We start from the raw sequence: 72089 nt of genomic DNA, 5'->3' as shown, positions 1-72089 counted from the left end.
TGGTGCTATGAATCCAGGAATGAGACAAGGCCCAGATATGTATAGGCTTTAGAAAACTACCCTGTCAAGTTTGAAGTTCCATAGCATTCCCATTCCCTTTGATGGGAGGTGGTGCGGAGAAAGGCCTCAGTTTAACTCTGTCGGGGGAACACCAACTGGATGAGTCCAAGCCACGTTTGATCTCACTCCAAGCTTTCTCAGAGGTCAGGGGTGTTTGAATAAGGGTTTTTAAATCCTGGCCCAGATCCCTAAAGAGAGTCAAAACCAGTTTATTGTAAACATAGCTAATATAGAGAGTTACTGTTTATGTGCCAGAAGGGTTTCATTTTAAATCCTACATTGATTCAAAAAAGAGAAGAAAAGAAAAATTAAGAGCCCCATCCCCCGATCAATAAAACAAAAGTACTCCCTGGAGCTGCACAAAACAAATGATCTGGAATTCATAATGGTACCATCTGCCTCCTTCTAAGACATGATCAATCACTCTGAAATTTTAAACACCAACAGTCTCCTTTATCCAATAACTGTGTCCAAATCAACTTGTTTTAAACAGCTGAACAAAGGACATGGTGGCTTTTTATGGTACACAGGGCAGCTCCATTAAGAACTTTGGGGTATAAAAGCTCCATCAGTGTGAACCTCCATTGAAATCAAGTCTGACGATAAAGCACTAACTTTCCCTATTTTTGCAACTATTGCGGCAATGCAGATACTTAATTTTCGAAGAAAACCACTGGAAGGTTTAGGTCCTAAATTGTTACCAGGTTTTATGTGGTCATGCAGTGGGGTGCGTTTTGGAGGAAAATAAGGACTATTTCCTCCCCTTAACATAGTCTGTGCATAGGCTGCCCAGTATCACAGCCCTTGCGCAGGGACTGCTACTGAATTGCTCCATCTGAACATGTTCTCATAATAACACCCCCTCCATCCAGAAACAACTCGACAAACAGTGGTGGGGAGCAGGGGATCTCTCCCTCTCTGAACCAGCCAACAGGGATAGTCAGTTGTGCAGGGGGGCAGCAGTAAGAGGGGAGAAACAGGGGGATGACCTTGGTGGTGGGGGAGGAAGGGTTGCCTTCATCTGCAGCATGAAGTGCAGGTCACTTGCAAGGATCATCTGGCTATATCTCACTACATACGTTCCCTGCCTCTGCAAGGCCCTCAGGCATTGATTCTCTTTGGCGTCTCTCTTATTCTCTGCAAACAGTCTCTTGAGGGCTGGGACATACAGAAGGTGAGACAAAATGATTTGGTGGTCCCTTCTGGCCTGAGCTCTGTGATTCAATCATGTTACTCCCCACAGCACAATTAATGAGGAACTGGTTCTCCCTCAAGGGCACTATGGCTCTGCACTGCCCCTTACAACAGGCTGTTCCTAAAAAGCACAATTGAGCCCTTAATTAGGAATAAAACTTCAAAGGATCACCCAGACTTTGCCAACAGGTTAAATGCAGTCCCCAGAAGCACTGCCAGTATCGAACAGCAAGCCATATTACTAATCCATCTAAAATTCAGATTTATAAAGGCCATGTCTACATTAGTGAGCTGATGGCAGCGTAGCTGTACCAAAGCAGCCGCAGGGCTGTAAGATCACTTGTGTAGCTGCTCGATGCTGACAGCAGGGAGCGCTCCCGTCGACATAATTAAACCACCCCCAACGAGCGGTGGTAGCTATGCTGACGAGAGAGCGTCTTCCACCATCAAAGCACTGTCCACACCGGCGCTTCTGTCGGTGTAACTTACATCGCTCAGAGGGATGTCACTAAGGGGCATACATTACACCAACAAAAGTGCTAGTGTAGATATTCCCAAGGTCTTGGTGCAGCCATCCATGTTTCTGCATTACCCTGTTCTGTCAAATCTTGCAAAAAAGATACAAAATATTTACTTTTATTTCTGTTCTCAGAAGATGAGTAAGCAGTACAAAAAAAGGGCTTGAATGTAAGATTTCTTATAACAATTTGGTACCAGACATGCCCTCATCATTGGCTTGGAACTAGTCCATACTGAACAAGTAGTAGTTTGTTCAGGCTGGCAATAAACTGTTTATTTTCTTAGAAAAAATGTTGAATCATTGACAAGTTCATGATTCATTTCCCCTCCTAATTTTCTCTGATGGACAGCTATTTATTCACCTGCTATATCTTTTCTTGGCTTACCTCAGGGGCCTCACTAATTTTATTTGTGCTGGTCTTCATCTACATAACAAAAGAAAAACAAACAAAAATGACCCAGTCATAGTCATGGGGGCAAGGGAGCAAAACAGGACAGAGAATCTGCCCTGGGGTACCTACTCTGCTTTTCATGGAACCAAAGGGAACAGAATGGTCTTGTTAGCGTTAACTCAAATAGTGATTTTCAGTGAGTGCATCACCTTTCTTAACACTTGCTTCTTAACATGTACTGCACATGCAATATGAACAACAAAATGCTTTGAAATATCTAGTCTTCTTTTACTCTGTGCTGCCTTTTAATGCTATATGTGTCACATTCCACTGCAGTTCCATCACCAGGTGGCTGAATGGAGGTACAAAGATTAGTGATTAAAAGCTGAAGCAAATCATCAAGTGAAAAGTTTTTTAGTTATAACATGTGGGAAAGAATTTGAATGACCTACATTAATTTTCTATCCGTTTTCATGCAAAGTCACTGATGCCGAATACAGACCTCCCCTGTGCCCTCTATTAAAATTTCTTTCAGGAAGGTGTGGAAAAAGGATTTTCAAGATGTAAAATAAGTTGTAGGAGCCAAGCTTTTTCCTGCGCCATTTTAATTCTGATGATCTGTACACTTATCTCGATTCCGCCTACACATTACCATGAATGTGTGATTTAATGCATATTGCAAAGCCCACCAATGTACAATTCTCACAGCATGGTGAAATCTGGTTGAGACTGCATTTCCAGTATTTTTCTGAACAACTTTTGTGCTTTTGAAAATGTCTAAAGACTTCCATTGACTTCAGTGGGCTTTGGAATTGGCCCGAACACAGGAAGCATTGGAAGTTGTGAAACAGAGGTTAATAGGATTTCACTGAACATCTGGTCATTGTCAGTGTCAACAGAAGTATACTGAGATGAACATTAATGATGTTGGCCCTGTATAATTGTTATTTTTTATAAAACAGGGAATTTTAAGTTCACTGTACACAAATCTATTTACTGGCTTCATTTATTGTTTCCATCAGTTTTCTTTCCCAATGGCCTACAAAGAGAAGAGCCACAAATAATATATAACAGATATTTTCCAAAAAATTTACTGCCAACATGATGCTGGTTCCAGACGTAACCAAAGTGTGTGAAATTCTGTTATCTTTAATATAGAAGCATTATAGTTATATACTATGAAACAGCCAAAGATTTTTGAAGGCCCAGGGCAAAATCTGAAACTTAGGCCCTCTACCTTTCCAAAAAATGTACCCCGGAGATGAAAGTGTAGGAAAAGGAGAGGGGTTGGGGTCAGAGAGAACCAAGGCTGTGGGGTCGCTGCCCTCCCCACTTCCATCTGTCCCTAAGTTCCAGGCTCTCAGCCTGCTGGGTCAACTCAGGACCGGTGCGATGATGCCAGTGGCAGTGATGGTGGGATCAGGGCCGGGTCAGGGTTGGTGAGTCACTCCCCATATCAAACCTGAGTGGTATTGGAGCACCATCTCAACTCCTCACACTCTAATTTGGCTTTGCTGCCCCTCCATCATTTTGGGAGCCTGGAGCAAAGTACCCCTTTTGTCTTTCCCATTCCCAACAGCCCTGCTTACTACCATGCAATTAAGATGATTTGGGGGAAGCCTGTTACAAACATACTATGGAACATCATGTTGGAATTGGACCCCTTATCTTGGTTGTAATTGTCATACACACAGGACTTAAGTTTGTACGAAAAATTTAGTCCAGTATTTTCAAATCTGACTTCATTGGGCTGTAGAGTTGGTCAGCACCTCTGAAATCCAGCCATTCTTAATACCTATGACTTGTTTTAGGCATGTAGTTTTGAAAACTTTAGCCTCACATTTCTACAAGCCAAAACCCTGTGAATAATGTCAGTAATTCTACGACTAATGGAAGGGAAAGTCAAATAAATGAACCACAAACCTGACATAACACTTTCTCACAGAGATCATTGGCAAGTTAACAGTATTCTTCTTCTTTTGGCGCTTTCTGCAATTTTACTCTTTGGGGCAGGGACTTTCTTTGTGTTCTGTATTTGTACAGTGCCTTGCACAATGGAAACCTGGTGCTCCTAGCATGACAGAAATACAAATAATGAACAACAACAGTTTATAAGTCACCATCTAGGATATATGGTTCTAAATCTTGAAATCATCTTTGGGGAGGGTTGGGAAAAGGGGTTATTTCAAATGAAAAGTGGTATTGGTATCAGGCCTGAAGGGTTTATGCAGACAAGTCCATCCTTCTGTTTTTAAAAGCTTGCCATTTTAAAAGTCTCACCCTGTGACTTAGGTAACCAGACACCACAATATTGAATAATTGACGGCATAGTAAAAATGAATGGTTAAACCCTGATCCTGCAAAGACATATTCATTGTGTTAACTGTAAGTATGTGAACAGTCCCAGTATAGATAATAGAACTACACACATGCTTAAAATCAAGCATGCACATAAGTGCTTGCCTGAATGGGAAAAACATGTGCTTTCCTGAACCAGGGCCATAGTCAACAACCCATAGTCTGAAATATGTTCTCATAAACAAGTTAATAAGAAATGAAAATCTAATCTCAGATGATTAATGAATACAAAAAGGGATAAATTCATCAAGTTATTCACCATGACTCACGGTCCCAGCTCTAGTCTTGACTCCCTCTCATCTGTGTGTTCACTCAGACAAAGCCACTTAGCAAGTAAAACAGAAAGAGAGAGGCTTGAGGATAATGATGTGCGTGTATTCCAGATAGCATATTTGTTTTGGTGGGAGATCGGACGAGTCATTTCAGGGTTTTACAAAGGGACATGCCCATTTCTCTTTGTTATAAACACACACACACACCCCTTTGCTCACTTCAGTAAAAACCCTGCATTAAAACTCACCATTGGGTCCGTGTAGGTCTGATTCAGTGAGGTTGTACAATATAAGATGACCTTGCCCAGCCAAACCAGGCTTTTCTCAATGATATTTTTAAAATAAATGTATTAGATCAGACAGAGCAAGTAGTGGGCAGTTTACCATTCCTTACGATTAGAAGATAGTATTTCAGTATTAATTTCTGCTATAATTATTATTTTTATATGCGTTGCAGTAGCATCTAGAGGCCAGGTCCCCATTGTGCTAGGCACTGTACAAATATAACAAAGACAGCCCTGACCTGAAAAGCTTACAATCTGCTGTCAATTTCCATTTCTTCAAATCTGTTCATAGATCAAAGTTACATCTCAAAGTGTTTGGTTGGGAAGTTGTTATGGAACGGCTTCATTTGGCTCTAAAACGTTACTGTCTACATCATTCCACTCTCTGGCACATGCCCAATCCTTTGAATAATCCCACAAGATTTCTTGTTCTTGGAGAACACCAACCATAAGCCTGTACGTACTATCCCCAAATTAATATTAGGAACATAAATGGTGAATTATTTATCAAGAATAGGATGGTTTGTAGGCTAGCCCATGCTGAATGGTTAGAGTGTCCTAATACCACATTGCTACATATCATTATAACTGTGCATTGCAGCTGTTGCAAGAAGCTGGCAGCTCTGAGCAACCCCTTTTTGCTACAGTGGGCAATGCTACCCCTCTCCTGTAAATGCTGACTAATGAAACAGGATATTTATTTACCTTACACAAACATTTCACCTTCCACATGACTCACAGCAGGGCTTGAAAGGAGCAATCACATCACGGGTTTAAAATTGTGGTCACATGCTTTCAATTAGAGACTCCATGGATGGCATCGTTCCAGCTACATTACTTGAGAACAAACACCATGGGAAGCAGCACTGCAGCAAAGACCAAAGGGGAGGTTTTTTAAAGACATTAGGCCAACTACAACTCTGGCGTTACTGAATTTGTTCCATCAAGACAAAGTTATTTCAAACTAGGAAGGAACATGGAAGACAATTAAAGAGATACAGAAACTATTTTAACTATATTAGGCTTAACATTATACAAGTAAGAAGGTTGAGAAAACCATACAGTTCCTTGCCATAAGCTGAATTATGAGTAGTACTACACCTAGATCCCACACCAAGCTCTGTGCTTAGAGACAATTCTTCTTCTAAAGAGCTTATATTCTAAACCGGGGTAGGGCAAAATTTTTGGCTCGAGGGCCACATCTGGGTCTGGAAGGCCATGAATGCTCACAAAATTGGGGGTTGGGGTGCAGGGGGGGCTGAGCATGAGGAGTTGGGGATGCAGGAGCATGCTCCGGGATGGGACTGAGAGGTTCAGAGGGCAGGAGGGGGATCAGGGCTTGGGGTATGGGAGGGAGTCAGGGGTGCAGGCTCTGGGGGGTGCTTACCTCAAGCAGCTCCCAGAAGCATCAGCACGTCACCCCTCCAGCTCCTACATGGAGGTGCGACCAGGCAGCTCTGTGCGCTGTCCCGTCCGCAGGCGCCACCCCTGCAGCTCCCATTGGCTGTGGTTCCTGGCCAATGGGAGCTGCAGGGGTGGTGATTGGGGCAGGGGCAGCATGTGGAGTCCCCTGGCTTCCCCTATGTGTCCCAGAGGGGGGACATTCTGCTGCTTCCAAGAGCCACGCGGAGTGGGGCAAGCCCCCGACCCTGCTCCCTCGTGGGAGCTTGAGGGCCAGATTAATACATTTGGAGGGCCAGATGTGGCCCCCGGGCCGTAGTTTGCCCAACCCTGTTCTAAACAGAGGATCCAGATATAGGATGGGAGAAAGTGATACGGCATACAAGCAGAATCTTGAAAAACAAGGTGCCTCAGTTCCCAGTGTAGCAAACAAACACAAAACTGATATGGAGAAGTTAAAAGTCCTTAAATAGGTTACAGCTAACTAATACATTACAGTGTTTTACAGTCTTCAGCTATCACTGAAGGGGACTTAATTCAAATAATCACATGCACAACTAACAAGCTACTACAGCAAGTAGTATGCTGGAAGTACCCCTGTGTTTGTATTATGGTGGCACAAACTATGCCTCTTTAAAATTGAATCAGGTATTGACATGATAAAAATATAAAATTCAGACCTGAGCACCTTCCTATGTTTTCTGTATGAAGTTGGGAACCAGCTGTCATGTTCCTAGATAAAACAGCTGCTGCTTCTGCCAAAGGTATCAGGTATACTCTGGTATTCTGCTGAACTCAGGATGTGGTGGAATGACAGCAACACAAGAAGTGCAATGGAGAACCAGCAACAAAGAGGTTAATAGCTGTAAAAAAAATTGTAATGTCTAATCTTGATTCCCCAGTGCATAATATTGCACAAAGCAAATGAAACTCGCCAACATGATGCCTTTGCAAAATCAGCAAAACAGCGCATGGCTGCAGCAGGGGCACATGGGTTTTGGAAGCCATAACGATATTTCTTAAGCTTTTGGAAGCACACACTGTGTGCTGGATCTGCTTCTTGCATTATTTTCCAGTCACAAAGAAGAAGCTGGTGATCATCATAACTCCTTGCTTACAGAATGCTGTGAATGGTCTGTTCTGCATGCAGGCTTCCTCTGTGTTGGGTATGAATGTAGAATCAGGTAATCAGCAGGTCTGTCAGTCTGGAACTTGAGTCATCTTGTATATCTTGATACTACTGTAACCCGTCTGCCGGTCAGAGTTGGCAGCAACAAGGGCCGGGTTCCGTATCAAATAACACAATGCAAAACCGGCTCGAGCCCCCACCCAGTGACCTGGGACAATTACATACCACCCCCTTGGGCACCTCTAAGCGGCAATACTTCCCCTCTCACAAGCACAGAGTCTGAGTGTAGCAAAAGCCTTTTAATAAAGGAGGGAAACAATGCAGCGTTATGTTGGGGGAAACACCACAAACAGGATTCATAACACCAACCATGAGCAAAAGACCCACCCCCAAGTAAGTTTGGCAGTGTCCTTTTCCCCTCAGGGCCTTAAGTCCAGCAACCCAATAGTCACCCCCCACCACACACAGTTTCTGTCCTTTGTCAGTGCAGCCCCCCAGAGTTCAGAAGTTCATCTGCAGAGTTTACCTCCCAGCCTGGGTGGAAGTGGAGGGAGGTATGGGGTGCATCTTACATGCTCCGCTGCTCGGGTTGACGACCGAGTGCCACCCCTCTCCATGGGGTTCTGCTGCAGTCTTCACCGCCAACTGCACCTCTCCGCCAGCCGTCCTGCTGTCTGCTCCTCTCTGCCAGCCACCCGGCTATCTGTTCTGCTCTCCGCTCTAGCCGTCCTGCTGTCCGCTCACCAACTTGTCTTCAGCCCCCCCCCCACTTAACACAGCTCTCAGTGATCTCAGCTCTTAGTAACTTCAGCGCTCAATGATTTTTAGCTGGTAGCAGGGGAGCCTCAGTGCTGGTGCACCACTAGCCCAAAGTAGGTCTAATGCTAGACTTAGGGGTCAGTGATTTCAGGTCTGCAGCATGTAACAAGACTCCTAATGGAGCCAAAATTAGCTGTGTTATTACACAGTGGAGAGGTCAAAGTAGCGTTTAGGGCCCTCAGAAGGGGCCCACACTACCAGGCATACATACCTGTCCCCAGCCTCTCTCAATTCACTGGGTTTTGGAACCCTTGCCTAGCACGTGCTACTTAGTTGAGGGTGAGTCCCTCCATCATAAAATACCAAGTACAGTCCTACTGTCCTTGATTCACATAACCAGGATAACAACCCTTTATTACTCCTGCCCCAATAACAAAGAGACTGGGGCTCCCACAGCAGCCAAAGTGACCATTTGGGCAAGCAGTCCATCATGCTAGGCAGGGTGGGTGTGCCCAGGCAAACAAGATCAGCCCCTGAAGTCCTTTTCTACAGCTCACCACCAGATGTCAGGGTAGAGCGCATTCTGACCCTGCTTACACTACTAATGTGATCTCATTTGGGAGAAGAGGTAAGATGAAGATATTTTAAAATACACCCAACTAACATCTGAGTTACTGAAATATGCATGTAACAGACTGTGGGTTAGAGGAATTCTTGAATGAAGTTAATTCACAGCTGTGATGTAGAATAATGTGCGAGGACTTGGTTTTCAAGCATGACCAATCTTGCTACCAAAGTACAACCATTATCCAGAGAAGCCTTTATCAGTCTGTGATAACAAGCACCTGCAAAGACAGGAGTGCAGCAGGGAACATCTCCCCCAGTTATGTGTAGAGACATGAGGAATGAGTATGTGAGCTGTTCATGGATTGCTTTCAACCACGCCACTTCCATCCTTCTGAAGTATACTATTGATTGTGACAGGGAGTCCGGTGGCACCTTAAAGACTAACAGATTTATTTGGGCATGAGCTTTCATGGGTAAAAAACCCCACTTCTTCAGATGCATGGATTGTGTCAGTTGCAATTTCTCCAAAGGATGCTTTTGAAGAATTCTCATATGACTTCATTTCTACTTTGTATGGAAGAAGGATGAATTAAACCAACCATTGTTCTTATCCCAGCAAGGCATTATTAGCCCTCATCTCCTTCTTTACATTGCTATTAACATGACAACTGCGGCCCATCCTCTCCCCTCATTATTCTGACATGCCATCCTAGCTTGCTTTCTATTCAGGCCTACTTTGTTATCATCTCTTATTTCTACAGCACCTCAAACATGCTAGGAACTTTACATTACAAAATTAAAGAGAGTGCCATTGCCACACAGTGCTTACAACCAAAATGGAGAGGTGACTTACAAAGGGAAGACTAAAACAGGAGGGAGTGAGAAGGGGGCCTTGAGTGCAGATGCTGAAGATATATAATGGCCTGAGAATTCAGTATGTGCCTAGGTAGCAGTGTGAGATTTTTTTAAAAAACATTAAATGTGTGCTTTATAATTTTGGAAATCCATTTAGATGTAAAATTATGTCAGTGCAGGAAGTAATGTTGAATCAGATCATATGCTTCATGACAATATCTACTAGACCTGTGAAGAGAAAGAGATCCATTGATCAAGGCTGTCCTCTGTGGTATCAATTATTACCCTTTACTAACTAAACTAGTAAGCATATGGAAGAAAGATGGTATTATACTTAAGGAACAAGATTAAGAGACAGAAGATCAGGTTTTTATTACAGGTCTTCACAGATTCTCTGTGAGATGTGGAATATGCTGTATAATCTCTCTGTACCTTAGTTTCCCTCTCTGTAGAATGGGATTAATACTTTCCCACTTCATGGGGGTGTTGTCAGGTTTAATTCATTAATGTCTGCTCTGATGCTATTGTGTGCCACTGAAATGTCTATAAAGTATGAGGTTACAAAGAACACATCTAAACCATTTCAGATTGACTGAATTTCTTAATGCAGATGAATTGATTTTCAGCCAACTTCCAAAAAACAAACCCACCATACATCATTAAGTTAAGAATAAGCATGAGAAATTTCACCTCACGGGTAATTTTCTCAAAAAGTTGGACGCCTCTGAAGACATGGGCTTGAAACGAAAGCCATAACCAGACAATTGCTACTGTGACACTATAAGCAAGTTTATATCATTTGTATGATGTCCCAGGAGCAGCTGTGATCTGGTATATGCTATGCAATACTGCAAGACCAGATGATCCGTCTTTGAGCTACAAACCTAGACACAATCTGGGTTTTAAGGCATTAAATTACTCTTGAACATCTCACACTTCCCCCGCACCCCCCAACTAGGTAACGAAGGTTAAAACTATTGTCCCTTTGGGTTAAGCCAGGGTGACCCATTGCCTAACAGCAAGATGAGGCAACTTTCCAACTCCACATTAGATGAATGAATTAGCCTTTTAAAGGAAAGGCTGAATCTAATGTAATACCATTAACTTGTGTGTGTATGTATACTGCATATATCTAAATACACAGACATGCCTATACATATGCATTAGTGTGCATAGATATGTGTAATAAGTAAACAGAATATAATAATTTTAAAGCACTCCTTCACTGTGCAATAAATCTAAAAGCTGGAGGGTAATCAACCCCCATCTTTAAATAAAAGTTCTGAACTTTGAAGTGTCCCTAGCATCTGTAGGCCAGAAGCTGGGAATAGGTGACGGGGATGGATCACTTGACGATTCCCTGTTCTGTTCATTCCCTCTGAAGCACCTGGCATTGGCCACTGTCGGAAGACATAATACCGGGCTAGCTGGACCATTGGTCTCACCCAGTATGGCTGTTCTTATGAACCGGCATAAAGTAGGAAAGAAAAATGGTACAACCCAGAAAACAACTAAGAAGCAACAGCTCTTGGTCTGATGGACGACTGACAGGAACAGTTATCAGATATGTGGGCCCTTCACCGAGAATACCCTGCTGTGAAGAGATTAACTAGCACTGAAAGTGACCCAGTGGATACTGTTCATGAGAATCAGGGAGATCTTAGATAACTGGATTCTAGAGCAATTAGGACTTTATAGAACATAATCAACACCTCAACCCAGAAATAAACAGGCAGCCTGTGCAGCGCATGAGTTATATGCTTGTAAAAGCTTCTCTCATCCCAAGAATTTTGCTGCTCCATTCTGGACTAGCTGAAGCTGCAATGTCCTTTTCTAGGGTGACCTCAAGTAGACCTTATTGGTGTAATCCAGTGTTGTAGTTATGAAGATATGGGTCAATGAGGTGGGGCTGCAGTCATTAGTGGAGCAGTCACAGCATCATAATCTCCTATTAAATGAACCCCCCGCCCAGTATGCCATGCTAAGATATGTATGGGATATCATAGAAAAGATGCTAACAGACCTGGTACGGGACTGTGTTTAGGTGAATAAATTGTGTGGGAGGGGTCATGATGGCTTCTTCTGTTGAGCAATATAATTTAAAGTATTGCGGTTTTATTGAATCAGTCACTGCATCTGGATTCTCAGATAGCATCTTTTCTATCTTAGCTGAATTGTGTTTCAGCCAGATTGCCTTTTCAAATCCTCTTCCCCTGGGTCTTGTCCCTGCCCCCTCCATCAGCATCTGGGGCTGATGAAAATGAAATGTAGATCCAAAATGCATTTTGGTGACAGAGCACATAAATGTGGCACACAGCAAATAAAAATGTCTCACAAAAAAATAAAAGGAGTACTTGTGGCACCTTAGACTCCTTTTCTTTTTGCGAATACAGACTAACACGGCTGTTACTCTGAAACCTGTCACAAAAAAATGACACCGTTGCAATGACGAGAAGGACCCTCAAGAGTGTGCTAAGTGAGGAATTGTTCTCATTCACATTTTCTCTGAGAAAAAGCAATGAACCCACTGAAGGACCATTCCCTACTGCAAGTCTCAATGTAGGAGTCACCAAACCCTCATCAATAATATTGCTGATACCAGTCAAAAATGAACATGGGACTATTTACATGTGTCCATTTCTTGAAGGAGATCCACCACTGCAGATAAAAAATTGTCTCCACATTATACCCAGAGGGATCGGATATCTTCTTCATATTAAATAAGATTTGCTCCTACAATGTACAATTCTGGAAGCGACATGTAAGGGGAAGAGCTAAGATTGTCATCTACCCTATAGTTTCCAGAAATCCATTGGCCTCCCTCTAACATAAATGCAGGAGGGGTAGCTTGCATTTCACTGCATTGTTTTAGTACATGTGCTCTCATTAAGAGATTCCAGTTGAACTGCATTATAATTAACACTCTTTTTTAGTTTTAGAAAAGACTGCTTAATCACAACTCAAAACCGCAACTCAAATATGGTAGTCTATGTAACCCACACCAACTGAGCATGGGGCTCTGTACCCCTCTAGTGTTGGCTGAGTCACATAAAGACAGGACACCACTTGTAACACGATACCTATGACTGGGTCATTGGCAGCCTGGGACTTCTGGACCTGGGATACTGAAACCAGGACTTCTGGATCTGAAACCATGAGCATCTACGGCCTATGCCAAAAGACACTGTTCCTCAAGGCTGTCGGAGGTTCATCAACGTTTATACTCAGCCCAGCCACCCTAGTGGAGAGTGTCACCTGGTGTGGGTTACACCAGCACTGTTTACTGGAGTCCTCCCACATGCTTTCCAATGGGAAATATGATACAGCCACCTTGGAGCCAAAGCATGGCACTGTGTTTGGCTTTGACACAAGCTACAGCTGCTCCTCTTATCACCACGGTGAGAAATGGGAAATTCACTCCAATCTCAGTGTTCTACGTCCCAGAGCAACTTTTAATGAGGGACCACTCCTCCCAAAGCTACTCTGTACTAGCAGTTACCGTAAGATTACTTTTTGTAAGTGGTTAGTCTGCAAAGGGGACTACTTGCTTTGACTTTAAAAATTGGCCATTTAAGAATGCAAACGTAAATGTTGCACATACGTATCTACTTTCATGTTGTCACTGTTCATTCAGGACTACACAATGTACTACTAATACACAATAATAAAAATACACCGCATACTATTCATAAGCATGTATTATGGGTATGAAACTGCTGTTGTGTTTGTATGTGAAGTAAATTAAACAGATAAATATTAAATATACACTACAGCAGCTCTAAAATAGCCACATTATGTGCAATGATTGCACACTGCAAATTAAATCTGAACTAACAGGTTTTGTAATTGTGCACATAGCTCATCGGCCGTTATTAGAACCAAAGCAAAGACTCAAACAAAGCATCCAGAGGGCAAGTCCGATCCCGTGTTATTGTAACACATTGCCTCAGCAAGTGTGTCAGTATCACCTCTAGAGGCTGTCCCCATCACAGAATCTCAGGGTTGGAAGGGCCCTCAGGAGGCCATCTAGTCCAACCCCCTGCTCAAAGCAGGACCCATCCCCAATTTTCGCCCCAGATCCCTAAATGGCCCCCTCAAGGATTGAACTCACAACCCTGGGTTTAGCAGGCCAAAGCTCAAACCACAGAGCTATCCCTCCATAGCCTGCTACTCATTAAATAAAGGACATTCTCCTGTAGCTTAGCTGATAGAGGCCTGTGTTTCCAGTGCTGAAGTTATAAGGCTCTATCCACCCCCAGTGATGTAACTGTGGTTTTCACATCATGTTAAATAAGCATTTTCATCCTCCGTCCACTTTCCTATATCAATAGCTTGGGAACAATTTCTCCTCTCAATCCGATAGGCACAAATTTCATTGATTTGCTGGAACATTTCCAGATTTATCCCTGTGTAACACAGCAGAATTTGGCCCACCACAAAAACCAAAACAATTAGTCAAATCTCAAAGTTACACTGAAGCAATAAGGGACTGAATTAAACCAGCAAATACAATCATGTTAAGGGTTATAGTTGGATCCCTACAATACCCAGGTACTGCAGAGTTCTAGCAGGCAAGCTTCCACACCGAGATGTGACTGGGTGGGTCAGGGATAGAGTTTCAGGCTTAACTCAAAGACTTTCCTTGCTTTTATGGTTTCAGTTAGACTCTTAAATGTTACCTCGTTAACCACAAAATAGTAAGTGCATGACTCAGTTGGGTGGAATGTAAATTCTTGCAATTTAAAGTGGGTTTTGGACAAGTTATCATAAATCAAATAATTGAAAGAAAAAATTTCTAACAGTCAGTCAGCTGGTACAATACTTTACAACTGCAATATGTTAAAAAAATCAGACTTTTTCTAAACGTGTGGGACTTTCATTGCAACATTGCTTTCTGTGTAATTCACAGCCCACAGAAGTTATGCTTGTGTAGACCGCCCTTTAAAAAAACATTCAGAATTACAAGGCCTTCCAGTGACACTCGCTGTCTGGAAATTTTCAACACTTATCAGAATGAGCTGATGTCATTACAGTGACTAAGGAGCTCCCACCCCTAAATAGGATTCCAAGGACCTGCTAATTTTTCACAGCTACCATATGCTGCCTGTTGGTTACAGTTCACTCTTGCTTCACTTTGTTTATGTTGTACTCCCCCAGCCGGATTCTACAGAGACAAGCTTTGTTAGGATCATGCACAGACGGAAAGGGAGAGTCTTTACTGGCACAATCACAGTAAGTAGTTCATAGGCATATTTGGGCGACACTGACTCCACTTCTGCTAGATTCTCATAGCACCGTGTTTCCCAGTCCTCCCGGAAACTCTGATTAACAGTCCATCTCTCATAATAAAGGGTAGACAATACCTCATAGCACCCCTAGCAATTCTGCCTTGTTTTAGGTTCAGCTGGGCTTCCAGCCCACAATAATCTTGCAGTATTTCTCAAAGTGCTGCAAATTGACATCAGAAAAGTTGAAACCATGATGCTGGGTGTTAAGGCCAAGATGACCAACAATCAGGGCCGGCTCTACAACTTTTGCCACCCCAAGCAGTGAAAAAAACTGCCGCCATGGACGGCAAAAGAGAGAAGCTGCCGCTGAATTGCCGCCGCGGCGGAAAAGCAGCCGCCCCTTTCAAACTGCTGCCCCAAGCCCCTGCTTGGAATGCTGGTGCCTGGAGCCGGCCCTGCCAACAATAAAGGGGGTGCGGGGGGGCCCTAAAAATCCCATCCTTAAGTCCACAGTTAGGCAGATAAATAAAAAGACTGTTTATCAACAGTGCTGAGCACAAGCAATCTCTCCTCCCACAAAACATGGTACCAAATACAAAAGATGCAATAAAGAGAACAGCATCTGGTACAGATGTGACTGTACTAGTGATTCTGACACATTGCATAGCCAATTTAATCTCTTTGAACTAGAGTTATTGAAAGATATTTCCTGTTTAATAAAACGTACACATCATATATCACATGCAAGGACAGTGCAAGACAGTGCCAACCCACCATGTGAAACAGGGCATAACAGAAAAAACCCGAGGTGCTGAGTAATATAGAAGCAATTGCAACACAATAAAACAGGAAGAAACTGAACATTAGGGATTTATTTATAGGTTCAAAACAACGACGTGCCCATGTGGAACAGTGTTTATTATCAGATCAGTGATTATTATCAGTGTTTATTATCAGATTCAGACCAAAAAAAGGTCTTCTCTGAGAAAGTGATTTGGAAAGTCAGGAAAACTACATAAGGCAAAGTTTCTATATAAACACTAGGGCTCCCATAACAAGGCATGTAGTAAGATAGTTTTTAGACCTTTTAGGCTTTTACCACATAGTCGCAAGACTGATTGATTCAGCTTTGGCAGCTAGTTAATGATTATGAATAATTATAAACTATTTATTTGGAGTGAACTTTCCAAAAGCTACACCAGAAAAGGCAGGAGTTAAAATAAAAGGATTTAAAATAAATCAGTGAGGACAGCTGGGGAAAGAAGAGAAATAGGGCATGGGAAGAAGACTAAACATGGAATTTTCACAAGCATTCAGCACTGGACTAAACCTATTAAAGTCTATAGTAAAAAACCTATTGGCTTGACTGGGAGCAGAGTTGGGCGAATGCTAAGCCTTCTGGAAAATCTCCATCCTTGTAGTCCATTATGATCATTAGAGCGCCCTGACAGTGTGCTTGGCAATGTACAAAACAGCTGAAGAAAGAGTCCCTATCCCAAGGAGCTCATGGGTAGCATTTTCAAAAGCACTTAAGTGACTTTGGAGCCAAAGTCCAATTTTCAAAGTGACTTTAGGCCAGGTTTTAAAAGTATTTAGACCTAAAGATTCAGATAGTAGGATTTTTAAAAGCATCTAAGCAGATTAGGTGCCTAACTCCCACTGAAGTCCTAGGCTCCTAAGTCACTGGCACATTTGAAAAAATTACCTTACATCCTTAACAGCCAGTTTGATGATAGAATTACATACATTCTACATGCAGGTCTTGATTCGATGCCTATTGAAGTCAATAAAAAGGCTCCTGCTGACTTTACTGGGCACTAAAACAGACCCTGAGAATGGTACATTTTGTAATGCTCACTGACTGCTCTAGAATTCATGTCTCCCCGCCCGAGGGCTCGCCCAATTACTGTGATTGATTTCTCTTGCAGTAGTGACCAAAGGCCTTGGTTTCAGAACAGGGTTCCCGTTGTATTAGGTGCAATTCAAACACATGGTCACTGCCTTCAAGCATTTCCAATCTAAAATGGCAATACAACACATGGGGTGAGAAAAGGAATACAACAAAACTATCTCTAGTTTTTATATTCTGTACCAGGCTGTAAAACAGAACTCGCAATCTGAGGAGTGGCCAAGAAGATTAGTTTATTTCATTTGGACAGAATTGTTAAAACGACCATTACATTATAAGTAGTGCTGGGGAAAGAACGTTTTAGGAGTTTTCCTGAATATAATCCCTTTTGTTTGCTTTTGAACAAATACCACCAGTTTGACTCAGCATCAGGGGGTGATTTAAACCAATCCTCGAACAGCAATAAATATGCAGATTTGTTTTCAGGTCAAAAATGTGGCAGTTCTAAAGCTAAGTAGAGCTCTAAAGCTCACTTTAAAGTAGCCAGAAAATAAACAAATGTTGCAATTTCACTTCCTGTAACAAAGAAACCCAAACAAACTAAACTGGAATTTTCAAAGCAGTCTGACTGAGTTAGATGTCCAGCTTCATTGGGTTTTGGGTGCCTGCCTCCTGTCGGATCCTTTGACAATCCTAGCCTTTGTGTATTGGTGAAGAGTATGTCAGGCTAAGAAACATCAATGCCTAGAGAGCCTAGAAACTTTTGCTAAACAAGGCTAACCTTTTTCAGATGAAGAAGGATGTCTAGTATTGTACCACTCATGCCTCTCCCAATCTGACATGATGGCCAAAAATGAGACAGGAGATACCTTGTGTTACTTTCATACCATTTTTAATGTTGGTACTTTTTTCTGAATTTGAGTTTTCAACTGCAGTAAGCAAGATGAATAAACCTATTTGTTCACATCTACATGATAGATCAACCCACAAGACTAGACAAATGCTTAATTATAAGTTTCAGTGTGTTCAGCCAAAGAATCGCTGTGTACTGCCAGAGACGGGAAATGAAGTTGTGTGTGGCAAGAGTGGAATTGAAAAAGTATAAATGATAAGGTTGAGCTATAGATATTGATGCCAAGAATGAAGTATGAGTGGAAGGTCCTACGAATAGATCTATTGATTTCATCCAGTCTGCAGTGCATCCATTGACTTTTATAGATCTTGCTTTAAATTAGATTTTAAGCCCTTTGGGCCAGACCATGTCAACCTATGTGTTTATATGCTAGCTAGCATAGATGGCCCTGATCCTGATGTGGACCTTTGGGCACTTCCTAAACACAAAGAAATAATAAACAGTAGCTGCTTTGCTTTCCTGGCTCTGACTACTGCTGACATTAAGAATGCCCAGGAAATCTTAAATAGAATTAAAAAGAAAAATAAAGGGCCTTAAATATGTAGCATGCAGATGGATTGCTGCAGCAGCACAGAGCCCCACCGAAGTTAAAGCAGCTTCACTGTGCATGCAGTGATCTCCTGCATGCCATCATGTACAGGTTCGGAGCCCGAGTCAGTTGCTCCATTAACAACCAGCAGAATTGTGGATATTAGATATATGCAAATAGCATAGCTCTTTCAGCTTTGTGATTTCTAACAGCAAATGAGGTGACCATATCTGAGAAAGGAAGGAGGAAGCACAGTTGATACATTTTTTTTCCATGGGTGTGCCACCAGTACAGATTGTTACCTTCCCTAACAGCCAGTCAAATCTCAGTGGCTGTGGATGTTCATCAGCGCTAATTGCAGTACATTGGCCAGGAAAAGATCCCTTTGGTGGCTATTAAAAGGCTTCATTGTACACACACACACACACACACACACACACACCTCTTTGTCTGTACACTAACATTTAGTGCTTGTCAAGCTAGGTCTCCTTTTATATGGTGTGACAGGGTCAGGCCAGATGGCTACAGGAGAGTGATAGAAGGTAGATACATTAGCCCCAGATTAAGCAAGTCCCTTTCCCCTGAGTAAGATAATGGGCTGTTCCACATCAATCAGGAAGTTGCTGGAACCAATTATGGCAGACAGGCTAATTAGGACACCGGGAGCCAATTAAGAAGCTGCTAGAATCAATTAGGACAGGCAGGCTAATCAGGGCACCTGGTTTAAAAAGGACCTCACTTCAGTTAGTGAGGTGTGTGCGCGGAGCTTGGAGCAAGAGGCGCGCAAGAAGCTGAGAGTGAGAAGACGTACTGCTGGAGGACTGAGGACAACAAGTGTCATCAGGAGGAAGGTCCTGCTGTGAGGACAAAGAAGGTGTTGGGAGGAGGCCATGGGGAAGTAGCCAGGGAGTTGTAGCTGTCACGCAGCTGTTACAGGAAACACTGTAGATAGCTGCGATCCACAGGGCCCTGGGCTGGAACCTTTAGTAGAGGGTTGGCCCGGGTTCCCCCTATCCCTGCAACTCCCTATTTGATACAAGAGGAGTTGACCTGGACTGTGGGTCCCACCAGAGGCGGAGGTCCCTGGCCTGTACCCTGATCCACTAGGTGGGTCCACAGAGACTGCGGGGATTGTTCTCCCCCCTTTCCCCATGCTGGCCAGTGACGAGGTTAGCTGAGTGAATGGCAGGTTTGAGCCACTAGCAAAAGTGGCCAAACTGAGGGCTGCTGTGAATCTCTGAGGCAAGCAAATCTGTCAATAAACAGAGGATCCACCCAAAGCAGAGGAGGAATTTTGTCACAATGGTTAATATGTTTAAAAGTGCAATAACTATTACTACGCATGGAGTGACGGGGCAGAGAGCAGGGCACAGAATAGGGGAATGGTGATGTTGGAACAGGAAGTTAAGATGCAAGTAAGATAACCTGATAAGATTTGTCTTCATTTGGTTTTATGTGCTGTAAAGATGACATCTTATGTCAAGCCCCCATGCTCTTACTAACAGGCTGCTCTTGGGGTTGTTCAGTGAAGTGCCAGTCTATTGCATAGGATTGGTCCATAGCTCTGGCAAGGTGACTAAATGCTATTTTACGTTGTGCAATTACATCAGGGAACGGGTTGAATCAGAGCTGCGTGGAGACTCAACCAGAGAACTTTGGCCTCTTCAATCCAGATTAGGCTTTTGGTGCAGCGTAAGCACTAGGAAAAAACAAGAGTGCAGCCAGCCTGAGAAAAGAGGCACCAACTGGAGACAGAGGAGGGAACTGAGCCCTCCAGCGGTTCTGAGCTTGGTCCCAGTACAAGGTCCAAGCCAGGGCAACTTGTGCCTCTCCAAGCCTGGGCTGCTAGAGAACACTTAGGCCTCTGAAGCAGATTAGAGCAGCCCCAAGGGTTGCCCTAACCCACTCACTCTCTGAACATCCACAGGACACTGTTATGCACTCTGTGTTGGTGGGGAGGGGCAGGATATAGAGTTAGTTATGTCAGTTCAGCATCTGCCAGGGATATTCCCTCACACAGATGATGGCTCCTGGCTGTTTACAGCTACTTTATGCCAGTTCTTCTGGAAGGATGTGAGGGATCCTTTAGACTTCCTCATTGCCAGATGCTAACTCCCAGCTCTACACTCACCCATATGCTCAATACATTCCCTTTGTGCAATGACAGCTGGATGCAGCTTCCTCTGAATATTAGCGTGTGCTTTGGCCATGTCAGAGTGCAGAAAGGAGAAGAGGCATAAGATGCTCCCTACCCCCAGAACAGAGTGCTCAGTAGCAGCCTGGGGAACTAATTTCTCATTCCTTTTACACCTCAACGGTCACTACGCATAATTCACCATTGTTCATTAAAGTGATGTCACTGCTAATGTGGCTGAAGAGATCCATTGTGACACAGATGGTGTAGAAAGAAGTAATTTGATTGTCTGGAAAGGACTCCAGCAGCCAAGTGGTGAAGTAGCAAAGCATCGCTCATATGGGCAGCGTGCTCCCATGTAATGACAAGGGCTGTGTGTGTCTCATACATCTGATGGGGTAGGTAACCCTCTTGTCATTTTGGAGATGGAACACAAGGACATAGCCCCCTCTGCTGGTTAAATGAAGACTACCTACATGCCAGACTCTTAAGCAACCAAGAATCCAAACTGGGCTAGGAGAGAATGCATGAAAGACAAAAATGGGACAGGGGGGCAGCAGGGGACATTTTCCCCCTCCATTTCAACATGCTCAATCACAGCTGTAGAACAGAGTGAGGTTAGTATTAGACCAGAAGTATTTTCCTTCCACCCCGCAGCTGTCAGGATATTTTTAAACCTTGCACAGTGATCATATGCCAGAGTGATAGATTCTTTATAAATACTTATAGCTAGAAAAGCCCTCTTCCTTCCTGTCAAGCCTACTCTGGGCAAAGCATTTACTGATGTTAGGATGTGATTAAAAACTTAGGCTGCCACAATTTTTGATACTCCTTTGGGATGAGGAAGCTGCTGCTATCATGTCTGCTAGAGCAAATTTATATACCTAATTATCTCCCAGCATAACCAGACTGCCAGCTCCCGAATTAGGGTGATGAGGGAAAAGAAAGCCTTTGGGACTTTTAAAGAACATTAACACAAGCTTGTGGAAATGAGGCCTGTACCATAAGTAGCACTAGAGCTGGAATTCTGAACTGGAATGTTAATGCAAGTGCTCCAGAGAAGATGGAAAGCTGTCAAATCCATTTTCAAGTTGTGAGAATTAAAAATCAGGATGGCATTGCAGCCAATGCAAGCAAGAATTAAGGAAAGAATTTCATGTTCTGGAGATGCCTGCTAGAAGACTAGGTAGAGAATATTCTACAGAAATTCAGGGGAAGCAGCAGAGTCTACTGGTTAAGCCACAGGATCAGGAATAGGAGATCTGGGTTTGGACCACCCAAGCACCCACTTGCTTTTTGACCTCACCCAAGTCCTTTAGCCTTCAGTTTCCCCATTTAAAATGTTGTGCAATGGAATTTTAAGACTGGATGAAGCTGATCAACCAAATCTGCCTCATGGAACCTTCTATGTGGCTAAATGGGCCACCTCCTTCCTTGGGGAAATTGGGCTTTATAGTCTACAGATTTCAGAGTAGCAGCCATGTTAGTCTGTATTCGCAAAAAGAAAAGGAGCACTTGTAGCACCGTAGAGACTAACCGTGTTTGTAAGGGAGGAGGAGGGGAAAGACGAGATCTAAGGGGAGATATTGGAATCCCCTAGTTAAAAGTCACTGGTGATTTGGGGGACCCAGCTTGAGATATTTAAAGGTGATGAGCACTTTCTGAAAATCAGGCCCCTTTCAAGTATCTCAAAAGTTGGACACTCAATAACTGAAATACAATATCAGTAGTCACTTCTGAAAAGATAGGCTGCATACAGGTACTGAATACCTCTTGGGAGGGAAAGGTGATTCGGCATGCTACCACTTCCTAGAATACAAAATTAGCTGTATTGTAAAGTGTCTGACTGCACTGATATAAAATTCATCTCTTGTTAATTTATATTTTTAAGTTGAGCAAATTATTGATTAAAAAGAGGATTTGAATAAATAGAACCAGATGGACTGTGTTTAGCCAACAATACCCTATATAATCACAACATATGGCAAATTAATAAATCAGTGACCAACAGAGTTTTGTGACTGATATGAACCCTTGAAAATATATAGTATTTATGGTGCTTAGCTGAACAAAAATGGATCCCTGCATCTACCTGGTTTCCTATTGAAGGCAGGGTGACAGCACTTGCTTAAATTTAGATATGCCATTGTATTGCCTAACCAGGAGTCTCAAAGATCTCATCACTGAGGCTTTCCATCTACCAAAGTTCTTAAGCACATGCCTATCTGTAAGTGTGAGTAGTCCCTCTGAAGTCACTGAGACTATTCACATGCTTCAAGGCAGGCATGTGCTTAAGTACCTTGCTGGATCAGGGTCTTAATGAGTGAAATAGAGAGGCTAAGTTTTCACCCAGAAACTCTGGCTATGTCTACACTACAGCTGGAATTTCCAGCTCAGGTAGACACATGTGTTCTAGTTTTGATTGAGCACTGCACTAAAAATAGCTGTGTAGTGGTGGGGCAGGCAGCAGCTCAGGCTAGCTGCCAGAATACGGTCCCATCTTAGGTACATACTCAGGTGGCTAGTCCATCCCACCACCAGCACCATGGCCACACTGCAATTAGCACACTAGCTCGATCAAAGCTGTGTGTGTATATCTCCTGCAGCTGGAAATGACACCTCCCAGCTGCAGTGTAGACATACCTCTGAGAGAAAGGAAGGTCCCCTGACATCCCTAACATAGGAGCTAGACGGGCCATTGGAGGACAAGAGAAAACAAGTAAGATTAAATGAATAGCCCTGTTTATTGAAATCTCCATTTTCCTACAGCGATAATGAAACAAATACTGAAAAGCCAAATATACACTTCGGAGTTCACGGTTGCACAATAGGGTTGCTTCCCCCTAGTGGTCAATGGCTTACACTACATACTGAGTAGCATGCCAGAGTCTCGTAATTTGACTCAACACGGGAAACCTCACTCAGCCCGGACACGGAAAGGATTGACAGATTGATAGCTCTTTCTCGATTCTGTGGGTGGTGGTGCATGGCCGTTCTTAGTTGGTGGAGCGATTTGACTACATACTGAGTTATAAACTATTCTGTATGTGCTGTTGAGTATTGCTTCAGAACATTTTAGTTCCATCTAGATTTTATATGAATGGCATTCTGTAAAAGTTACTCAGGATTCACCAGAAAACTGTACCAGCGCTCTGAGCTTCCATGCACCATAACACAGCTGTGCTATATTTGCAGGATTCTCCCATGCTCAGGAGGAAAACTGGGCCCCCAGATTTATAAAACAGCATTAGTGAAATCTCTGTAAAAACAGGCAAAATAGTCAAGATCAATGTGACTGAATTTCATTTTTCCTGTTTCATTAAACTTTGCACATATATAACAGTGGAACTGCCGTACTTCTCCACAGCGATTCATGTTCAAGTCAACAGGGTATGAGTCAACTAGCTTTTGGGAACCTTGTAAATATTGTTCATCAGATAAGTCCTTATCGTTTAGAAAAGAAAATCTGCTTGATACTTCTTTGTACACGTCACCTTTCCTCTTCATATGAGCTTCATGTATATCAATTATTAAGTAGATACGCGAAATTTGTCTCTAGGATTCAATGCTGTTTCTGTTGCACTGTTATCATTTGCTTGTCTTTTCCTGATTCGCTTGCAGGACTGGGCTTCTTTGCAGTTAGTATCAGGCAAGATATCTTTTGATATGTCTTCAAATCTTTCAAAATCATTCCTCAAAGTGTGTAAGTGGTCTGCTAATGATTGACAGAGGCCTGCACATATTTTCAAATCCAATTCTTTTTTTTTAGAGAGCTTGACTTGTGTGGTAAAAGTGTTGTAAAATTTCATTCCACATGGTCAACATGAATACAAACTCTAGTTCTTGCATCTTGTTTGCAATGTTTTCTGCCTCTCGTATAGTTTCTCCCTTTTGTGATTGGTCTTCAGCTATACTTTCTTATGCATCCACAATCTTTGAGTAGGACTCCAGAATTACACTTGTTGCCACTGCACGTGCCTCCCAGCAAGTATTAGAAAGAGATTTCAACACACGATCATGGCCCAAATATGTTTTAAGAACTGCCCATCAGTGTGTTGAGGCAGAGAAAAATGTATAAAGTTACTGGACTGTTGAGAAAAAAAACTTACTGCCTCCAGACAATAATTAACAGCTCTGCGGCCAACAAGATTGAAAGTGTGTGCAGCACATGGTATGAATATGGCATATTTGTTCTGTTCTAAAAGCTTCTTCTGCATTCCTTGAAAATGCCCTGACATGTTGGCAGCATTGTCATAAGACTGACTTCTGCACTTTGAGAAATCTATTTTGCAAACTTGGCACAGATAATGCAGTACTTGATTTTCCATTTCTTCGCCAGTGTGGCTTTTCAAATTGAGGAATGTTATAAATCATTCAACTGGTTTTCCATCTGTGGGAGACACATATCTTAGTACAATAATCAATTGATCAATATGTGAAAGATCAGGTGTAGAGTCGACAGATTACTGCTGGGTACTTCAGTTTCTTATTTCATCCACAATAGCTGAACGAACTTTGTCACTCATTAGACCAATGAGTTCATCACATATTGTCTTGAATAAGTATGATACAAGTACATATAACTCAGAATAATATATCAATAATAAAACAAATTTATTGCATTTCCCTACATTATTTCGAGGACGCCGCCCTGGTTTAGGTGGGGATAAGTAATAAAAAGAGAACAGAAAAACGGGGGAAGAGTGTGTAGTGGAGTGTAAGGAAGTCTAACAAAGTTCTGATTTTTCCCAGATTTTTATGACTACTTCGATACTTTTTTTGAAATATCAAATATGATTTTTTTAAAAAAAAACAACCTTTTTTTTAATGCCCCCTGCTTTGCTTTGCACGTGCTTAGTCTGCCTATTGGGTAATCCTTCTCTGCAAATGGTGAAGGAATAGGTGATTGTCTTATGTTAATTCGTAAAGCTAAGTACTGGTGATAGACTGCCTGATGGATAAACTGCCTTATGTTAGTCTGTGAATAATTAATGACTATGCTTAGGAAATAAGGGCCTATTGTTCTCGGAGGGACTCCAACTTTTCAAAGACGACCTGAAATTATATGAAAGGTCCTTGGGTCCTGATCTTTCTTATCTCAGATCTGCTTAAGCTTCATCAGGGGAAGTTTGAGTCACAAGATGAGATCCCAGTTATGCTGGTACATCCTGGATATGATATTGGACATTGGAGTAAAACCTATGAATTAAATTCTAAAAACATTTTGCAACTACAATGCTCACCATCTCTGCTATGTATCTAAACTCAAGAATCAAACTCATGTCTGTATGTATACTGATCTTTTCATCATACTCTCCCTCTCATTTTTTAATAAATTTTAGTTTAGTTAATAAGAATTGGCTGTATGCATGTATTCGGGTAAGATCTGGAGTATTCAATAACCAGGGAGGTAAAGTGTTTGATCCTTTGGGATTGGTAGAACCTTTTGTTTTATATGATGAAATAAGATTTTCAGAAATCTTCATCATATTTGACTTGGATACCTGAGGCTGGGTTGCTTTAAGTGTTGTTGGTTTCCGGACAACCAGTGAGGTAATAAAGAAGCTGTTTTATGCTAGCTTGGTAGATCTATGTATTGAATTATCCACCAACTTTGGGGTTTGTCTGCCCCATTCTTTGCAGTTCACCCTAATTGGGTAACCTCAGCTGGCCCCCACTGGGACCCCAGTCACAGCTTCTTTGTTCAGTCCTTGTCTCAGACCTTCTGAAGGCAACTATGGCTATCATGTGTATAAAGAAGCTGGATAATCAGCCCACTTGTTTGATTTAATGGACCTTTCTTCTAGCATCCCATCCAATACAGCATGGCCAACCCTCATGATTTCATCACAAGGGTTTGACTTCTTTATGAAGGTTTGGTAATATTACTACTAGAAGACCCTTCAGTTCCAAGAGTTATTGTCTCTTTAAAGGCATTCCAGGCCTGGTCCCAGATATTGTGTACTTTAGGGCAAGACAACTAATGAAGATGTCCAACAGGAGACTGGGTAATTATTAGGGCTGGATCTCCCCTAATGGTTAGGAGAGCTATCATTCTTGTGCAGTAAACAAAATAACACATGGCTGTAATCTACACGGTTCCTGGGTGTATTTTATCAAATTCTGAACCAGTCAAATATGCATTTAGCTCCATAATTCCCTTGGAGAAATCTTTGGGAGGAGACCCATTTAGTCACAAGTCAAACTCCTGGACAATCTAGAGTGCCACAGATTTTTCTCCCCCAGTTTATCCATGAGTCAAAGATGTTGGGTCTCATCCTTTCTATGCAGTTTGTGATGTGCACACTGGAACGCTGACTCCAGGGTTAAGCCAGCTCTGAGGCTCGAGGCTGTGGGATGCTAATTAGCAACACTCATTTACCTAAATGGGGAGGAAGGGAACTTGGAACCCCAGCAGAAGGGGTCTGTGGCTCTTATCGCTTCCAACAGGAGCAGACCCTTCTTTTAAACCCCTGGACTGTTTTGCAAGGATGTTACTGCTAGTTGGTTTGAACATAATGATTTTTGCTGTAACGGGTAGAAAAAGTGCTGCTGCTCCAGGGCTTTTAGCAAAGCGTCAGTGTTTTAGACATTGCAGCTCTGTATCTTCTAACCGCGTGTGCGCGTGCGAACGCGCACTCAACCACACCCCTGGCGGATAGAATTAGAAACAGCATATTACATTGCGGGCTCCGTATCTGAGACGACAGGAAAAGGTAAAAATCTGCTGAGGAAGGACGGCTTTTTTTCCTAGCCTCTACATGACAATCCTCTTTAATGCCTGGATGGTTTCTTAGCAGCGAAAATGCATGAATTAAGGGTAAATTGGTCTCCTTTTGTTATTACATTCTTTATTATTTCCTTACATTTTAGGGTGAATTTAGTGAGGATGAAAGTGAGAGCTGAAAGCCCAAACTGGAGGCAGAGATAACTAAAGAGGCACCTGAGAGACTCCCCAAGGACCTAATCAAGTGCATGGATTGGGCAGCAAGATGGCAGATAACATGTCAATTGAAAGAGATGAGAGGTGTTGCATACAGAGAAGATTTCTCAGCATTTCCCTTGCCTGTAGAAATACAGGCAAGATAGAGGAGACAGAAAGGGGCTCCCTGCTTGCCGTCCACCATAGACCTTTCAGACAAGACCATTAGCATCTAAGTGCTCTCCTGCCACAATTCCATTCTCACTCCTATGCTTGTTGCTGAATGTTATGCTCTTTGAAAAAAACAAGCAAGTTTAAGAGAAACCGTAAAGTGCAGTTATTATCAACCGCGCATGAGAGAAAACTAGGTCACAAAAGGGACTTGAAACGCTCTGAAAATGCTGCCATTTCTGGTCACAAGATGGAGCTGGTGCATTAGTGATAGGATGAATAGTTGTGGTACCATGCTGGAAAAGCCAGCCATCTAATAATAATGATAGCCAATGCCTTCCCTTTTTCCATACACACGCACACAATGCTATGATAGGTTAGATCAGATCAGATCTCTGACTTTTCCAGCAAGGTGTGAGTATATTGTCTTCTCCACAGCCATGACCTAACATTTAGAAACAAACATACATATAGCACAACATATTCTTGGGACCTGAGCCTGCCTCTGACATCTCCACCTGTGTTGGTCTGTTCTGATGTTATGTGACGTTACAAGTACCAAACAGTGCAGGAACTCTCCCTTTTCTTTTGAGACAAGTCACATTCCTTACCCATTGCATGAGCAACTGGGATGCAAGCTCTGCAATGCAAAGAAACGTAGCCTAAACTGAGAGTGTAAGCTCCTTGGCAGCAGGCACCATCTTTTGTGATCTATTTTTACTGGTCCTTGCACAATGAGGCCTGTATCCCTGATTGGAGCCATTATCATAATACAAGTAATAAAGCAACAATACAATAATAATCTGCACAGGGAACATCTAGTGTAGGCAGCATACCATGTGTCCTTGATACTTTCTTCTATTATCCATTCATTGCTCTTGGTGTAGAAGAATATATTAACCGAATGACACAAGACTGTCTCTTGCTCTGCGTCTGCTTTAGAATCTTGACTTTCAGGCTTATGCTGTACAAATACATATTTATCCAGCTAGCTACAAGCATCCTGCAGGGCAGGTGAGCTCATCCTTAATTCTCAATTAGTTTTGGGGACTCTGGGTGCTGGTTGCCAATCCTCTAAATTGCCTCCTAGGTCACTGCAAGGCTGTGGATTATTGTTTAGTGCACTGTGTGTCTTCTCTTTTCAGCAAATCTGTCTTCAGATGGGGATCAACAGGAAAGCTGAAAGGGGGATAAAGGACTGGTTAAAGGGGAGACGACAGCGGGTCCCACTGAAAGGTGAACTGTCAGGCTGCAGGGAGGTTACCGGTGGAGTTCCGCAGGGATTGGTTTGGGGGCCAATCTTATTTAATCTTTTCATTACTGACCTTGGCACAAAAGCTGGGAGTGTGCTAATAAAGTCTGCGGATGACACAAAGCTGGGAGGTATTGCCAATACAGAGAAGGACTGGGATAGCCTACAGGAGGATCCGGATGACCTTGTAAACTGGAGTAATAGTAATAGGATGAAATTTAATAGTGAAAAGTGCAAGGTCATGCATTTAGGGATAAACAACAAGAATTTTAGCTATAAGCTGGGGACGCATCACTTGGAAGTAACAGAAGAGGAGAAGGACCTCAGAGTATACCTCAGAGTATTGGTTGATCACAGGATGACTATGAGCCGCCAATGTGATATGGCTGTGAAAAAAGCTAATGCGGTCTTGGGATGCATCAAGAGGTATTTCCCGTAGAGATAAGGAGGTGTTAGTACCATTATACAAGGCACTGGTGAGACCTCACCTGGAATACTGTGTGCAGTTCTGGTCTCCCATGTTTAAGAAGGATGAATTCAAACTGGAACAGGTACAGAGAAGGGCTACTAGGATAATTCAAGGAATGGAAAACCTGTCTTATGAAAGGAGACTCAAGGAGCTTGGCTTGTTTAGCCTAACCAAAAGAAGGCTGAGGGGAGATATGAGCGGCGGCGAACCAGCTGAGCAGAGGGGGACAGCAGAGCAGCACACAGCAAGAGTTTGCCTGGGATTGGTGAGTATCCCAGTGCGTGTTTGCTGAGTAAGTACCCGAGTGTGTGTTTGCTGGGAGGGCAGTGTGAGAGCCTGAGCGAGTGCCTGATTGGCTGGTAGCCTGCAGGGGGCGGGCACTGGGGCTGTCTGTCTGTTTGTTTCAGGGAAGCCTGGCTGTTTAAAAATAGCCAGAGCTTCGCGAACCAGCTGAGCAGTGGGGGACAGCAGAGCAGCACACAGCAGGAGTTTGCCTGGGAGTTCGCCTGAAGTGAGTCCAGTGAGGCTTACATCTTGCCAACTTCTCTGAGAAAGCGCATAGTAGGAAGGTGATATGGAAGGGGGGTGGGGTTCAGCTGTTGTGACCTGCACTGGATGTGCCATGTTTGTCTTTCTTCCACAGGACAGAAGCGACTTTGTCTGTACAAAGTGCAAGCTGGTCTCCATATTGGAAGAGAAGATTGAAGGTCTGGAGCAACAGATAACGACCCTGCGTTGCATACGAGAAACGGAGGATTTTCTGGACAAAAGTCAGGATATGCTTCTAGGGGCACAAAGCTCTAAAGATTTAGAGCAGGTTGCACAGCGGAGCCAAGAGGCCAGTGAAGAAGCTTGGCAACATGTGACCTCCAGAAGAAGAAGGGGGAATGTCCAGGTTCCAGCAACGCGGACACAGGTAACTAACCGCTTTCATGTTCTCTCCACAGGTACCATTGCGGAGAGTGGACCAGATGATATGTCTGGGGGGAGAAAGCAGAAGGAGACTCCGCTGGTTGGAAGGCATGAGATGCACTGTCCTGAGATGGGGGGTTCCACGACCACCACTCCCAAGAGAAGGAGGCGGGTGGTGGTGGTCGGGGACTCTCTACTCCGGGGGACTGAGTCATCTATCTGCCGCCCTGACCGGAAAAACCGAGAAGTCTGCTGCTTGCCGGGGACTAAGATTCGCAATGTGACGGAGAGACTGCCGAGACTCATCAAGCCCTCGGATCGCTACCCCTTCCTGCTTCTCCACATGGGCACCAATGATACTGCCAAGAATGACCTTGAGCGGATCACTGCGGACTACGTGGCTCTGGGAAGAAGGATAAAGGAGTTTGAGGCGCAAGTGGTGTTCTCGTCCATCCTCCCCGTGGAAGGAAAAGGCCTGGGTAGGGACCGTCGAATCGTGGAAGTCAACGAATGGCTACGCAGGTGGTGTCGGACAGAAGGCTTTGGATTCTTTGACCATGGGATGGTGTTCAATGAAGGAGGAGTGCTAGGCAGAGATGGGCTCCACCTTACGAAGAGAGGGAAGAGCATCTTTGTGAGCAGGCTGGCTAACCTAGTGAGGAGGGCTTTAAACTAGGTTCACCGGGGGAAGGAGACCAAAGCCCTGAGGTAAGTGGGAAAGCGGGATACCGGGAGGAAGCACAGGCAGGAATGTCTGTGAGGGGAGGGCTCCTGCCTCATACTGAGAATGAGGGGCGATCAGCAGGTTATCTCAAGTGCTTATATACGAATGCACAAACCCTTGGAAACAAGCAGGGAGAACTGGAGGACCTGGTGATGTCAAGGAATTATGACGTGATTGGAATAACAGAGACTTGGTGGGATAACTCACATGACTGGAGTACTGTCATGGATGGTTATAAACTGTTCAGAAAGAACAGGCAGGGCAGAAAAGGTGGGGGAGTAGCACTGTATGACTGCTCAGAGCTCCGGTACGAGACTGCAGAAAAACCTGTTTAAAGTTTAAAAGTGTGAGCAACAAGAGTGATGTAGTGGTGGGAGTCTGCTATAGACCACCGGACCAGGGGGATGAGGTGGATGAAGCTTTCTTCTGGCAGCTCGCAGAAGCTACTAGATCGCACACCCTGGTTCTCATGGGTGACTTTAATTTTCCTGATATCTGCTGGGAGAGCAATACAGCGGTGCATAGACAATCCAGGAAGTTTTTGGAAAGCATAGGGGACAATTTCCTGGTGCAAGTGCTAGAGGAGCCAACTTGGGGGGAGCTTTTCTTGACCTGCTGCTCACAAACCGGGAAGAATTAGTAGGGGAAGCAAAAGTGGATGGGAATCTGGGAGGCAGTGACCATGAGTTGGTTGAGTTCAGGATCCTGACACAGGGAAGAAAGGTAAGCAGCAGGATACGGACCCTGGACTTCAGGAAAGCAGACTTCGACTCCCTCGGGGAACGGATGGGTAGGATCCCCTGGGGGACTAACATGAAGGGGAAAGGAGTCCAGGAGAGCTGGCTGTATTTCAAGGAATCCCTGTTGAGGTTACAGGGACAAACCATCCCGATGTGTCGAAAGAATAGTAAATATGGCAGGCAACCAGCTTGGCTTAACGGTGAAATCCTAGCAGATCTTAAACATAAAGAAGCAGCTTACAAGAAGTGGAAGGTTGGACATATGACCAGGGAAGAGTATAAAAATATTGCTTGGGCATGTAGGAATGAAATCAGGAGGGCCAAATCGCACCTGGAGCTGCAGCTAGCGAGAGATGTTAAGAGTAACAAGAAGGGTTTCTTCAGGTATGTTGGCAACAAGAAGAAAGCCAAGGAAAGTGTGGGCCCCTTAATGAATGAGGGAGGCAACCTAATGACAGAGGATGTGGAAAAAGCTAATGTACTCAAAGCTTTTTTTGCCTCTGTCTTAACTAACAAGGTCAGCTCCCAGACTGCTGCGCTGGGCATCACAACATGGGGAATAGATGGCCAGCCCTCTGTGGAGAAAGAGGTGGTTAGGGACTATTTAGAAAAGCTGGACGTGCACAAGTCCATGGGGCCGGACGAGTTGCATCAGAGAGTGCTAAAGGAATTGGCGGCTGTGATTGCAGAGCAATTGGCCATTATCTTTGAAAACTCGTGGCGAACGGGGGAAGTCCCAGATGACTGGAAAAAGGCTAATGTAGTGCCAATCTTTAAAAAAGAGAAGAAGGAGGATCCTGGGAACTACAGGCCAGTCAGCCTCACTTCAGTCCCCGGAAAAATCATGGAGCAGGTCCTCAAAGAATCAATCCTGAAGCACTTACATGAGAGGAAAGTGATCAGGAACAGTCAGCATGGATTCACCAAGGGAAGGTCATGCCTGACTAATCTAATCACCTTCTATGATGAGATTACTGGTTCTGTGGATGAAGGGAAAGCAGTGGATGTATAGTTTCTTGACTTTAGCAAAGCTTTTGACACAGTCTCCCACAGTATTCTTGTCAGCAAGTTAAAGAAGTATGGGCTGGATGAATGCACTATAAGGTGGGTAGAAAGCTGGCTAGATTGTCAGGCTCAACGGTAGTGATCAATGGCTCCATGTCTAGTTGGCAGCTGGTGTCAAGTGGAGTGCCCCAGGGGTCGTCCTGGGGCCGATTTTGTTCAATATCTTCATAAATGATCTGGAGGATGGTGTGGATTGCACTCTCAGCAAGTTTGCGGATGATACTAAAGTGGGAGGAGTGGTAGATACGCTGGAGGGCAGGGATAGGATACAGAGGGACCTAGACAAATTGGAGGATTGGGCCAAAAGAAATCTGATGAGGTTCAATAAGGATAAGTGCAGGGTCCTGCACTTAGGATGGAAGAACCCAATGCACAGCTACAGACTAGGGACCGAATGGCTAGGCAGCAGTTCTGTGGAAAAGGACCTAGGGGTGACAGTGGACGAGAAGCTGGATATGAGTCAGCAGTGTGCCCTTGTTGCCAAGAAGGCCAATGGCATTTTGGGATGTATAAGTAGGGGCATAGCGAGCAGATCGAGGGACGTGATCGTCCCCCTCTATTTGACATTGGTGAGGCCTCATCTGGAGTACTGTGTCCAGTTTTGGGCCCCACACTACAAGAAGGATGTGGATAAATTGGAAAGAGTCCAGCGAAGGGCAGCAAAAATGATTAGGGGTCTGGAACACATGACTGATGAGGAGAGGCTGAGGGAACTGGGATTGTTTAGTCTGCAGAAGAGAAGAATGAGGGGGGATTTGATAGCTGCTTTCAACTACCTGAGAGGTGGTTCCAGAGAGGATGGTTCTAGACTATTCTCAGTGGTAGCAGATGACAGAATGAGGAGTAATGGTCTCAAGTTGCAGTGGGGGAGGTTTAGATTGGATATTAGGAAAAACTTTTTCACTATGAGGGTGGTGAAACACTGGAATGCATTGCCTAGGGAGGTGGTGGAATCTCCTTCCTTAGAAGTTTTTAAGGTCAGGCTTGACAAAGCCCTGGCTGGGATGATTTAATTGGGGATTGGTCCTGCTTTTGAGCAGGGGGTTGGACTAGATGACCTCCTGAGGTCCCTTCCAACCCTGATATTCTATGATTGCTCTCTATAAATATATCAGAGGGATAAATACCGGAGAGGTGTAAGTGACCATTTATCACATAGACCAACTTGCCCTGGTGGCAAAATAGACTGGAATATCTAACAGGACTGTCTGTGACTCCATTATAAGATTACTCTGGTACTTTGGAAGTTCACCTTTGTTACTGGGTTGGTTAAATCTAATTATAGAACATACCACCTGTTTGGGGTGTCTGCTCCAGACTGCTTTTTGACAGTCTGTCCTGAGGTCGGCACTCTCAGTCATGAGCCACTCCATAACACCTTCTTTCCTGGCCACTCCAGTTTGGCCCTAATGTAAATGATGTCACTTTGCACCAGAGTGGAATATAACACCTTGTCTATTTCATCAAGTGAATGTCAGCCAGATTCTACAGAAGATTGGTAATGGGCTGTGTAGCCTTTCACATCTAGGTCACTAGTAGTAATTTGATCCAGTTCAACAGAGACTGAAAGGCTCTTCAATGACCCGTATGAAGTAAATTGACATGTGGACTGGTCACAATAGACTGGTAATAAAAGCAAAAAAAATTGTCTGCCAGACTCAGCAAAGCCCAAGGACTGAATAGAAATGAAGCTTGACTTACACTGGAGAGGCAGGTCAGGGCAGAGTCAAAGCAACATGGGGAAGCTCATATGCTGTACCTGCCTGTGGATAAAACTGAGGGCTCCGTTGTTCATGTCTTCCAGTTCGCACTCTTTACCAGCAATGTAATGCATTTAAATGAAATTGTAATAGTGCATTTAATTATACTAGTTAAATACATAACCCATTGGGTCTAAATGCAACATATGCTAAAATGCCAACAGGAATCTTATGTCATAAGCCAGTTTATTGATCATCATGAGGATAAAAACTGCAGCTGGTTGCAATACAAATTTGCCCAGTGCTCCTTGTCTGGGCTCATCTAAAGTGACAGCTTTCTTCCTGTCTTTCTGCTAATCCTCTTTTCTGGATTTCCCATGAGCTGCACACCACACAAACTGCAACCAGGTCCTAATGGTCTTGGGTGTCAGCACATGAGGAAGGGAGCAAGCAACAAACATACACAGATGACATCTATCCTGCCACTGCTAAGACAAGGGAGAAAGACCAACTCCTGTGTCAGCCTCAGCAGTATAAATCTGGACCAACTTCACTGAGGTCACTCCAGATTCACAGAGGTGTAAATGAGAGCTGAATTTGACCCAAAATGTTGAGACATGAGCCTTAGTCCCTACAGAGGAACTTCATCCAGCATTTGTTTCTCCACCCAAGTCTTCTAAGCCTCCATTCCAATGTTTTTTTCAATATAAGAGGCCACGGTGATCCATGGCAGAACTTAACTTCAGTGGAGTTACACCAGGGGTTAATTTAGCCCACGGTATCTACCTTATTCCTGGGCCCAAGGCCAATATGTGCTGGGCATTAAGCCCAGTGCTTTTTATATTCTGTATCTAGGATGCTACGGAACGCTGCTCTCTCTCTCTCTCTCCCTGGCAACTCATCCCCTGAGCTTCAGAAAATACCATTCTGCTGCTTTCAGGCTAGACAAAAGGCACTGTTACTGTAGCCAGGGGCTAGAAGAATTAAAGCAACAGCATCAATAGTGCCCGTTTAAGTAGAATCCAGCATTAAGTAGAATCCACGGAGCACTCCCCTCTTTTCCAAACTGCCACCTTTATTTTGCTCTTCTCTCAGACTGACAGGCTCTTTCATCTCCAGCATTGCCCCCTCCCCATTACTGACACCGTCTGACTTGAGCAAATGAGAGAATAACCTTTTATTTTAGGCTAAAAATGTTTGGTTGAGTCTCCTGCTAAATGAAGCCATTGCAGCATTTTTGTATTCAGCAGGGCTGGCCAATTAATTATTTAAGCATCATTTAAAGCGATCTTTTGAGTTAGTACCAGCATGGCTTGGCAAGAATGGTTCTACAAAGTTAGTAATTACAAAAGCCATCAAAATGAGAAGAGCATTTAAAAAAGTTAAATGGGTGATTTGCTCAATAGGCAGGGTGGATGAGAGCAGATGCAGATTAATGTGATATAACAGAAAGAAAATATAGTCCTAGCATTTTCCCCTCAGAGATTATACTGCTATTGGCCTGGGTTGGGGAATGAATTCGTCCTTCCTATTAGATTTCTTTTTGGTCTGGTGAAACAGAAATCTGATCTATTTGTCTTGGAAATGTTTGATAGTGTGTTTGTGAATGTAGTGCTCACAAAGAGCTCCTGATTGACAGCTCTATAGACTCGAATCTTCTATTTAGCCCCTGCACCTTGACCACTAAACTGCCGATATTTCCTCAGACTTAATAAGGGACCACCCGTAGAGGTCAAGGGCTATTTCATTCCCCACGCCAAGTCAATCCCGGGCCTCTCTGCTGAGAATGCTAACAAGTTTGTCAGTTACAATGTGGATAATTGCCTATAGAGAATTGGATTGAGAGAACCAAATTCATTTCACCTAAGTCACTGGGTCACAGTCCCGCTTCCATCATCAAGACTGTGTGAAGGGCAGTGCAATCTGAAGACTATAACCCTCCCATTTAATGTACGTTTGTTGGGAAATTAATTATATGTCTTTGCACCCCTTCAGCCAGTCAGACTGTAGTCTAAGTCCATGCTGTTCAGTAAACCATCATCATTCACTTTCACACTTCTGGTGGTTCTACTCAAAGTAGTGCCAGGGCTACCCCACCTGCAGACTAATGTATTGTAGCTCACCAACATCGGTGTTGCAAGAAAGTAGCAATAGAAATAAATGGACATACAGAAATTTCAGTGTCACAATTCCTGATTTGTAGCAGTCTAGGCAAACCTTGAATCAGGCCCAATATGCCTAGATAGTTTGCTGGGGATTCTGGGTTGCTTGATCTATAGCACAAAGTATGGCATCACATTGAAGCATATCCCGCACCACTAGATAAAGACACGATTTATAGACATATAACTTAACGGTATTATTGATGAGCAACTCCACAGCAATTAGACCCAATTTCAATCTAAAATCAGGGTTAGGTTAGAATCATGTCCCTTGGGCCAAATTCATTTCTGATGTGAATGCAAAGAAGCCAATAAATTACACCAGGGATGAATTTGGCCTAATGCTTTGAAAACGAAAAGCCTGTAATAGCAGTTGTCCTACTTCTATAGCAATTCTTTATTGTACAGTATTCTTTTCTTATCACTCTATTTCTCACCTACTTTTCTTTTGCTGATCCTTCTTATTTAACATTTCTACAGTGCAAGGGCCTAGGGGCCAACCAGACTGGAACTGCATCATTTCAGGCTCTATATAAACATAGGAAGTGATTTACTTCTTCCTCTCCTGCTTCTTATTCTCAGTTGTAATCCCATAGCACCTCTGGGCATAATACTGTGCATCATTATTCAGCTCTCTATGGAGGCATGTTTAGTCTTACTTGTTTCGCTATAACTAAGACTTTAGAACAAATATTATGTAAAAAGATAATGGATAAAAGCTCTTCTTCTCTTCAGCTAGCTATGCTAACCTAGATACTCTTTATTGACTTCACCCACAAATGTCCTGGGATACATGACTTGTGTGGGCTCTAGAAGGCCCTAGCAAGCTTGACCAGGTTGCTCAGGCAAAGCCCACTGCTAAGTCACTCCTTTCTTCTGCTTCCCCTTTATGTATAGCATCTGGGCCGCAGCATTTAATAAGCTACATCTACTCTCTAGACACACCTTGGCAGTCTGTTCCCATAACTCTGCAGACCTGGCTGAGAAGGCATGACCTGTCTGGAGTTTAGCTCTACCTCTGGGTGATTCTGGCTAACATGCCTGGGGCCTTTCAAAGACCTACAGGGGTAGTATACCTCATCCAATCCCATCCCACCTCTCTCTTTTTACCCAACACACCCACTATTCATACAATGCTCCCCCTTTCTGATTTGCCACACTATCAACCTCCAACATTCAAGTCCATCCTAAAGACTCATTTGTGATGTTCACAAGAAGGGATCAAAATAACTACAGTTAAATTGCTGGCCTTGCAGCTTTGCCCCATCGTCTTTGGAAGCTCCTTGGGGAAAGCACGGTCTTCAGTCCATGCCTTGTGCCGTGCTGAGCTCACATTTAGCACCTCAGACTAACTCACACCGGAAACAACTCATGCCTCTGAACTGGAAGACGCAGAGAGAATATACAGTGGGAGCCCAAACTCACCCCTCAGATAACTCCACTGAAGTCAGCGAGATACACAAACTAGCAAACTGGAGACAAAGTGGCCCAGTATTCAAGCAAGGTGAAACTTAAAGTGAGCTATAGAATTTAACTTGCGATAGAAAACCAGAGGTTTAAATTATTCAGTGTAATACCATTAAATATGAATGTAAGGCAAGCAGATCTCATATGGCTGATTTTGTCTTATACTAAGCTGCACGGTATTTAAAGAACCAAACTAAGGAACTGCCATGGTCCTAGTGTCCTTCAGTTTAACCCTAAAACACTGGGCAAAAACTCCAGCACTCTGAACAGCTCAGAAAAACTTCCTAATTGCTTTGAAGCATTATCTCCTGATTCTGGACCCAGTTTTGCAGTGTGATGAATGTGCGTGAACCCTTAGGCAGGGCTCCGTTTAGGGACAGGAGTCCACCTGTGTGGATCCACAAAACAAGGCTACAAGGCTCCAGGAGGGTGCAGGGACAACCTCTGACCATCACATTGTTTTCTCTAACAAGCCATCACTTTTCCATTTCTGTACAATGTGTTAGGCACAGAGTTTGGATAGGTACATGTGCTTTCTTTAGAAACTGAACATTGCTCTGTTTCACCTTAATCTGCTTGTGGGATTACTATGGAAGTACTTTTTTTTTTTTAACCTAAATTTGCTCAGAAGGTCTAAGGCCCTAATTCTGTTTCCACTGAAATCCATGAGAATTTTGCCTTGGACTTCAATGGAAACAGGATTGGGCCGTTATCTTGCGTGTCTCTCTTCAGGACACTTTGAACATCACTTTAAAGATACTGTTGCTCATTTTGAAAAGAAATAGCAATTCCCATTTATACTGGAAACAGCCTTTAACTGGAACCATAGATCAAAGGCTCCAGGAGCTTGGGATACAAACATTTATTGAGGGCATTTTGTCCCGAAAGACCCACAAGTACTTCACAGCACTAGTGAAATGCTTCAGGCTGGGGAGTGATGGGCCAATGAGCATACAGCATCCTACAGAGAGGAAGGACATTTCAGCTGTGAAACGTGAGCCAAATCTCTACTCGGACAGAAAATGGCTGGACAGAGGCCCTCACTGGGCAGATATAGCCTTGTTTGTTAAAGGATCGTATTAGGAAGGCTCACATTCTTGTTCATCTGTCTTGAAGCACAAAGGATATGAACCTGCTGGGATTTGAACCTTCAGTTCCAAGAAAGATAGAGCAATAAGGCTAAGGAAAAGAGCAGTGATTTGTTATAGAAATGGTTATTTACTGCTATGTCCATTGCATGTGATCATTCAGAACCGTTCTTAGAATACCTGTCACTCCCTCTTATCTCCATAGCTGTGAATGGTCTCAGTGGAAAGTACCATTGTAAGGATACTTTGCAGTAGATCCAGCCTGAAAAATAGCAAGCTGCCACTTTGATCATTGTTAAGTGTCAATTATTCTTTTAAATGCATTGAATTTTTTATTTACTTTTATATGTGATTAAACAAGAACAGGTCTTGAATACAGTGGAAATGAAAATGTTAAGATGGATGTTTGGAGTTACACAGATGGATCATGTTTAGAACAAATGAATTAGGGAAAGTGCAAAGGTGGTACTAATTACGGAAAAGCTGCGGGAATACAGGCTTAGATGGTTTGGGCATCCAAAAGAAGATCAGAAGAATATATAGGAAACTGGGTGTTAAACTTAGAAGTGGAGGGTCTGAAAAGGGTTGGAAGACCCAAAAGTAGAAAGATGGATATCATACAAAAGGATTGTATTTGCTGCAGAATTTCTGAGCAACTGCTTCAAGACAAATTGGAATAGAAGACATGAGGCACTGACCCCATATAGATGGGAATAGGACCAATGCTAGAGGAAGACTACATTTATATGTGATTAGATTTAGTCACTCAGATTTTGACACTGGAATTTTCCTTTTACATGTGTGTTGCTGAAATCGTGAATTCTTTCTTCTGGGGAAAAATATTGGCCCCAATTCTGTATGATTCTATTCCTGCATTTGGGATAGGAACAGGGTGGTGGGGGCCATGGAAGTGCCTTTTAGATACCTCTGCATTCATATTTTGGGGCAACCAGGAGCCAACCCAGTCCCTGCTGTCAGTTAGAGCAGCCTCTGGACTGCTCCAAATTACACTCTGCTTTTCATGAACCTGGTAAGCAGAGCATAACTGTGAGCTCTGGACATAGCACCAACATGTCCTCCATGTGGTGAGTGAGAACTGAGACACTGGATACATTTACTTTCTGCACATGTTGCAAGGCCTACCTTGGCTCCCAGGTACTTGTGGAAATGGAAGTTGTTCTATCCATTGCTTGGAGCATTCAAGGGTGAAGAGGTTTAGCTATTTAGCAGCCTGTAATGGCATAATAAGTTTATTATTTGTTGTTTCAAATGGCAATACAAGACTGTGACTTTGACTTGTGGGGAGAGTGTTGTAGGAGACACCTTTTAACAGAACATCATCTTTTATAAATACCAATACATTAAGTTATACCAGCACCAAGCTCTTATCTAGCACTTTTCATCAGTGTAACTCAAAGCACTTTACAAAGGAGGTCAGGATCATTGTCCCCATTTTACAGAAGGGGAAACTGAGGCCCAGGGACTGAACGTGACTTTATCCAAGGTCACCCTGCAGACCAGTGGCAGAGCTGGAAATAGAACCCAGGGATTCTGAGTCCTAATCCAGTGCTCTATCGACTAGGAAAAACTGCTCTGAAGAGAAATCCGAGTATAGCTCCTAACCCTCTGCATCACATAACCCTGTGTGATCTTGGACCTGTGTAGATCTCATTATTCACTCTCTATGTGCCTCCCAGTTCTCTCACTGCTCTTACCTGCCTAGTCATTTAAACCTCACTCACCAGCATAGTGTTGCCTCCTCCCTATGTTAAATTTGAACCATCATTCATTCTTTTCTATGTGCTAGAGTATTGGCTTTTTTGTCCCTAAGGCACCCTTTGTCCCCACCCCCCACAAGGCCCGATTCTCTTAGGGCAAATTAGGACTAGCTCCACGCAACTCAGGGTCTGTTTTCACTGAAGCTGGAAGGTGATCAAGCTAGTGTGCTCAAACTAGAAGTGCAAGCACAGCAATGCGAGTGACAGAAGTAGTTAGTGGCCCCAAGTGCAAGCCCATTCCAGACTCTAGACACATACTTGGGTGGCTAACCCTGCCGGCACTCATGCCATCACAGCTACACTTCTATTTTTAGGGCACAAGCCATTAAATCCCTTCTTAAAACCTCTTATTCCAGGAATCCATCTCCTCCGTCATTCTCCTCTCCAGTAATCCACCACCACCACTCCTTTCCTGAACTGTTCTCCCTTGTCCTGTGTTCGTTTGGCTTCTTCATATTAGCATGTCTCCAGTGGTGGTAAATCACCTTGCTCTGGGCTTGTGAAGTGCTGGGTAAATTTATGCCACTCGATGTTGTTGTTAATAATCAGCTTATATGCAGTAAACTGTCTTGTTATGTTTTATTGAAAACGATTAAAACTACTACAGACTGTAGGATGACACATCTTTTAAAAAATTAAGTGTATCATGGTACAGGTATAAAATGGAAGATCAGTTATCTCTGGCAATGGACGTTCTACCTCGGATCTATAACTCTGCATGTCAAGCCACACAGTATGGTTTCCTTTGCACAGGACGCAGGAAAATAAGAATCCGTTTTCAGGACAGCCTGGCACGGTATGACAATATGTAGCAGATGAAAATAATGTTAGGAACATGTGTCATTCTACACATCAGAACTTGTTCTCCCAGCACACACACAGTTGCGGCTGGAGAACAACAGCCTCAGTTGCTCTGACTCATCTGATTCCATCTTGGCAGTATTAGGGCCTGATCCTGAAAACCCACAGGTCCCTTTCATTTGAATGGCCACTGAGGGTGTTCAGCACTGCTCACAATCTGGCATTTAATCCCATAAAGAAAGAACTCCTACTGAAACAATGCAAAGGCAACAAAGATATGAGCTGACCCAGCTTGTTTTGTGTCACTGAAATACACAGATAGGATTCGGAGACAACAGGAGCAGAGCAGATCTGCTGAGTGAGAGGATGCTGTGCTATTACACAGTTATTTTTCAGAGAAGACCCACACTTCAAGGTCTAAGCAGGAGCCTTTTGCAGATTTATTCAAGAGAAAGGTGGATGGAATGAAAGTGGGAGTTAGCCTCCCCCAAGCCAAAACACCAACAAACCACAGCGCCCCCCTCCCCCCCCCGCTGATTAGGCTAGGCTGTTCACAAAGGGGAAATTAACCCTTTTGGACCTGCCTGGGTAATCAAGGTCACACACTGAAGCATAAGGTGTGTTTACTCTCCTTATTTTAGCTAGCATAGACGCAAATGTTGTTAATGATCATAACATTTTCCAGCCCTTTCTAATAGGCAAGCTGCAGTGGGCATCTCAATGTCCTTGTGCAGTAGCAGCAGGAGTGTTATATGCACAGCCCTGGTACTCAGCTGTAAGCAGGACCTTAATTCTGCTGCAGGATTCTTGGGTCCTCAGGCACTCTGGTATAATGCATACTCTGTGCAAAGCTTAAACCAGGTTGCCTGAGTTCACAAGTCTCAGGTGGGCTGGTTACTGGCTAGGGATGGTGATGTGGCTAAATCTGAAATGAATGGGGTGCAGCACTGGTCATCCCCTCCCTAGTCTGTTCTCCCTCAGAGCAGGCAAGAGCATGACAAATGTAAACCTAGTCAAGCCCTAATCCTCTGTTATGAAACATTCCATCAGCCAAGACAGAGCAGACACTTTCAGCAGACACAGTGTAAAGTAGCATCTCCTTGTCATGACTCCACATTTACCCTTTTTTGGCAGTGAGGTTCCATGTGTTCCTCATATTCTGGACAAGAGTAAAAAGGGCTGATCAGATTTTTGCCATGCTCTTTGTAATTTTTGACCCCTCAGTCAAGCCCCCTCTAATTCTCCTCCTTTCAGGCCTAGGGAACCGTTCTTGAGTAGGCAAACTTTAAATAAATCCAATCTTGGTAATAAACATTTGTTTCTTTTAAATGAATGGCTTCATTTGCCATTTGGTGAGCACGGCTTACTGACTGTTTAGCTTTTACCATTCTGGTAGCTCTCTCAGCTCCAATGGTTCCTGCTGGTCTCCTGTCATTTAAAATTCAATTGGGATTTTCACCATGTTGATAATTGCACAGAGGTCTAATAAAGATCTTGCATATTGTTTCTAACTTTATTCCATGGAGCACTATGAGGGCAGGGGGAATGTGCTTCATGGGGAGAAAAAAAAGAGGTCAAACGATTGATTTTAAATAGTTTTCTTCAAAAATTTGAAAAGAAGCAGTATGAGGGCGTGATTTGGTCTCATTTAAATGCATATGAATGATCACATTCACAGTTTTCAAGTCTGAATGATGGCAGAGGGAGAAATGAGAGGGCACCTAGAAGGAGAAAAACATTGCAAGCCTGTTCACACCTTGTGACCATGCCACTACCTAAGGTACATGTACACGTATGGCAGCATGTAGGGTACAGACACTGCACGCCCAGCTAGCACAGATATAAATAGCAGAGTAGACGGTGAGGCACTGTTTTAGGCGAGTAGAGTGCCCTGCACGCCTGAACTCTGTGTACCCTGCACAGCTCTCTGCGCACTCACGCAGCGCCTCCCGAGTCTGCAGTGCTATTTTTCGCAGTGCAGCGTTCCACTGCCTCCCCACTGCCAAAGCCCTCTAATGCAACTACACAAGACAGAACGTGTCACAGGCTACTGATTAACATTTACAAACAGCAATAGGACTCGCATGGCTTATTCCCATTCATTGCACAATTAGGCTGGTGGGTGCTCTGTATTGAAAAGAATCAAACTCACTGTGTAACTGCACATGATTATTTTTTGTGGTTTTGCCCTCTGTCCCATTAGCATTTTTGTACGTGAGTCACTCTATTGCAATAAAACCCCACTGAAGTCTTTTTCCATCACAGAACAGGTAGCCTAGGTCTAAACACAGAGTTAAACAGCATGCAGATTGCTTTCTCTCCGTTTCCAGAATAAAGCATTTAGCTATCAGTTTTAAAGTCAGTCTGTCAGGCACATTTGTTTCAAGTCAAATAAAGAATTCCTCCTCCTCTTCATTTCCATTCCCATAGTTTGCTCTTGATATTCGCAAGTGAAAGTCTGAAGCTGTCTGTCCTGCACCTTCATTTCTTTTGACAGCAAATGACGGCAGATGGGTTCTAGCCTCAGAAGGCAAGTTGATTCTGGAGCCAGCAGCAGCTAATGAATAATTTGGTGCTTGTGCTTGAGGAAGGCTGTCCTGCAAGTCCCTTGAAAACCTGCTAAAGGGAGATGGAGTGAATTCAGAATTTACTACTGTGAATCCTGTGTCAACATTGGTCTCTGCTTCTTGCCTTCGAAACCGGATTTCTTGGCTGGAGGTGGTCAGTGTAGTGCCTGCACTTACATTGAAAGAGGTGGTGTCAGACTGTGAAGTAGCTGCTGGACTGCTGGCCTGGGATGCAGAGCAGGAGTTACTCTGTGGGGTGCTGCTAACACTCCCAGAAATAATTCCGTGTTCCGATTTGATTTTACACTTCATCATTCTGACCTTCCGGCTTTTCTGCTCTGAATTAACCCACTTTGTGGGAAAAGGGGCTAGAGTGGAATTCTGTAGGATCTTTTCTTCACCTGCATTATTGTGCTGATTGGAAAGTCCATCATTTTTTTCAGTGTGTTTTGAGTTGCCTTGCACCTGTTAAAGAAAGATTGATGAGAACACTATTAAACCATTGCTTGAACAGCAATGAAGTGACTACTGTGTCCTCAACTGCAGCTATCATGCTGAAATCATCTACAACTTAATGATGAAGGGTCCCATTAGTATCTTCTGCAGTTACACAACTCGGATGTGGAAACCCATGCTAAAGAATTTATGAATACATTCATTTCAATGTATAAATTTATCATTTTACTTTGAAACTAATCACAGTTCACAAATCTCACTCTTTTGATAAAGAAAAACAAAACAAAAACAAAGATTCAGTGGTACCATTAGAGTCATCATTTCTAACCTTATTTTAAGTCACACATGCACTGAATTTTATGGTCTCCTACAAATGTTAAATTAGTTTGTTGATTTAGTTCTGAGATTCCAAAAATCCAGTCTGATTTGTGTTAAAATAACTAACATTTTTCATGAGTTTTAAGATTAAAATCTGTTGGAAAAAGTAATACTTCAGAACACAAAGTGTCTAGTGAGTTCTTGGAGTGCGTTGGGAACAACTTCTTGTTTCAGAAGGCGGAAGTAGTAACCATGGGGGTGGCCACTTTAGGCTTAGTTCTGACTAACAGGGAGAAATTGATTGTGAATCTGAAGGTTTAAGGCAACTTGGAGGAAAGTGACCATGAAATGATAGATTTCATGATTCTAAGGAAAGGAAGGAGTGAGAGCAGCAGAATAAGGACAATGGACTTAAAAAAAACAGACTTTAACAATCTTAGACAATTGACAGGTAGGGAGGGGAAGAACAGAAGGGAAAAATTGTTCAGGAGACGTAGCAGTTTCTCAAAGAGACAATATTAAAGGCACAACAGCAAACTATCCTGACACAAAGGAAAAATAGCAAGAATAGGAAGAGGCCAATTTGGCTCCATGAGGAGCTCATTAATAACCTGAAAATCAAAAGGGAATCCTACAAAAAGTGAAAACATGGACAAATTGCAAAGGATGAGTTCAAAAGACTACCACAAGCATGTAGGGACAAAAATCAGAAAGCTAAGGCACAAAAACAGTTACACCTAGCAAGGGACATGAAAGGAAATAAGAAGGGTTCTATAAATACATTAGGAATCAGAGAAAGAAGAAAGGAAGGCTAGGTCAACTACTTAGCGGGGAAGGGGAGCCACTAATGGATGACATCATGAAGGCAGAGGTGTTTGATGCCTTTTTTGCTTCAGTCTTCTCTAAAAACGTAACATGCAACCAGATGCTTAACACAATTAATATTAACAAGGGGGAAGGAACACAAGCCAGAACATGGGAAGAACAAGCTAAAGAATATTTAGATAGGTTAGATGTATTCTAGTCGACAGGCCCTGATTAAATTCATTCTATACTACTTAAGGAATTAGCTGAAGAAATCTTGGAATCAATAGCGATTGCCTTCAAGAGCTCATGGATGATGGGCAAGGTCCCAGAGGACTGGAGAAGGGCAAACATAGTACCTATCTTTAAAAGAGGAAACAAAGAGAACCTAGAGAATTATAAACCATTCAGCCTACTGTCGATACATGGAAAGATGCTGGAATAAATTTTTAAACAATCAATTTGTAAGCACCAACAGAATAATAGAGTGATAAGTAATAGCCACCATGGATTTTTCAAGAACAAATCATGCCAAACCAACCTAATTTCCTTCTTTGACAGGGTTACTGGACTATTGGATCAAGGAAAAGCTGTAGATGTGATATAATAAGGCTTTTGACATAATCCCACATGATATTCTCATAAGCAAACTAAGGAAATGTGATCTAGATTAAATTACTATAAGGTTGGTGCATAACTAGCTAAAAAACCATACTCTGAGTAGTTATCAGTGGTTTGCAATAATATGAGAATACAACTGTGTGATAACAAATCCAGACTAACTTTTTTGTGAAGACCTCCATATGTCCCCAAGATGATGCCCTTAAATACTGAAATCCCTTCTGGTTAATGACCAAAGCTCTCAAAACCTTGGGACCATCACCAAAAGACAAATGGCAGAGGCTGTGGATAAACAGCTAGGTCAAGAATCAAGATCTCATTATGGATCCTACAGATCGGCTACCTGGCTTTGCCAGGCTATGTAAGATAAGGAGTGAAATGCCTCAGAACCTCACAACGCAATTTCCTACTACACAAATGGACAGCATGATATGCAAATGTGAAGATGCCCAAACCATGGACTGCAAGACAGTAAATATTATAATCTCTCTGTAAATCCATGATGTGCCCACAGTTCTGGTCCCCCCATCTCAAAAAGGACATAGCGGAACTGGAAAAAGTTCAGAGAAGGGCAACAGAGATGATAAAGGAATAGCTTCCATAAGAGGAGAGACTAAAAAGATTAGGGGTGCTTGGCTTCAAAAAAAAAAATTGACAAGTCAGGGGGGATAAGATACAGGTCTAAAAGTCATGAATGATGTGGAAAAAGTGAATAAAGAAGTGTTATTTACCTTTTCCCACAATAAAAAAAAATGTATAGACAGCAGATTTAATACGAAGAAGAGGAAGTAACTTTTTCACACAACACACAATTAACCTGTGGAACCCATTGCCACTGGATGTTGTGCTGGCCATACCTATAACTGGGTTCAAAAAATAACTAGATAATTTCATGGATGAAAGGACCATCAATAGCTTCTAGCCAAGATGGTCAGGGATGCAACCCCACTCTTGGGCAGTCCTAAACCGTTGACTGCCGGAAGACAGGAGGAGAAAACAGGGGTAGATTTCTCCAACTGCCCTGTGCTGTACACTCCCCTTGAAGCTCTAGTACTAGCCATTGTTGGAGACAGGATATTGGGCTAGATAAATCATTGGTGTGACCCAGTATGGCATTTCTTATGTTCTTAAGATGAAATTCAATAAAGGCAGGTGCAAAGTACTACACTTAGGAAGGAAAAAAGTCAAATGCACAACTACATAACAGAGAATGACTGGCTAGACAGTTGTACTGCAGTACTACTGGGAGTTATAATGGATCACAAATTGAATACAAACCAACAGTGTGATGTAGGTGCAGAAAAGGCCACTATCATTTTGGGGTGTATTATAATAGAAGGGTCGTATGGAAGATACGGAGGTAATTGTCCCATTCTGCATGGTACTAGTCAGGCCTCAGCTGGAGTATTGTGTCCAGTTCTGGGCACCACACTTCAGGAAAGATGTGGACAAACTGGAGAGAACTCCGAGGAGAGGAACAAAAAAGAGAAAAGGTTTAGAAAAACTGATCTATGTGGAAAGGTTAAAAATACTGGGCACGTTTAGTGTTGAGAAAAGAAGGCTGTGGGGGACCTCATAACAGTCTTCAAATATGTAAGGGTGTTTTATAAAGAGGATGGCGATCAATTGTTCTCCATGTCCACTGAAGGTGGGACAAGAAGTAACTGACAATCTTTAGCAAGGGAGATTTAGATTAGGGAAAACTTTCTAATGATAAAAATAGTTAAGTACTGGAATAGGTAACCAAGGAAGGTTGTGGAATCCCTATGATTGTCTAACCTTGTCTTAAAAACCTCCAACCACCTGTCAGGGATGGTCTAGGTACACTTGGTCCTGCTTCAGCATGGGGGAGTGGACCAGATGACCTCTTGTGGTCCTTTCCAGCCCTAAATTTCTATGATTATATCAACGAAGTATGAGCATTAGCAATCTCCTATAAACCCTTCAGGAAAGGGTAGAGAATGGAACAGTAAAGTAACTAAAGATAACTCAAGGAAGACAACTGAGATCACGGAGGACGTGTGAGCATGTGAAATATCAGGTCTCTTATCAATTATACTATCTATCCCATAATAAATAACCCAAATATAAGAATAGTAATAGACTCCAAGCATCATTTATTTGCTGGAGGAAAAAAAAACAGAGGGATCAGAAGGAGAATGGTAATTATGGGTGAGAGCCTGCCAACCCTGACTCTTGGAAGTCGTTCTTAGTAAGGAGTAAAAAACTACTCACTCAAGTAAGCATAAGTCATATGACTCAGGGTTTGCAGGATCAGGCCTTAAGTCACCAAATGTATTTTGATACCCAAGCATCTTTATCTGAAAAGGGTTGCCCCCTCTTACAACACCCATGTCTCAGTCTGATGCCAGAGCTGCCCCTCTGCCAAGTGGTAGCAGATGTTTGAGGAATTGCAGGTTGGCTTCCCAGTGGTGAAGAAATCAGAATACACCCTGACTCTGTCACTAAGTGTAACTTGTTTTATTTACACACATATGCCAGTCCTGGAACAGAGACAATCACAAATAGCATGCAGGGCAATCCCTTTTTTCAGGCATCTCAACTCAACGCTAATGCCCAGAGAGCAACTCTGCCTCAAGAACTGATTATAATCAGAGACCCAGGCAGTGAGCAAACTTTCCTGCTGCTCACACAGCTCCCTCTCTGTAGATTGCCTATACACAGAATCTAGTGTAACCAAGTCACTAACAGCACACAGCAATGTCCTTCTAAGACTGAACATTTGCTCAAACACTTAGGGCCTGTCTACACAGTAACTTAATGTGTGGCAACCCAGGGTGTGAATGTACTGTGGATTAGCCTAACACATACTAAGTTGCCATGTGAACTATGCTACCATGTTCTAAACATTCTGTAGTGCACTTTGTCATACTGCTGTTAGTGTCAAAACGCACTACCGACCTCTTAGTGCATGGTAGCAGGACCTACTTAGTGCAAGGCAAGCTAGTGCAGCACTTTACAGTCACACCTTGTTGCAACTGTGTCGCCATGTAGACAAGTCATAACACAAGAGAGCTTGGAAAGTTATGCCACCTGTTGACACCTGCTGTGACAGAAAAAATGCTCACCTATGATTCTCTGAAGAACAGACAGAGTGACTAGTATAGGGGTGAGCACATCCGGCCTGCGGGACCCTCCTGCCCAGCCTCTGAGCTCCTGGCCCGGGAGGCTAGTCCCCGGGCCCACCCCCACTCGCCCCCCTCCCCCGCAGCCTCAGTGCGCCATGCTGCTGGTGTAGAGTATTAAACTGCTCCGCGTAGGAATGTGCTACTGGTAGCATTTACAGAGAGCTATGTACTACTCTACGCCGGAGCAACGCTCTGGGTGGCCGGGCAACGCTCTGGGCGGTGCGGATGTAGCGCCGCCAGCCGCTGGTGCTCTGTGCTGCGTGGTCAGAGGGCAGGGAGCGGGGCGGGTTGGATAGAGGGCAGGGGAGTTCAGGGTGGTGGTCAGGGGGTGGGGGTGTGGATGGGGCAGGAGCAGTCAGAGGGCAGGGAACGGTGGGTGGGGAGTTGAATGGGGGCAGGGGTCCCGGGGGGGGGCAGTCAGGAAGGAGGGGGCGTTGGATGGGGCAGTGGGGGGCAGTCAGAGGCAGGGATTCCGGGGGCGGTCAGGGAACAGGGAGCTGGGGGACGGGCTGGATGGGGCAGGGGTCCCGGGGGGGGGGGGGGGAGCCGTCAGTGGGTGAGAAGCAAGGGGGGGCAGATAGAGGACAGGGCACAGCCTCCCCTAACCGGCCCTCCATACCATTTCCGAAACCTGATGTGGCCCTCAGGCCAAAAAGTTTGCCCACCCCTGGACTAGTAAGCGTGATAAGCCAAGGACATTTTATACTTGTAATTGATCAAGATAAGTTCTGCAACAGGGAGGACAGACTGAAAAGCAGGAAGGTGATCCCTTAACAGAGACAAACTATTAAATAGGTTTCCAAAAAGTCATTCAACATGGAGATGCCCTAACTAATGCTAACTGGTCATTAGCAAGGATCATATGGAACCTTTGTGACTTAAGTAGGATTAGTTCCTTTTCTTAAGTGACAAACCAGGGATACTGTCTTTTCTTCAGCATGAAGAATACAATCCTGGGAAGTGCTGAGAGCCCTCAACTTCCATTACCTCTCGTGGGATCTGAGAGTCCCCGGGTCACAGGATCAGGCTCTTCATGCCAAATTATCAGCATATCAATGTGCTTCTTGAAGCAACAAAACAAAACATAAACCCCAAGTTCAGATTGGCTCCCAGTTCCCTTGACGGGAGGCGGATGAGTCACAGCTAAAAAACAAATCCTAACGCTCTCCTGCCAGGGAATTCAAATGCATCTGTCAAAGTGAAGCCCTTGCCTACATCAAATGGGTAGCCACCTAATTTGCAGATAGACAGGATGAAAAGTGCAAACACTTAAAAGCAAAAGCTGCATTGAGAATTAACAGTGAGAGATCAGTGTAGAAATTAGCCATGGATTAGCAGGAATTGTACCAAATAATCTCTAGAAGGAATAGAAAGAGAAAAAATAAAAATGAAGGCGAAATCCTTCTGCCAAAGAATCAGAGAAAAATTAAAACTACACAGGATTGCTACAAATTATTAAAATAATCCAAATTATACTGTACACAGAAGTATGAGAAAATGGATGAAAATACGAGGACATAAAAATGTTTAAATGGAAAATGCTGAGTAATTTAGATCCAAAAGGAATAATAGTTCAGCAATACACTTAGTTGATATGTTTTAATTGAAATTTTGAATTTTCAAAAAAATCTATTAAATCTATAAACTCGTTGGAAAAAAAACTTTTTTGTGGAAAATTTTCAACCCCAAAATTGACATTTCTAAAATATTCAGGTAGATTGATTCAAAAGCATGTTACAAATACTGGGCCTGTTCCCATAGCTCTTATTCCTGTCCACCATTTGAAGATGAAGCCATTTTAAAGTTAACTCTTAGTAATTATTACTGTATTACAGCAATGCCAAGAGCCTACAGCCAGATCAAGGCCCTGTTGTGTTAGGTGCTATACATCCATATACTAAATGAAAGTTCCTGCCTCAAATAGCTATAAAAGCTATTGGGCCTGATTCTTTCCCTCACACTGGTGCTAATCAGGACTTAGTTCATTAAAGTCAAGGGAGTTAAACTGATTTAAAGTGCGTGGAGAATCAGAGCCACTGAATTCATTTTTTTCATTTCTAGCTCTGGGTGACTCATTTACTGCCCAATAACACCAAGTGCTGGGTGCTTCCTGTTAGGTGTGTAATGCTTATCTCCAGCTTCTCACAATGCCCTCAAATATATCAAGCTTTTAATCTTTCTGCCCTCCATTTCCCCATCCGTACAATGGGGATGCTACCTGTGACAGATATGCACAATATCTGATATGCATGTTAGCCTGCCATAGCCTTGAAGAAACCTTACTGAATTAAGTGTGCTTGGGGTCCACAGTACTAAATGCAAAGTTTGTGTGTCATTGTGGGCTGGGATCATATGTAACCTCTAGGCAGGAGATGTAATGTAAGGCCTGAAGGATCACAGAACTATACTGAACAACGTGCCAAACAAGAACGGACTTTTGGGACAATATGTTTGAAGTGGATTTCCTGGCAAATATCAAGGGGGAGGCGAATGCAAATTCCCAACTTCCAGACCAGTAAAGTGCACATAAGTAGGCAGACAGATCAAATCAAATGTAAAGCAATGCAGTGTGGGATAGCAGTAGGAGGACTGCCAGAGGTGGAAAAGTTAATCCAAAATACAGACAGGTCCACTTGAACCATTTTCCAGACTAATTCATCCTGAAATGAACTAAATCCACTTTCAAAATGGATTATCTAATTTGCAAAAGGACACAAGATTATTCTAAAAAGAATTGTGCCATGTGAACACAAGTCAGTTTAAGCCGAAAAACCAAAAGTTAACATGAAAAAAACTACCCATGGAAACAAGCCTTTATTCACTATGATTTATTCACTCCAGCCTAGGCAGTACAGTTTCACGGCTCAGTTGAACAACTAAACATTCACAAAAATTGAAGGATACCATACACCCAAATATACCCTTCCTCGGGTGGCACCCAATAGCACAGCTAGAAATCAGCTTCTGAAAGCTTTTCCACTCTAAACCCTTATCATAAAGAAATAATTCAGACACTTACAGTAATTTGATCGGAGGGTGAAACTTTGTCTACAGACCAGCCTGCAAAGGCCTTGCATTTCAGGTTATCATTTATCAAGTCTAACTGCGCAATGTCATATCAGCCCAGGGGGAGATATTACAAAAATATCTGGCAATCTTTTTATGTTACTTTGTGTGGTTTTATTAATGGGGAAAGCACCCAGAGTATGGGATGGACAGCTATAAATATTCTATAAATTTGAAGGAAGAAATAAATAATAGTAAAACAACTATCTTCCAATCAGACACTGTGTTCTTTGCTAGCAAGTCACCTATTGAATTAAAGAGAAAACACACAAAAAACCCAATACCTGAAGCAAGATTTTGTTTCCTTCGTAGTCCTGAGTTTGCCATCGGGTTCTACTGATAGGAATACATGGATTAGGCAGAAGAGGTACCAGCTTCCCAATTTCGTGCACCTTGAATTGCAACACGGAAGATTCTTTCAGTTCAACAGAGACCCCAGGGGGAAGCTGCTTCAAGCAGAGCTGAACAGCAACGGTTTCTGTTGCATACAGCACAAAGACACAGAAGTTACTCTTCTGCATAGATGCTTCTTTCTGCAGAATCATCTCGTAAAGTCTGACTGCATCATCATAGTTATCAAAGCTACAGTAGAGGGTCACACGCAGAATTTCAGTGCCATAATGAACTTGCCGCAAACCCCATACAGGCATATGCTCATCCAGACCATAAAATTCCTGACTAGCAGGTGCATAAGGGTACAGTTTCCCATTAGCATGTTGCATGTGGTGATCCTGCCATGGAGGGTGCTGGAAAAAATCATGGACCCGAAAAATCCGTTCTTCCCCAAAGTCCTCATGCAGGAAAAGGAGAATGGACATCCCAGGAAATCCAGAGCTTTTCCGGCGATATTTCTCATAATACTTCAATGGAGTAACACGTTCGGATACGAGGAAGAGGCGAACATCCAGGCAGATCCACCCCAGAAGCCGATCAAGAGTTTGCTGCAAGAGTAATGAATGTCCAGAGGTGGCAAGAAGATGCACAGTCATCACCAATGAGTCTGCTCTTCCATCCATTGTAAAATCACCTTGAGAATAAAAATAAAGACAGATGAGTGCTTCCATATACACTGAATAATCATAAACAGTTATACTTTGGATTTCTCTTTTGCTTCCCATCTGAAGATCTCAGCATGCTTTACATGCCTCACAACATCCCTGTGAAGTAAAGACTTGTAGCTGTATCTATATTTTACGGATAAAAGACGAAGCACAAAGAGGTTAAGAGATTTGCCCAAGGTCATACAGAGGAACAGTGACAGAGCTGTGAATAAATCTCTCACTGTGAATAAGTCTCTCCCAGTCCTGATCTTTAACCAACAACTAATACAAATAGAAACCATCTGACATTCCCCCTCAAAAACAAAAAACCCAAGCCCTAACATTTTTGTCCTTCATAGTGCAATACAGTGGCGATTAAGAACACTGAAATACTAGCGCAGTTATTCTCAAATGCGTAGATTACTTTTAAAATATACTTGCCAGTTGACCATGGAAATGCAAACTTTGAGATCTAGCAGAACCCTGGCAACGGACAACAAGAGACGCAGTTACTGCCTCAGTGCAAATGCAATGCGGCACTTGTGTTTTAAAGCCTCAGCATGCATTGTTTTTTTAGTCAATGTGCCAATGTTTTTGCTAGATCTAAAGCTTGTGATCTTTATGAGTAACACCCTTCCAGGGTGTGCGGATAAACTATTCTTTAAAAAGAGAAAGGGAAACAGGCTAACAAAAGAAAAACAAATGTGAACTGTGCAGATAACAATTAGTGCAGATGTGAATCAATCTAAGGAAAGACAAGAGTTTAGGGAGATGCCTTAAATCCTAGTTTTCCCATTGTGTCATTTTACACAGCAGGGAGAGCATGCTGCCCTTCGGTTCTAATCAAAATATTTCAGTGCCCTGTTTATTACATTTATTCCAAAGTAATCCCAGTGCCGGGTTTCCCCTCCTCCCCCCCCCTTTTTTTGGTGCATTTCTATTGCTACGCTGTATTTGGATAAACTCCTACATTTATGTTATTTGTGCATGTAAACAGATCATGACCATTATTATTTGCCTTTACAGATGAATATAGTTTCTACCCAACTACAAAAAGAATGCTGAAAACATTACTCCTTCCAGCTTTTCTCTAGGGACCCTGGACAACTAAACAATACTGGCCCTGGGTTCTCCATCATGTTGCCAATTCAGAAGCAATTTACACAGAGCAAGTTAACCTCAATTCTTCAGACAGAACTTTCTTTACTTCTGCATGTATTTAGGTCAAGGGTTATAATTTCTGGTGATGTATCTGACTACATATGTTTAGGAACCACAGCTCTCTTTGCTTTTCCTCTTTCCAAAGAAGCAGAGTGCACAAAATGACAGCTATTGTTGTTCAACAACGGTGTTTCCAAACCCGGGCATTAATAAAACTCTGTTTTTGAAGGGATTGTGTTATCCAAACTTTGATCCAGCAGTGAATAACTTTCAAACTGCAGTACAGACAGAAGCCTCGTTCATTAAAAGTTTGTATTTTAAACCAAATGTTATGGACTGAACCATAATGGACTGAACTGAAACACCAGGTTTGAACAACCTTGAAGTTTGGAAAGTTCCATGTCTGAATGTTGTGGCCTTATGTGTCTCATTATAAAAGACCACTTTTAATTGACTTTAAAATATATATTTTATATACATACATAGAGAGAGAGAATCACTCTTATTTTAATTAATCTAGGTTTTTACCATGGTGATAATCCCAATATAAAATACAGAATTATAGATTAGATATAGATAAGATCTGGGGAAGTTTTATACAAAAATCTGTTTTACAGCCCTGGCTACTTGACAGTAACTGCAGTGAAATGCTGGGAGTGGTGGGGGCAGAACTACCCTGGCGACAATTACAGGAATTCGATGAAAAGAACAGAAACCAATTATAGCACTTCAAGCAATGTAAGTGTTTAAGGCTTCAGATGAAACACTGTAAATGAATTCTGAACAACATTTTTTCTAAGGCACTTTTGTCAGCCCAAAGGGAAGGGAATATTTGATTAACTGTGTGCTGAACCTCATATACCAGCGAATGGGAAAGCAAAGTCAGCTGGCTTCCTCTGTGTTTGAGATGAACGGGGTGTTTGCCTGAGTGAGGAGGACTGATTAGAACTAAGGAGGAACTTCAGGTTTTGGTCTTCAGTAAGTAATACTAGTGCAAATGGTACCCATGCTCTTAGGCAGGCTGCGGCTGAGCCAAGCAGCTTGGAAGGGGCATCCTAGGCTATCGGGTCACTACTGTGCTCATATGTAAAAAAAACCCCATTATTGTGGTTGTTTTCTGATCAAACCTACTATATAGAGGATGATGAAGGATGAAGATGATGATATAAGCCAGGAAACAAAAAACAAACCCCACTGTAGCTGATCAGAGCGTAAAATATATTCAGGACCACGTGTTTATTGATACAACCGTTCTACCAACACCTGAATTATCAGCCACTACTTTGGATACCTTCCTGACTAAGCAGTCAATCCATTCCGCCATCCCGTTTGTGGGTTTCCTCCCCACGCTGTGTGTCCCCCTCCCCCACCAGTCCCATCGGGTGTCTCTCTCTCTTCACTCCCATTGTGTGTGTTTGTGTGTGCATCTTTCTCCCTCCTTAGTCCACACTTGCTCTCCCCAGGATCACCATGGTGCTGCTACTTCTAAACACGCCGTTTTCCCCAGGGTGCTAGCAAGAGCACCAAAGGGAAAGTGGCATGGTCACGTTCAGTTTCAACATACTGAGTACACGAGTAGCACTGAAAAAGGAGCATCGGAGAATCCCTCCTGCTTAGAGCTGGAAAAAACCTATTCCCCTCCTATGTCCCAGCAAGCCCCTATACTGTGGGGGGGGGGGAGGGGGAGAAACACATGAGAAGAGATCAGTGCAGTAATAATCCGATTACAAATAATTGTCATCTCCTTCCCTTTCTCCAGTACAGCATGTACACTCAGGAGTGAAGGAGCTGATATACTAGCTTGTTGGCAAGCCCTTAGTTTTCATAGGTGTGAACAGAGAGCATGGTTTGCCCTAGTTTCCTTGTTGTGAGTCACATCAACCTCACTGCAATACCTCTGGAAACAAACAGCTTTTCCACCTCTGTTCAGGTCACTATGACAGCCTGGCTGAGTAAAAACCCCATGGATGTAAAAATATATTCAGGAAGGAGACACATTCTTGAATGCAACACAAAAAATAGAGTATTTTAAACTGAAATTTTACGAGCTAGCATGGGGGGGGCAGGGGAGTTATTAAAATTAAAAATATATAGGCATTAAGTCTTCATCAAATTTCCAATGAAGTCAGTGAGAGTCTTTCCATTGATTTCAAAAGGGACAGCATCAGCACGAGGATAATGCCATGATAAAGTAGCCTACAAGTGTTAGTGCCCTTGTATATTCATACCAACAGGTCTACACAATGTACTTAATATATCAGAGAGCAAATGAAGGAAAAAAACCATACGTGATCGATCAAGTTTACAAAAAATCCAGCTCCACTTCTGATCTGGTGTTCGTGGCTCCTGTCATATTCTCCCAGCATACGGTGGAGAAGATCAGCTACTGATGTCTCAAAGGATGCAGCAGTACATGCCGGGTTATACAAATCCAAAATAAGGTGCTAATGTGAAAATCAGCAAGTGGTTTTAACCAGGTAAAAAAGTGGGTTCTTCGAGCATGAACACACTGCAGCTGGGACCCAGCCTCCCCACCCAGCTAGACAGACATGCACTAGCTCTACTCGAACTAGCATACTAAAAATAGCAATGCGGCCAGATGCACGGGCCTTGCCCCCTGAACATGGAGCCGGTGGGCTGGGCAGGCTTGTACTCAGGCAGCTAGCCCCCCGGCCTAACATCCACATTGTTACTGTTAGCACGCTAGCTAGTGCGTGTATGTCTACTTGGGCTGGGAGGCTCATACCCAGCTGCAGCACTGATGTCCCCTTAAAATCCCTCTTAGCTATAGCATGGTCAATGAATTCTCAGCTCTAACGGAACTATGGCTCCGAACTTAAACACAATACCTTTCAGAACCCCCATGGGCACAGACAGAGCTACCACTGAAGTCAATAAAAGAGTTTAGCTTGAGTAAGAATTGCCTAAGCGTTTCTGGGCAGGGCCTCATGTAATCAACAGGCTACAACGACGACTGTAAAGCATAGGTGATTTTACCAACACTTCCTGCATCCTTTTTACTGTAAAATTCATTCCAACACACCAGGTTTTCAGCACTTTCCAGTAGAGAAAGAAGAAACACGTAGAGCACAAATCTACATGCTGATTGTCGACCTGGAATTCTGATTTTTGACTCATCCCCACCCTTCTAGATCCTGGTTAAATTGATTTTTGGACCCACCAACTGGAAAAGGTCCATCTGATCAAACACAAAGCATTTTCATAACAGACACTGAGCAAACCATTTATTCATTGTGGTCAGACTCAGATTTAAACATGCCTGAAATTCAAGGAGTCTGGCTATGGATCCAAATTTTGCAGCTCAGGAACATGTTTTCTTTCCAGGAAAGTAAAACCACAATGACTGGAAGAAAGGGGGAAAAAAAACAAAAACCCCCTCATCCCTAGAACATTAAATGCATTAACACAGGCTTCTCTTTTGGTGTCTCCAGTTTCTTATCCACAACTGACCAATGCAGAAAAGGTTAGAAAACTAACAAAGGTCTATGATAGAAGAGGTACAGAAAATGCAGACCTCTGCTAGGATGCAAAAGGGTCTGATTTCATAAGACAATGAGATCATCCCAGACAACAACAAGAGAATGAAGTGGAACCTCACCATCCCCCTGATTATCTTACCTGAGGGAGCTAATGAGGAGGCTGCACCTTAGGCTGCTGGCTCCAAGTCACCTCTGCAAGCTTTCATCAGGAATGAAGATTCAAAAATTAGCAAAAGGCTGCCTTTGAAAACAAGCTTCGGACAAGCTCTCACGAACAGTCCCAGTGACTTGAGATTCTTTCCTTAAGGAACAGTATTCTAAGAGGTCAACAGACAAGATAGAGTTTCACGGCTCACAAGATCTTTGGCCAGACAATGTTCCCTTGCTGGCTAAGATGATAGGCAGCTTCTTGCTAACTCTAAAAGACAGCTTGGGGAATGTGCACCCCCTGCATTCCTCTTCCTCCAGATCAGGGATTTAAGGCTGCTATTTCCTCCTGCAACTCACTGTGATCACCTTAGCAAGTCTGACTTCAGTTTAGTACCTGCCATCCTGTTCACTCCCAGGGACGACAACAGGGTTAGCCAGTGAGCAGCCAGCCTTCATAAAGCAAAAACATTTATTCAGAACACCAGCATTACAGAAAAAAGCACATCTTGAAAACAAGGAACAGCTTATGTGCATCCTGTTTTGCCAGGCTTCACCCACCTTCTACATGGAGTTCCTGGTGAGTTTCAAAGTCCTTCAAACCCCTTCGGCAGGATCTCAAACCTCTTGGCCACGCTGTCATTTCAGTTCTTTCATAAAGTGAATGACCCCTTGCTGGGTTTATCACTTTATACAATTCCCAGTTCTTTGTTTGCTGGGCCTCTTGAACCTGGGCAAACCCAAGATGTGGAATTTCCCCCGGGGGTGGTACTTCTGGGGACACATGTAAGGATTTGCATTAATTACCATCACCCAGTGATTTTAATTCTTGATAGTTCATTTACAGATAGTGATTTCCCCCTCAGAGACTGCATGCCCTGTCTTATTTCAAGAAAAAAAACCTTCACACCTGGCAGGTAACCATGCAAGGAGAGGAGAAATTGAGTCATAAAAGAGTTTCCCAGTTCTCCACAAAGTGTGGGCATATCCCTGGAAGTCAATGGGAGCTGCACATACAGATTCTGGTCTCTCAGACTATAAAACCTGCAGAATAGTCAGAGTATTTCCTCTCCCATCCAATCACACTGTATAACACCAAAATGGACAAAGACCACCAGCAGCAAAGGGAACTGAAAAGGCAGAAAAGAGAGTGGAATGAGACTATGCGTTGACATAAAAATTCTATAAACAAAATTTCCATTGGCCTCAGGGGGACCAATATTTCCACCTGTATGGCCTGGATAGATAGGGTTCTGCATGGGTGATCAATAAAAGAAAAGAAGAACCCACTTTCCAGACTGAGGGCTTGGTAGGTTCAGATTTCACAATGATCTTTTGGGGCCTGAGCCAAAGCCCACTCTAGTCAGTGGGAGTCTCTCTGTTGACATCATTGTATCAGGCCCATCAAGAACAAACCCTAGTTCTATATAAATAAAGGAGTGGGTCATTGAAGAGAGACATGAAAGATGTTGGCCTCAAACCTACACTCTGGAGGACTGGATTTGTGAGCTTCCGCAACTTTGATAAACCAGGCTGCTATGCTCTCCCACCCCTGCCAGCTCCTATTATTATTAAATGCATGAGATGCAGTAGCTAGATCGAAGAGGGGTAAAGGAACAAAGAACTCAGTGAATAAATCAGTCTCCCCACTATTAGACATTTTCAGACAGCCTTGGCAGGGACATGGTGTGTGGTTTTACAGATGCCACAGCCATAAACTTGCCCCTCTCGATTACACAGAGGAAGTCAACCACAACTATATCCTAGTGAAAATTTCATGAAAGGATCAAGTGAAGAAGGAAATCTCTGCAGTCCTTCAAATGAACTACTTTCCTGATGTGCGCTTTCCAAACAATCCAGAGACAAGAATGGTGGAGAGCCATCAAGGGAACTGCTGTAACCAAAGATGCACAGAGCACTCTGCAGAAAATCCTGCACTCTCAAGCCCCAGCAAGTTAGGATTTCCTGACTAAAAGCTAATGGTTGTGTGCCCCAGCTTCCGGCAGCTCAAAATCCCAACTCAGCTCTGAGTAGTCACACTCTATGCCTTTTTAAAGCTGTGAAATATAGCTTGCCCATTTTAACCTCTGATGAGTAACATAAAACAGGGGTAACTATAGTACGTGCTAACCTGATTATAGCTGAAAATAGGCAAATGGTTAGAAGACTGATCAAGGCAGTTTTCCCTCCCTTTTCACATACCAACTCCAAAGAATTCTGGTTTATATTACCTCAGCAAGATGGGTGGCATTTCCAAAAGATAGTCTTAAACCAGCTCCAAGATTTCTTCTTAACTGTTTTTTATGAAAGGTTAAGTACCTAAAACCTATAATGTACAAATCAGCCTCATGGAGGCTCAGTAAAACTCTGGGGGGAAAACACCTATTTAGAGCTGGTTGAATTTAAAAAAAATAAATCTCCCAAAAATTTGAAATTTCAGATTTTTCTTATTTTACAAGGTTCCAACGAGGTCTTTTTTTCCTTTTTATTAAAATATTCACAACTTTTAATCAATATTTTTCACTAAAATCACAAAAAAGAAACACCTCCAAAAAGTCAACAGTTTCCCACAACATGTTGTTTAAATAAGACCCCACATTCTTCAGTGAAAATTCTTGTTCAAAAAATTTCAACCATTTCTACTTCTACTTGTGAAATAATATAAGAGGCAAAGTGGTGTAGCAAATAGAGCAACTGATGGTGATTTGAGAAACCAGGATTTCTATTTCCAGTTCTGCCACTGACCTGCTGAGTGACCGTGGGCCTATCGTGTCCATTCTCTATGCCTCAATTTCCCATCTGTAAAATGGTAGTAACCTTCTTTGTAATGTGCTTTGAGATCTACACATGAAAAGTGCTACGTCATAGCTGGGTATTATACATTATAATTATAATGTATCTTTAGTACAAATGGAGGACATCTGTAAGGGAACTACCATATCAGTTCCAGATCTACTATTGCGGGGGGTAATAGGATGAAGTAGGACTTTGTGTCCAGCTCCTGCTCGTTGACTTGGGTACTAAAGATTTTTGTTCCTAAGAAAAGAAAAATAAATTTAAAAAAATAAAATGGTACCATTAGAAAAATATCTTTACATCAGTGAAAAACTAAGATGTCAGGGTAGAAGGAAAAAATTGAAAATATCCCTGTATCTTCCTGATGTGCAGGGACAGTGCAGCTGCTGCTATACCCTAACAGGAATGCACCAGGGTTTGCTAACTTTGCTGGCTGGTGCAGAGATGGGGGCAAGAACTTGCCAGGAGTGTGACAGCAGCTGACACCATGGCACGTACTTCCTGTGCCCTGTTCCCCGGAGCACCCATGCAGGGGCAGGCCATGCTCTGGCCTGCCATTTGGGATTTTATGAAAGCAGGAGGGGCTGGACAGTGAGGGATGTTAGGAGAGTACTGACAAGCAGCATTGAATGAATGGCCACCTAGAAGACAAATGTAAAAGGCCAGGTCTACCCTAAAACGAGCTACTCCAGACCCTGAGGCCAACAGAAACAGCTCCAGGAACTTCTCCAAATTCTAGTGGAAACAGTGGGTTTTTTTTTGTTTTTGTTTTTTTGTTTTTTTTTTTTTTACAAACAAATCAATGTTCCTTTGAGGTATCTGCAGACTTGGCTAATCCACAGGGACCTGGCAGGGAGAAAAGACTCCAAACTAAAGTGAAAATTCTCTTATATTCAATAGCTAAATGTAAACAAAGTAAATCAGAATCAGGAGGGGAAAAAACAAACTCTAAATTTAATTACATTGAAGGCGATTTACAGAGAAATGCTTAAAAAGCCAGCGAGAGAGAAAAGGTGCATGAGGTAATATCTTTTATTGGCCCAACTTCTGTGGGTGGAAGGGACCAGCTTTCGAGCCACACAGAGTTTTCCCTCAGGTCTGGAGAGGCCAATAAACTGATGCTGAAATTTGCAGCACCCTAAAAAGTGTTAATAAGAACAAGTCACCAGGAGACGGCATGCTCGCCAGTCAATCTAGCCTTCACTTTAAGAAACAATTGAGATCCATGCTATGTGAGACTCCAGATTACTTCCCTTCCTCAGGGCAACTCCTCCAGACAGGGAATAATACACCTATAATTCTAATTTAAAAAAACAGGCATGGATCCTACATTATGTGGAAGTTTAAGATCTTGTCACTGATTAACTTGAAGCCAACATCATGATAGAGAAGCTGTAGAGATTATTAACCCCTTCGAGGGGAATTTTAAAAGGGGCAGCTTCTAACCAGAAAACACAAGAAAAACACTGAAAATTAGCATCTGGGGGAGTGACTTGCAGGGTCCTACAATGGCTTCTGCAGCAGACACAGCAAAACCCCTGGGATTCTTTAGTGTATGACATTACAGAAAGGTTTGGGCAGAGGACAGAATTACATAAAAACAGGGACAGGGATCTTCCAGCTTTAGATGGTGGAACTGGTACAATATATTATACTACTGAGTAGAATGTTTGGGGTGACTTGTTCCACACTAGGTAGAAGTTCCAAACTCAGAAGCCTGTAGTTCACCACCTCTGCCAACAGACCATGTGAGAAATAGCCATTTTTAACAATTGGGCTCATGACACAGGATGATTGGCCTAATCCTGGCAGCCCTGTGCAAGCTTTAGGCACTCCACGCATTAGAAAACGTAGGCGAAAAGCACCCAGATCTTTCTTTATGCTGTACTTGTGAATGTGCATAACTAAATCCACTTTTTGTCCAAGTGGAAAGGAGGGTCTGGCAGCCTGTCCAATAGATAATTTACAACACAGCGGGCACTGTGTTATTCCCTATGTCTCTCTATTTTCTGATGCTTTAGTAGTTTGCTGACCCTTTAAGAGTTGGCCTAATGTCAAATGCCACAAAACAAAGAAATTCACATTGTATGGCCAGCACAATAGTAGGCAGAAAACTGCTCCGAGCAGGAATCATGGCTACACCTCTCTCTTCATACAGCACCTAACACCATGGGGTCATGGAGGGGGCCTTTGGCTGCTACTGTAATGTGAATATATTATTATGATTAAAAAGAGGAAGAAACTACTATAGTGAAGATAATGGCAAAGAGAAGACATTACCATTCCTGGGGTATAGGCTGAGTTCTGCACAATTCCTGTTACAGCTCATGAGCTGAATGCTCAAAGCACAGCAGCACTCTAAGGTCCAGTCTACGTTTTTCTGAGCTGTAACTCCTGAGGTGTACACACTGCCAAGTCACTTAGTGCACAGAAACTCCGCAGTTGCAACGCTGTAAAAAAACCCCACCCCAATGAGAGGCGTCGAGCTTTCTGCACCAAGGCTACAGCACTGCGGTGCCGGTGTAGACGCCCTGGTGGATTACAGCGCTGCGATTGGACTCCAGGAGGTCCCACAATGCCTGTTCTCACCTCTCTGCTCATCAGTTTGAATTCTACTGCCCTGCCCTCAGGTGACCAACCGTCATCCCCACCCCGTAAATTCCTTGGGCATTTTGAAAATCCCCTTCCTGTTTGCTTGTTGCTGCATGCAGTGGTCTCAGCACATCTTGCCAGGTGGCCATGCCTGCTCCACGCACCCGGAGCAATGCTGAGCTGCTGGACCTCATCAGCATTTGGGGAGAGGAAGCTGTGCAGCCCCAGCTGCGCTCCAGCTCTAGGAATTGTGATACCTACAGACAGATTTCACAATGTGTGACAAAAAGGGGCCAGGACTGGGACACATTGCAGTTCAGGGTCAAAGTGAAGGCACTGCGGAACGCCTACCACAAGGTGGAGAAGGCAAACCGCCACTCTGGTGCTGCGCCCACGAGCTGCCGGTTCTACAAAGAGTTGGACGTGATACTCGGTGGTGACCCCACCTCCACGGTGGCTCAAGTGCCAGTCGGAAGTGGACTGAACCAGGAGGAGGAAATCTTGGACGAGGATGTGGAGCGGGAGGGGGACCCAGAGGCAGAGGATGACTCAGAGGCCAGAGATGCATGCAGCCAGGAGCTCTTTTCTACCCCAGAGGAGGGTAGCCAGTCACAGCTGTCGCAGAGTGGTGAAGTGCAAACAGGAGAGGAGGCCCCTGGTAAGTGGGTCTGATTTTGGGAATCGCTGAAGTGAGTTGTTGGGGGCAGGAGGGTTGCAGACAGCAGGCTTGTTTCCAATAGGCGTTTCACGCAGTTGAGGATTGGACCATAAATTGAAGCACATCAGAAGACTTTAATGGTATTACTTTTGGTAAGGTGCAGTCCTGAGCAGGGAAAAAGCCCAAGTAAGTACAGCAAGGTTCTTAGAAAGTTCATGCTGGAAGAATTGAATTAGCACTATCCTCCTTGCCTGCCCCCCACTGTTTTTAAATTTATGTAATAAACAAGTGCATTATCTAGAGGGGGAAAGTTACTTACTGCTGGTTGATCACACTCCACTGCAGTGAGATCTGTGAAAACAAAATTCAAGGTCAATGCTATTTTGACCAAAACTGTGTTTGAAATTAAAAGCTTCTACAAACTATGAATTATAGCTGCATGAGTCAATAGCTATCTTCACTATTAAAATTGATCACTTACATTATACACTCTTGAGATACCACTGTTTTTGCTTGCTTTCAATTTTTCATGCAGTTTTGGAAAGTAAAATCTGCCCTCAGTGTCAAATGCTCCCTTCTGAAGCCTTCTACAGTGGGAAGCTTCCCAACTGCAGTCACGTCACACAGCTGCAGATGAACTGTTGGAATGCACTGAGCTCGAAACACTTTGTTTTTGGTCTGACTCCATTTTCAATGTCTGTTCTCACCTCTTGCTTTCAATTCCCTAATCCTGGTCCAAGTTCATTATGCACCTTGGAAATAGCATTTTCTGCCAATACAGCTATGTACTTTGTCTCAGAAAGGTTACCAAGCCCCTGCAATTTCATCAAGGGAAGAAGGTCACAGCAGGTGCAAAAAAATCTTTACCAATTAAATCAATTAATGTGAACACTTTTAATGCAGTTTCAAAATTTCTCACCCATTACTAGCTATGGAAGGGTAAGAAATAAGGTCAGTGAATGAATACAATATCATAATAATTAATCAGGGTAGCATGTCCTGTAGTGAGAGCAAGGGACTGAGTTTTAGGACTCCTGGGTTCTATTTCCAATCTACCACCAACTTGCTCTGACATTTTAAGTTTAAGTAACTTGATCGTTCATACTACTCATTTCCCAATATTAAAATCTTTAATATTAAACAAGTGGGATCAGTAAAACAGATTCCCAGGGGATGGCATTTGGGAATGCACATTTTACAGTTTTTGTGGTGATATACAAAATATCCACCTACATTTCTCCTCACCAACATTCATGAGGCTCTCTCTCACACACACACACACCTTATGATTGAAAGCAGAGAAAGGACGCTACCTTAGACTGGCAGTTAACCCAAAGCACTTCCAGAGAACTGTTACTGGGAGATCATTCTCCTAGAACCATTCCTCCACGTATGGATTTAAGAATAAGGAGAGAGGCAGACAGATATCTCAGTGGCACCTCCCTCCCTTGACCAAAGCATGGCACCCAGGAGGAACTCCACTGCAAAATATTCCATCAAAGTACTTATACTGCCCCCACAGTGAGCAGAGCACCTCACAAACATTAATCTCCCAACATCCCTGGGAGCTATGGAAGTACAACTAACCCTGTTTACAGATAGCAAGCTGAAATAAATTAAGTGACTTGCATAGGGTCACATAGGAAATCTGTGGCAGAGACGGGAATGGATTCCCAGACTCAGTTGAATGCCTTAAACACAAGACCATCCTCCATCCGCAAGCTGTGTTAACTTTCGGCAACCACCGTCCCCTCCCATTGGAATGTCCCCAAATGGATGGGACCACGGGCTGCTGTAAACGAAAGAGACCCTGAAAGCACGACTCCATTGGAGTCATGTTGCCAGGGCACTGTAGACAGCAGTGGCCCCACAGTTGGCAGGGAAGAACAATGCTCAGATGTGATTGTGGTGGCCTCCTTTGAACTGAGGGATAGGGATGTATTTGCAGAGCTTGGCACATGCCCAGTCCCCCAACAAAGAAACCCCTTCTGTATCTTTTCTACCTTCTTACAAGTTCTAACACATTACGGGGAGGCCTAGCCCTAATCTAGTCATCAGATCCTCTGAAACATGTTTCTCTTCACACAAGAGAATTTTCAGGCAGGCGGGCGGGCAATTTCTTTGGAGAAGCCCATTCTAACATCTCAGACTCACATACTTAAGCTACCTGGGCACTGCTTCCGCTGGCGTTAATGAGAGATGTGCTCATGTATCTGAAGGCAGAACTGGCCTCTGCGCCTCGCAACAAATTACAGGACAGCACAGAAACTCTGGAAGCATTGCGAAAAGTCATGGAACGTCAGTAGGCAGGAACCAAATGCTTCAGCTGATGTGATTAATAAGCCTGATATAAACACAGAGAGAATGCAGCTTGGCGGCTTGCGGATTCTGTTAAAATAATTATTACTGAAGAGCACGTGTCTGATTACTCACTGTCCTGATTGACAGGCTCAAGAAAAAATAACATGAACTAATGAAAAAACAACTGATTCATGTGAGCAACTCAGTTTCACTCTTGAATGCTGTCGGTAAGCACATGTAGAGTAGCTCGGAGGCCAGCACGCTTGTCCTGTAAATCAGAGCAGGGGAATCTGAGCCTGCTGGTGGTGTGCTCTAAGTGCTGCTAGTTATATTAAACATGAACATTTCACTGTTAGTTTGTCCTTACCCCCATTTAGTTGTAGCCTCTCTGTGTCTTATCATATGCTAAGATTATAAGCTCTATGGGGCCAGGATCCTCTTGTTATTACATCTGTGGACTATGCCTAGCACAATGGGGCCTTGGTCCCTGATTGGGCCCTTTAGGCACTGTAATACAAATAATGAAAAGTTGTCATCGTCATCATAACTTAGGTGAAGTACGTTGAGCCCCTCAAAAGGTGTCCGAGGTATTCACAGTGGATACGACAGGACATTACAATGGGTTTTAGCAAGAAGAAAAACACGTTAAACTTGCATGGATAGGAGGAAACAAAGGCTGATCATCTGCTCCCAACAGGAAGATATATCTTTTCTTTAAGGGACGGAAACAAGCCAGCATAACATAGACAAGGTCCCCAGCACTAGCAACATTTTCCCACTGAAGAGAGCCGCCCGTGTGATCATCCTGTTCACCTTGTCTTGACATCCTTGTCTTAGGGCACAGGGTCTATGTGAGGGGGAAATGAGCTGAAATACGAGCATTTTAATAAAAGCCCATTGGGAAACATTTCCCGTCACTGAGAAATAACCCCACAAAAGTATACATCCTTCATAGGCAAATGCCTTCCTCAGAGGAAGAGCCCTTTATTGCAGAGTTAACATGTAGCTCTGAAGTAATTACTTGCTTCCTCTGGAATCAGTTAAACAAATGTGTCCTTGGCTCCCTCAGCACACATTCTGGGCACCACCCTTAGGATGGTTAGGGTCCTACTCTGTAAGCAGCTGAGACTCACAATTGAGTCCATATTGCTCTGAGCAACACTAAGTCCATGTGCACAGGTAGGTGTAGGAGTGGGGGATGGCATTCTTTTTTTTTTTTTTAGTTAATTAATTTTAGGGGCAAATCTTGTTTCCAGACACCAGCCCAAACAGCTGACCTAGAGATCTTCTCAACAGTCCTCAGAGCACAAACAGAATGGGAACGTCTCTGTAGCCACTACTCCAGGCTGAGGACTGGATACACTGGCCTCGTCCCTGAGGAGCTATGGTCAGCCTCGGTGATAGCCCCTTGGGAGCTGGGTTCTGCAGTCCCTGCACAAGCTCCTGAAATCCTTCCTCTCCCTCTTCCTCAACAGGGATTCTACTGCAGACAAGGCTTCCTGTACTCATGGAGGAGAGGGCTTGAAATGCAATGTCTATTTGCGGTATATTATTCAGCCACTAGATGTCTCTGTGTGCTGGACAGAGTTCCAAAGTGTGGTAGTTGGTCAACAAAATGGGAACTCAAGCTTTGTGGAAGCCTGTTTGGGTCTTTAGTTTTAGCTGCTTTCTTTAATAAATGCCTCCTGTATAAGAAGGTCTGTGATTCTATAGATCATGACAGGGTTTAGCCCCATAAATAGCCCATTCTACAACTGCATGCAATTAAGTATCACACTAGTTTTGCAATGATATTTTGTACATGCAGCGTCAGCTACATGCTTACGTTGCAAACTGTGCTTTATAATTTGTTAATTTAACACATGGTTAATAAAGTCCTCTCCCCACATGCTGGTTTTGTTGTTTAACCATAAAGCTCACTTCTCTTTCAAGCAGCATAGACCGTTTTTCTGTTGGATTCATCAAAACCACACTAAGTGTTTGACATCAACAAGAGCAGCAACGGGTGAACTAATTGGTTTCACTGGCTTCCAACATGTATCTCATTCTCACAATCAAAAGCAATGCCAAAACAATCAGTGAAGAGCCCTATCACTTGTTTTTACATTTACCCTCAGATTGCAGAGCAGGGCTGAGAGAAGAGAAGCACTAGAGTAGGGGAAGTTAAACACAAGTCAAAAGGGCACATTTCTCAAATACCCCAGAAAGGAAATGAATAAGCTTGTTACCGTGGTAACCTCTTATGTTCTTAGCCAGTTAGTTGATCCCACATGAACAAAGTTTTCCCCAACACAAAAATGTCCTTGCATTTTGAAGTATTAGAGAAGGGGGTGAAACAGATACAGTAGGTGTTTTTAAATAAAGACAATTATTTCTCATTGATTAAAAAGTAAAACCTGAAGAAGCTGGGAAAGATCCTATGTGTGCTCAGATGGCTCTCAACAGTGGGATCACATCCACGTAGTTCCAATGGGGTTGGGGTGGGAGACAGACAGACACACACTAAAATAAACTTCCTGAGTGGCGAAGAGGAAACACGATCCCCATAGCAAATCTACCTAGCCATTTGAATGCCCCCTTCCTGGGAGGAATACAATAGCATGCCTGCTGCATTGGGTCTGACATTTTAAATTCTTTGCTTTCCAAGTCCCCACTGCACAAGATTCATGGGCTGGGCTAGGACATGGTCTGTGAATATTTTGTGACCAGTTCAGAGCCAGCTTCAGTCACCAGATACTCGTCAGTTTTAGTAATATAACTGTTTTAGTGATCCAACCCCTGATAACCATTGTTTACAGAGCGCCAGAAGTGAACGTGGCATTTTACAGAACAAGGCAAGAGTCCGGTCCTGAAGAATTTACTGTCTGACTCAGAGCCTCCATTCCCCACACCCGCTCCCAGGTCTGTCAGTCTAGTAGCAAAGAGATAAAAGAGGCTGGGGAAGCTTTAGGAAGACAACTCCACTACTCAGGGACTCCACTCCACAGCCAGTCCTGCATCCATTCCCCCTTCCCTAGTTCTACTGAGCACCCACTAGACCCACCCCTCTGCAAAGAAAGAAATTTAAGTACAGAGAGAGTTAAACTCACACTGGCATGAAATCCTTGTTCTACAATACTGTGTACGCAACACTCATCTCTGCCCACTTCCAAACCTCTGCCTGCCAGAAGCTGGGACTGGACCACAGGGGATGGATCACTAGATAATTGCCCTGTTCTGTACAGTCCCTCTGAAGTACTTGGCACCAGCCACTGTCAGAAGGCAGAATACTGGGCTAGATGGCCATTCTTATGTTATGTAAAGCTGCGCCAGCAGCAGGAGTGAGTGTCCAAGAGAAAGGACTGTCTGATCTCTGCCACCTAGATACCAAACAACAAACCCATTAGTAACCAGCTTACACCCTACAGCCTCCCCAGACACAAGAGCAGCAGCCCCCACCTACCCTGCAGTATCTGCCCTGGAGCCCGGGCACTCATGCTGCAGCAGGAGGATGTTCTTTCACAGCAGCATGACCTCTAGAGAGCAGCTCTCGGTGCAGTGCTCTGAGCCAGGAAGAACCTCACTATCCCTGCCTGGACTTGCCAGTCACACTTCAGCCTGCTGCACCACACGCCTACCTCCTTTCCATTTGCTCCTCCCCTGCCCTAGCCAGCAGCTGCTAGCTAGAAGCCTGGTCCAGAGATCATCCCAGAGAAGTATAAATCCGAGTCTGGGACAGCAGCTGCAGATACCTGCAGGGAGAGAACAGGAAAGGCGGGAGGGTGTTTGTACGACTTACCCATGGGGAAGAGGCAGGGGAGCTACTTGGGAAATAAAATATTGCAACCAAATCAAGGACATTTTTTAGTTAATTTATAAGCTGTAGGAAGGGGAGATTTGGGGGAAAGAAGGGGGAGGAAGAGAGGCAGCCAGGGAAATCCACCAGGCCAGCACTCGCCCCTTAAACTATCTTGTCCCTGGCTCCAAACCAGAGACTCTCTAACTGTGGCATATGGACCACCAGTGAGCCGCAGAGCGCCTGCAGAGCTGCCTGGCCGAGCAGTGCTAGCTTCTCTTCCTTTCCAGCTGTCACACTGTATTAAAGACAGCTACCCACACACTTAATCTTTCCTAATATTAAATAAAACCAGTTGACGTTCTTCGTCCTGATGCAGCCGTGTCAATCCCAGGATACTAGAGAGACGAGGTGGGTGATGTCATATCTTTTATAGGACCAACGTCTGTTGGTGAGAGAGACCAACTTTCAATCCACACACAGCTCTTCCTTAGGTCTCTGTGTAAGCTCGACAGTTGTCTCTCTCACTAACAGAAGCTGGTCGGATATAAAACACATTACCTCACCCACCTTATGTCTCTAGTATTTCATGGGGAAAGTTTTCCCACTGCAAAAAACAATTGTGTAGAAACCAAAGTTTTCCCCTGGACAGTATTAATTCAGACAAAAACGCTGGTTCTCTCACAGGAAATTTCCAAACCAAAATGTTATTTCCTTTACACTTAAAATGTCGTGTGGTTTGGATGTATTGGTTTAAAAATAAAATAAAATTGAAAAATTTTAAGTCAAAATGTTGGTTTAAAACAAAAATCTGGGGTAGAGTGGGGTGGGATAGGGTGAGGTGGGGGGGGGAAGGGATTAACTGAAGAACCAAACAAAATGATATTTTAAGCCAAATTAAACAACTGATGGTTTCAAATCAGTTCAAAGCTTCCCACAGGAAACCCAAATTTTGCAATTGAAAAATTTCAAACATGTAGATTTTTCAGCTGTAATTTCTCATGGGAAAACTTTTGGGTTTTTGATCAGCTCTAATACTAATGCAATTGCAGTGGTTGCTACAGGGCTGTTATCCAACAGTATGTGAGAAGGGAAGTTGGTTTATGGGACACTCCATTAATAATAATAAATAAATACACACACACACTGCTAATTTAGCATTTTTATCTTTAGATCTCAAAGTCCTTTTCCAAGGAGATCAATATCATTATCCCCTTTTTTAATTGATGGAGAAACTGAGGCACAGCAGTGTAATCATTTGCCCAAGATCACCCAGCAGGCCAGCGGCTGAACCAGAAATTGGACCCACATCTCCTGAGTCCCAGATCAGAGCCCTATCTACTAGGTTATACTACCTTAAGAGGGGGCCCACACTATGAAAACGTTTGAGACCCCCTGCCCCAAAGTAAAAATCCTAGCCACAGTACCATGCAAGGCCAGCAAC

The 72089-nt window shown here is 43.3% G+C and overlaps 1 protein-coding gene across 4 annotated transcripts; it reads right to left on the bottom strand.

The window, feature by feature from the left end:
• Positions 1 to 42263: 42263 nt before the first annotated feature.
• FAM124B (family with sequence similarity 124 member B) lies at positions 42264 to 70408 on the bottom strand. Of its 4 annotated transcripts, XM_073358783.2 has the most exons (6): positions 70313 to 70408; positions 64889 to 64920; positions 59085 to 59297; positions 58516 to 58976; positions 52960 to 53702; positions 42264 to 44726 (listed from the first exon to the last, which is right to left on the bottom strand). In XM_073358783.2, the coding sequence occupies exons 5-6, from the start codon at positions 53689 to 53691 to the stop codon at positions 44082 to 44084; spliced, it is 1377 nt and encodes a 458-aa protein (XP_073214884.1). In that variant the 5' UTR covers positions 53692 to 53702; positions 58516 to 58976; positions 59085 to 59297; positions 64889 to 64920; positions 70313 to 70408; the 3' UTR covers positions 42264 to 44081. The 4 variants fall into 4 exon arrangements, with proteins under 4 accessions (XP_073214884.1, XP_073214887.1, XP_073214885.1 ...); XM_073358786.2 differs by lacking the exons at positions 58516 to 58976; positions 59085 to 59297; XM_073358784.2 differs by lacking the exons at positions 64889 to 64920; positions 70313 to 70408 and having other exon boundaries at positions 59085 to 59400.
• Between the last annotated feature and the right edge of the window lie 1681 nt (positions 70409 to 72089).

This window comes from Lepidochelys kempii, chromosome 9 (assembly GCF_965140285.1).
Source record: "Lepidochelys kempii isolate rLepKem1 chromosome 9, rLepKem1.hap1, whole genome shotgun sequence".
NCBI lineage: Eukaryota > Metazoa > Chordata > Testudines > Cheloniidae > Lepidochelys > Lepidochelys kempii.
This window is presented reverse-complemented; position numbering and strand designations above follow the sequence as displayed.

Excerpts from the sequence above, each read along its gene's own strand:
- FAM124B (XM_073358782.2), bottom strand. The coding sequence starts at position 53,793 with ATGGGAAGCAAAAGAGAAATCCAAAGTATAACTGTTTATGATTATTCA. Across the intron at positions 44,727-52,959 it reads GAAACAAAATCTTGCTTCAG|GTGCAAGGCAACTCAAAACA; the intron begins GTATTGGGTTTT and ends TTTCTTTAACAG.